Here is a 72,089-nt window from a genome sequence, read left to right as displayed (position 1 = left end):
TGTAAACTGCTTTGTTTTTTTATGAACAGCAGTGTACACATATTGTTATGGATAGATAAATAAATAAGTTGTTGTTTCAGTATGGACAAGATTGACTATGGTTCTAAAAAAATCAAATGATGTACCAATTAATTGTATAAGTTGTCTATTATATATACAGCAATTCAACTGGATACATTAGTTGGGGAAGTTCAGATGGTGATGGTAGTCAGGAGTGCTTTTTACCAGCTTAGGCTGGTACACCAGCTGTGGTCGTATGTGAAAAGAATGGACCTTGTCTCAGTTATCCATGCACTAATTCTGTCCAGTCTGTGAGACTGCTTTGAAAGATGGTTGGGAGACTTCAGTTGATGCTGAATGCAGCTACTGAGTACTGATGGGGACCAGGAAGTTGCATCATATGGCACCCATATTTCACCAATTGCACTGGTTGCCTGTGCGTTTCTGGGCACAATTTAAAGTGCTGGTTTTAACCTTTAAAGCCCTAAATGGTTTGAGAACAAGTTACTTGAAAGAGTGCCTTCACCTTTACCAGCCTGGAATTATTAGAAGCCACTTTGAGAGGGATTCAGCCTTTAAAGGTGAACTCCATAACTATTATAAATAAATTTAAAATTATTTTAGAAAAAAGCCAATGGTATTTTCATCTGTCCAAAATGGTGGTCTTCAGCCTGTTCTAGATAGGGTTGCATCCTTCCCCTGAAGGTTCAGGTTTGCTGTTGTGGAGTGATCCAGCCATGGCACTGGAGACCCAAGTGGCCATCCACCCTTGGTGGATGTTCACTGCACTATCGGTAATTTCTTCTGGACATAGGTAACCACAATTAATTGCGCTCTAATAAATTTCAGGTTGGACTACTGCAATTCAATGTACGTGGGGCTGCCTTTGTAGACAGCTCAGAAACTGCAGCTCAAAATATAGTCACTACTACTGCTAATAGGAATTGCATTTTATCTGTGTTTGAACAGCTCCTCTGGCTTCTGGGCTTTTTCAGAATGGTGCAAAGTGCTCACGCACCCACAGGAACGTAGGAAGCTGCCTTATAGTGAGTTAGACGATTGGTTTCTCTAGCTCAGCGCTGTCTACAATGACTGGCAGAGGCTCCCTGGGGTTTCAGACAAGGGGCATTCTCAGTCCTCCCTGGAGATGCTGGGGATTAAACCTAGGACCTTTAGCATGCACAACAGATGCCCTACCATTGAACCACTTCCCCATTAAATTTAAATAATACTAAACTTGAACTTCCTGATCTACTAGGGTTTTTAAAAATGTTTGACTGTTATATTTCTTGTCTGGCTTGTTTCATTGTATAGTTTAATTGTGATGTTTTAATGCTTTGATGGAATTGTTTTAATGTGTATTTTAATTATGGATGGCTTTTATAAATGATCTTATAGTTGTAAACCACTTAGAAGCAATCTTGGCATGTAAGCGGTATATCATTAATTTATTTAGAAAACTTCAATTGGGCTATACCCAAACAGAGTGCAGCCTTCAAAACTCTACAGTATGGTCCTTGATCTGTTTCACAGCTCCAATAGTAAAATCTTCAAGAATAAATATCTACCTATTGCAATTGTTAGCATACTAAGAAAACCTGATACATCCTATTTCACTTCAGTACACTATGCAATATATAATAAGGTATGTTTACAATAAGACATGAAGTGTTCAAGAGGCTCACTATATTGTGATTATGCTACTTTCCTCACTTGAGTACACTTGCTTGCTAGCACAGCTGAATAGGTATACTGTATAGCCTCAGGAAGCTGTGGAAGTATGATGTAATTTCACTGAATATAAATATATATATATTAGGGGTTGAAGTATTGTGAGATTCTGGCTTTCTTCTACAGCACTCTGAATGTCATCATTATAAACACTCCAGACTATTAAAAGAACGACAAACTCAATAATTTTTGACATTATATTTTGACATAACAGTAAATTACAATTAACATCACAATCACTTTAAATACTTGCAGTCTTTAAATGTATTCTGCATGAAAAGTAAAGATTTTCTTGTATTTTAAATGGACTGATAAATAATAATACCTTTGAAAACTTTAGATTTGTAAATTTTTTTTGTATCTACCTCAAATTCTCGAAACATAAATACAGCATACCATATATGCAAATATTAAAATAATGAATAATAGTCATTGTTAGTCCATTGATTTCAGACGGTCTTCTTTGAGTATGACTTACTTGGATATCACTCAAAATGATGAAAGCTGAGACATAAAATAATGAAGAATCAAACCCTACAATAAACCAGTGTTGTTAAACATAGCAAAGCATGTGTCCATTATGAATTCACTAATAGGAAAAAAAAAACCTTGCAGTTTAAGAACGTACCTATAGCCAACAGATATTTCTATCAAACTTTAAAAAGCAGAAAAATTGGGCAGCTATAGTGAATGTACCAGGGGAGCAGGAGACCTGACCTCCTCTCTGAAATATTGTACTGTCCTACAAATTTGTCATAATGCAAACACAATTTGGGTTCGTCTTTCACAGTCCAATCCATGTTTTGCTTGGAAGAATTTGGTAACATGTGCCTCTCAGTATATGGTGAGTGGTGGCAACACCTGCAATCAGGACTGAGTCTCCAAAGATGGAGTATTAATTTTTTTGTATGTTTGTTGGTGTTCTTCTTTGCTTTTTTCCTGTTACAACTGTTTCTGCAGAGTATCTAACCTAGATAATTATATTTCTCTCTTTATTCACCCTAGAAATCTGTGTCAAATTTATTTTTTATTAATTTCAAAGTTTTTTAATTGGTCATATGATGGTGAAGACAGTCTTTTGTGTACAAACTGGAAGTTATGTTCTATTTCTAGTTTGGGCACATTGACAGTTGAATCTGAAACTGCTGTTTACTGTGAAATCAGACTGATTACAATATGTTGCTACTTAAGCAATGAATCTAACTGTTGGAAAAAACAAACTTGGCCTGCCCAGGATGCATGTGTTCAACCTGCTATGCTTAAACCACCCCACTTAAGAAAGGGTGGGCATGGTCAATTAAAAACATACATCACACCTAGAAATTTCCTAGAATATATTTCACCTCCCACTTGTGCAAACTGAGACACTCCTCATGTCCAGTGAAGACTATTCTGAAGAATAAGTGCCATTATTCCACAATTATTTTGGAGTTTTTTACTGTAAATTATGCACAGTGTTGTTGTACAGGTCGGTAGCACTCCAGCCAGCAAGGAGGACTATCATTCTATCTCTCTCCCCATGCAAAGAGGACCAAATGGGAGTTGCTTTTCTCACACTTCTAACACCTGTTTGGCCCTCTGAACCCTCCGCCAGCCGCACTCCTCACTAGCCCTGCTTCATACTGCAAGTGCTTTTGCCTAGCTGGAATGTGTCATTAAACTCTGAGAATGCATGTTGCTTGTCTGGATGGAATACAGAGATGGTGTGTGACTATGTGTAGAAATTGGCCTACTGTACAGAGGCAAAATTTACATCCATTGGTGTACCCACTTTTGCCTCTAGTCCCAGCCAGCAATGGCATATTGCCCAGAAGTGAATATACGCTCAGGCTGAAAAAGTTTCCCCACCTGTGTCATGCAGCGTTTATAGAAGAGTGCATTACAATTGCTTACAAGAGGCAGAAAAACTGTTAAGTGGTCTGCCAAGATCCTCAGCAGTTTTCAAGTGGACATGGAGAAAAATGTTTGGGGACCACTATCCTAGACAGAAATTTATAGCAAAGTGATTAGGGGACAAAAGGGATTGGGTATGAAAGGATGTACTGGTCTTTTTGATGACATGATCTCATGAGTTTTCTAGCTTAGTTTTGTCAAGAAATTGGGGACAGATTTCAGCACAGTACTAGAGATAAACATCTGAAAGCAGACCCCCTGGACCTTTCCACATTTTCAGAGATCTATGCCCCAAATGCTGTGAGTGGCCATTTGAAACACTGGGCAAGTATTATCAGATATCAAAAACTGCCTCAGTAGAACGTACTGGGACCATTTCAATTGTTAGCTTGGATGTTTGTCTCAAATATTGGAATATATGAAAACCCTTAAGGCCAAGCAGCTCACGTACAGGCAACTGTAACAGAGAAATACTGCCTAAGGAAGAATAATATCTATTCAATGCTCAAGTCCTCAAAATGCAGTAGAGCCAATCGTTGTTTTCAATTTTGAATGGGAGGCCAACCATGAAATCAACAGCAGACTTCTTCTTTTTCTTAAAAAAACCCCCTCAAAATATCTTTTCCTCTCCAGGAGTATCAAATCCAGAACACTGATTAGAAGGATTTATTGACAGATGTGTAAAATCTTTGCTCACCACTAAAAGAGTTCTTTAAATCTGGGCTATCATTCACCATTCTTGTCATGCGTATCTTGTGTGCAATTCCAAATCCAAAAGGTATGACCATGCCTTTCTTTTCTCAGTTTCTCAGTGTAGTGGGGTTCTGTTGCAAGATATTGAGCTATTTGTGACAACAAAATACATGATCATGATATATTCTTTCCACCTTTTTTTAATTTCATCATAGTGACACTGTGGGGAATCAGCATCTGGCAGATCTAGGGTCAAATTGAATTCTCTGAAGGATAATGTCGGTCTGCTTCAGTTTCTAATCCAGAGATATGAGGATGTGTAGAAAGCAAAGCATACGGCCACAGAATTGGCTAGCAGTTCCCTTTGTGATGTGAGTGGAGAGGCTGAGGTAGTACCCTAGCCCAGCATCCCTTGCACAAATCAACCATTCAGTAATGCTACTTGCTCAGGACTGTACAAGATGGTCTCCGGGAAGTGGAAATCAGCTGTTCTGAATTACTGTGGTGTTTCCTGACAGTCTGGAATTCTCCCAGGTGGAAGATCTTTCCAGGTGGAAGATCTAGTCCAGGTATGGAGAACCTGTGGTGCTCCAGACTACAACTCCCATCACCCCTGAGCATTAGTCATGCTGGCTGGAGCTGATGGGAGTAACAACATATGGAAGGTAATAGGCCCCCCCCATCCTGATCTAACCAAATAAGTTTATCCAGGTATGGGGAAACATTTACTCTGGCATTAAGACTGCAATCCTCTGCATTGTTACCTGATAGTAAGACCCATATTTTTCTGTGAAGCAATCATATGATGTTCTGATCAGTTGTAGAATAATTAGAATCTTAAACTGCTAATCTTTACTATAATGAAACCAGACTAATATGCAAAGTAGATTTCAAAGAAAAGTAAATACCGTTGTTCCTATATTAAATGAACAGCTGCCAACGTATTAGAAAACATATCAGAATTGTGACTAACAAAACAGATGCAAAGGCAGTCTCATTTACCTCTGACCTGGATAGAGTGAATTACAAAGAGATCTGTATTCCCTAATCTGGTAATGTAAATGTATAGGGTCACCTTCAAGTCGATTCTGACTTTTCATGAGACTGAGAGGCAGTGACTGGCCCAAGGTCACCCAGTGAGCTTCATGGCTATGTGGGGATTCGAACCCTGGTCTCCCAGGTCGTAGTCCAACACCTTAACCACTACATCACACTGGCTGGTAACTGTTGTAAAATACTGTTTTGTGTTTGCCTTTAGCAAAAGGATTTGTTGGGAGGCTGAGATGTTGCCTCATTTCCCCTCAGCCTGGAGAACAATAGTATTTGCGATTTGCACACAAAAGCTTTCCTGAGTAGGCTATCCGTGATGGCTGTGACTTATCAAATCAGACCTGCTGCTGGACTACACAGTTTACACAACACATCATATATGCAAAAGTTGGAGCAAAAAGCACCTTGGCAAAATGTTCTTCATGCACTTCAAAAGCCAATCCAAACATCTCCCGATCCTGGTTCCTATTTTCACAAATAAACATGAAACATGTTCAGAGTAAAAGTGCAATGACCACATTTACACAGGAAAGACAATAAAGAGGCTAACACCAATTGCTGGAATTAAATGGGCCACGTCTTTTAAAAAGGTACCTGGCATAACACTGCTAGCTATTAAGTGGGTGGTAATAACCTTTTCTGCTGCAATGCTCAGACAGCCTAGCATTCACAGTGAATGATTCCCTTGACTCGCAACTCAGTTTACCCAGAAGCTGTGCTTTCTTTCTTTAACAAAATGTACATACCACTTACTTGACAGAAAACCTCTACATAGTTTACAAAGAACACTTGATAGATCACCCATTCCCCTTAACAGGTTAGGTTCCCCACTGGAGGTACCTGCAACCTCTGCCGGTTCTAGGGTTGCCAGGTTCCTGGCCTGAGACCGATCCTGTATCTTTAGGAGAAGAGAAAGTCAGCCAAGTGCAGGTGTTCTTGCAACACTGTAATGAGAAAAAACACAAGGTGGAATTCTCCCTTCCCCCTGCACAACTTTTAAAGATACAGAAGACCTCTTGGTTGCCAGGCCTGGTTTTCTCTCTCTCTCTTTTTACACTCTGAACTCTCGATTCTCTCTGACTGTTTTGCATATCTCCATGAAAATTTAGAGGGTTATTAAGCAAGTGTTTGATTTCCGTACTATACGTTTTGTAAGGTTTTGTTTTGAAATGATCTTATGGGAAGCATCAGAATGGCCTGGTGGTGTGTTTTCAATTTAACATTGCGGAATGTGAAAAATCCATGCTGACTATCGTATACAGCCACTCTCGTGGCTGTATAATATAGGAGATTATGCATGAATATGCAGGGGATATGAGCAAAGGATGGTATTCAAAGCTAAACCTACTCAGAGTAGACACACTGAAGTTATAGACATGCCTAACTTAGGTTCATTATTTTCAGTGGGTCTGCTCTGAATAGGATTTAGCTGAATAAAACCAAATCTGTTCAAAAAGTTAAGGATGAACAATGATGACTTCTGCACTTTGAAGACAATCTCATTTTTTGTGTGATACTCCATAAAAGACCAGGATCTTAGATTGTTATGTGTAAGACCTGTGGCAAAGAGCTGTGGCAAAATTTAGTTCTTGTAGCTTTACCATGATTGACATAAAAAGAACCCTACTGGATCAGACTAAAGGCACATCCATGGGAAGCCACAAGTAGGACATTACTCTTCTGCTAATGTCCCTAAACAACTGATATTCAGAGGCATAGCACCTCCAATACTAAAGGTGCTGTGACATCATGACCAGTAGTCATTAAAAGCTTTATCTTCCAAAAATGTATCAAATCCCCTTTAAAACCATCCAGGTTGATAGTTTAACCACGTGCTGTGTGAAATAGTACTTCCTTTTGTCTGCCTTGAATCTCCCAGGTTTTAGTATTATGAGAGACAGAGTATCCTGCCTATTCACTTTCTCCACCTCTCAATGCTGGTATACATTATTATTTAACATACCTATTGAGAGCAGAAATAATGTTGCCAAAAATATGAACCCACTACAGAAATAGTAGTCCCATGACTTGTTTTATCCTGCTCTGTCCTGTGATACAAATCAATGACACACATAACGTATGTTTTGTCATCCCATAGCAGTCAATGATGTAGAACCAGAGCAAGGAAAATCATGTCATGATGACAGCACATCATGCATTACGTTACTACTAGATATGAGGACACTGTCACTGGCAACAACCCCATATTTTGGGGTTGAGCAAACAACTATATGATTGTGGTAGGGTGAAATGGACAACTAAGATCATGTTTTTAAATCAGCAGGTTATATATCTTATTCTAGATATAATATTTCATTATATGCCTAGTAGATTTTTTCCCCCTGAAGGTATGGGATATAAATTATGGGTTGGATACTGAGAAGCTCTTCTCAGGGAAAGAGTACTTCCATGAATGGAAGTGCACCTTCTGATCCAATCCTGCTTAAACAAAATAATGATCTCTAGAGAGACAGCTCTACTCGCTGTCACCAAACATAAATTGAAAACAATAGTTGTAAAGGTGGAACAAATTAACGAAAGAACAAACTATACTTTATTCAGCTTTATATTTTATGTTTAGCTCTACATTTTATATTTTGCACATTATCTAACACAATAGAAAAGGAATACATTTAGAAAATCCAGGAGTTTCTTAGTTCACATATAAGAGTTTATCAGAGGACAAAATAATCAATTGCACAATTACAGATTATGCATGTTCAAAGGGGGTCAGCTCATACCCTCTGAATGGCTGAGTTAATTGAATTACTACCTGACATTAAAATTTGAAGACATAGCTAATTTGTATCTAACCTGGACCGTGTAAAAAGAAAATCAGAAGGACAATTACAGAAAGGAAAAATGTTAATTTAGGAATTGATTTTGCTATAAAATATGTAGTTTTCCCTAAAAGCAAGGCTCAATAAGTTAATAGAGGACATGTGTGCTTAAATATAACAAATATTTTAAATACAGGGAAACTTGTAATGAACTAAGAGCACTGGAATATTCAAATGATGGTTTGAAGAAAGATCTAAATATTTTAGGCTAAAATATATGGTGAAGTAAATAGTACATAGTCTATAAGTGGATTAATTACACCTAGCTGAATGACGAATTGGTCATAAATGTACCTCAAGTATAGAATCCTGAAACAGGACAATCATTCAGAGCTTACATTAATCAAAATGAGTGAGGAGCAAGAGACCATGCTCAGATGACTTTTATCCAAAACATTAAAATGCTTATTGCACATTTCAAGTACTCAAAATCCTTCACATTCACATATATGATCTTAGTAATCCCTACAACAGCCCTTGAAACCAGGGCCGGTTCCAAGGGGCGGCCAGGTGGGGCACTGGCCCGAGGGCCCCTGAGGATACAGGAGCCCCTGAGGGGCCCCTCTGCTCCCCTTCCATGATTTGTGGCAGGATTGCTGCTGCGGATCGCACGGCGAGAGCTTCAGGGCTCCTCCATTCCCTTCCTTAACTTACCTTGTTCTGCGGTTGCGCATGCAGCGGTTCCCTTAAGAAAGATGGCAGCTGAGGTTTTCCTAAGGGGCTGAAGCCTCTGCCGCCATCTTGGCGGATGGCACGCATGTATGCTGAGAGCTTGCATCCCTGCCATGAACCAAGATGGTGGCAGAGGCTTCAGCTCCTTAGAGAAACCTCAGCCACCAACTTTCTTAAGGGTACCGCTGTGTGCGCAACCACAGAACAAGGTACGTTAAGCAAGGGAATGGCAGAGTCCTGAAGCTCTCGCTGTGCGCAAATTTCGGAAGGGGAGCGCTGGGGCCTGGGGCAGGCTTTTCCCCAAGGGCTCCAGCGTGTCTGGGGCTGGCCCTGGGGGTGCGCACATGTGTATGTGTGTGTGCACACATGCATGCCAGGGCCCAGGGCAAGCTGGTTTCCAAGGGCCCCAGCATGTCTGGCGCCGGCCCTGCTTGAAACTAAGCAACCATTTTCTCCCCCATGTTGCATATGAGAATGAGGATGAAAATGAGAGAAAGGTGGCTTGTGTGGTACCCCATTGTGAAAATGTGGGCGAGGAGAGATTTGCTTAGTCTCTGCATTACCAAAGACTTCAAAATCAACTTGTGAATAGTACACAAGTGAGTGCCTGCAAAATGATGAGCTTGTGGGCCAAACCTTATACAATCCCAGAATCAACCAAAGAAAGCAAAAATAAACTTTTGACTAATTTCATTCTCTCAAAAATGTCACTTTACAGGTTTTTTACGTTTACTCAATAGATTTACATTCTTGGACTCAACACCTAATTTTTTGTCATTATATTTTATGGCTTAGAATCATGACTAGTCATGATTAGTTCTGACATATCAGAAAGAACTTAGAACCTATGTTTCTAAAATAGCCCTCCTCATACCCTATGACAGACCTCTTTCAAACCTGAGGGAAATTTTGAAAGCTTCTTGTGGCTTGGCATAGGGATCTGTTGGTTAAAGCAAGAAACCAAAAGTCTCAATGAGCATGCCTGAGCCCTATGTTTCTAAAATAGCCCTCCTCATACCCTATGACAGACCTCTTTCAAACCTGAGGGAAATTTTGAAAGCTTCTTGTGGCTTGGCATAGGGATCTGTTGGTTAAAGCAAGAAACCAAAAGTCTCAATGAGCATGCCTGAGCATCTTTAAAAACACCTTAAAAACAATTCCAACACAGATGCAGATGAGGATGAGGTTTCTACTTAAAAGGCTTGTTGAAAGAGGAAGCTCTTGCCTGGATGGAAAATAGAGAGGGATGTGTGAGTGTGAAGAAACTAGTCTAATGTACAAAGGTAACAATTGCATTTATTGCTCTGCCCCCTTTTCCTTTGGCCCTGTCCACTACTGGCCTGTGGGCCCTGGAAGGTCGTCAAAATAGAAATATAGCCACAGCCTGACAAAAGTTCCCAAACCCTGGAGTAATACAAGATATGGGCTTATGTATGAGAATATGAGTCAATTATGTTGATCCCGAGTGAGCAAGAAGAAATAATTGTCTTTTTCCTTTTGAGTGTGCATCTTTTCCTTGATATTCCTTGATAAGCAAGTCTTTTCTGGTATTATATTTTCTGTTGCTTTTCATTATGAGCATTCTGAAGGAATGTGTATCAGTTTTAGTCTTCTGAACAAGTTCTTATAATGATTATCGTTCCCCTCAGAATCAGCCATGCCGAAGCAGTAGATTTTACCAGCCTCTATTATTGCAGTGATATTTTGTGCCACTATCCTTGACAGTCTCTCAACCATTGTGATTCTCTCTCTCCCCTCCCATTTCAAATCTTTATTTTTCTCAATTTAAAACCCAACTAGAATGGTTGCATAATGGAAGGCTGACATTTGGCAGGCCACAAATTTCCACCCAGGGAATATATATTTTTCCTTATTGGCTTCATTTGCTACTCTGTGAGCATGAATTATAATGTAGACATTTAATTCCACACATTTTTCTAATATGTTTGTAAGTGTCCCATAAGCCCCAAATGGCAGCATGGCTCGATTTGATGAGTCCATCAAGGCTACTGCACATATCTCATTTTTTCCTACACAGGTATACATAGACATAAGGGAGAGAAAAAAAGTCATATGTGAAAACTGCACCCTCAGTTTTACTGTATGCTGAAGTCTATAGTGACAGGATAATCAGCTTTACACTCAACTAAATGCATATGCATTTCCCTCTAAGATTTGCTATATTTCCACAGAAGTATGAGGAGTCATAGTCTTCCTTACCAATGCCTAAAAAAAAAATCCAACATACCCATTTTCTTCTAAGCTGCTTTCACTTGAGATTGTGCAATGCTCAGTGATTTTTCAAAGGATCCTTCAAGGATAGGCTCCCATCACAGAGAAAATTCCTCTTTCAAAATACTGAAATAATAAGTCCTACATTTTGAAACTGACCAGTGGTGGTAGTGGTAGATTTTGTTGGTATGTTTCTGTAACGGATGTAGATTTTACTTGTCACAAAACAGTGTCTTGTGAAAATGCTTCAAGGTACAGAGAAAGTCAGTTCAGACTTTCATGTGCAAATCTGAAAACACACACACATTGAAAATATGTACGATATGCAGTTGGAGAACAAACCAGCATATTATACAGCCACGAGAGGAGCTGTATACTATAGTCAGCATGGATTTTTCTCATTCCACAATGTTAAATTGAAAATACCACCCATGCCATTCTGATGCTTCCCATAAGCTCATTTCAAAACAAAAACTTACAAAACTTATAGTCCTGAACTCAGAAACGCTTGCTTAACAACCCTCTAAATTTTCATGGCGATACACAAAACAGTCAAAAAGAGAGAGAGAGAAAACAGACCCCTTTTGGACTTTTTTTCTGTCAGAGTTCTCTAAATCTGATGAAATAATTAAAAATCAGCCATGTTCACAGAGTACCTGTAATCCCAATACTGACCTTGCACCATACTCTGACCTTCATCTTCTGCAGTTTAAAAGTGAAAAAACTACCCAGCTGATTTTTAATTAATTTAAGAAATTTAACATTAAAGTCAATTTTAAGCCCACGCAAGCTCAGTAAGAACCAACTGTCAGTGTTCTAACAGCCAGACTCCCAGCTGCTTGGCTTGCCTAATCAAGGGGCCACACCCACACCAGACTTGGATTTCCCTTGAGACAGTCATGGCTTCCCTCAGAGAATCATGGGAAGTGTAGTTTGTGAAGGGTGCTGAGAGGAGACTCCTATTCCACTGACAGAACTCCAGTGGCCAGAGTGGTTTAACAATCAGCCACTCTGATTGAAGCTCTGTGAGGGGAACAGGGTGTTTCCTAGCAACTGTCAGCACCCTTCACTAACTACACTTCCCAGGATACTTTGGAAGAAGCAATGACTGCCTAAAGTGAAATAACAGTCTGGTGTGGATGTGGCCAGGGAAAGCTTTGGTTTAAATTTGAGTGGGAGGCTACATGTGCCTGCTGTAGAATAAAAAGGTGGGGGAAACAATGAAAAAGAATGATACTGTTTACAATGTTTTCCTTTTGGAAAGAAAAGGAGCTTTCCTTCTGCCCAGTGCCCACCTACCCAATCTCCTCCTCTCCTCTCCCCTCCCCTTCCTGCCCTCTTTCTCCCCCCAGTCAATTTCACCTATCCTAAGCATGATTGCACAGGAGTAAATCCTACTGAACTCAAAAAGCATGCAAATGATCAAACCTGCCCTCTCCTCCTCCTCCCTCTAATCCCCTCCCTCTTGCCCCTACCCATCCCCCTCCTCCTCCTCCTCCTCAGTATTCATTGCCATCATTGTTGTTTTTAAGTCAGTAACTGATACATAATTATTTTTGATGTTTCCTTACACTGAAATGAATGTAAGTTATGTGAATAGTTACTTGAGTAACTTGCATTAAATAGCAGACATGACTAACAAAGTAGTGTAATGGAAACAGCACTAATTATGACGAATAGAGGTTGGAATGGAAATTGCTGCCTTCCTACATCTTTTGAAGCAGGTGGATAGAGGTCCAGTGCAACTGGTCTTTTCCATTCACATCAGTGCAGGGACAGCTCCAGAGCTGTGTTTCTGGAATGGTTGCATAATGGAGCTCTTGTTACTAGAAGGATATGATAAATCATGACATGTTACTGTTGACATATAGCATAGGACCCATAGAATTGTACAATCTGTGAATAAATATGGTAAACTAGGTAGCTTGATCCCCTGTGCTGAGATGAAATAGCTGACTGAAAGTTCAGCTGCCTTAGCTCACTTTGGCTTGTCTCCTTTTACAGTTAATTACTGCAGAAGCACGACAACACCGAGAATGTATTGATCACCAGTATAATTGCAGGCAGCATCGGCCTATTTCAAGTGGGATTTCTTTTTCAGGATTCAGCTAATGGATTGTTCTGACTATATCTAAATTTTGGTACATAATTCAAGCAATGTATGTAAGTACATGGAACTAATTACGCTCCAGTAGCAGGAAAGCACATTTTCTTGGCCCAGCGTAATTACACTTTCATTATCTCCCCAGATTTATTATTGTTTCTTTTCTCTTATCTTCTGCCAATCCAGGTTGAGCTGATTAGCGCAGATGCCTTCCTGTCTTCCTTCATTTGCCAACCTTTCTGCAACATGTGGTTGTCTGCTCTTTGCCATGACTGGATTTTAAACTTTCAACACACAGCATGATATTTTAAAGTTTATTCTGGCTGTTGAATCCAATCTTGTGCACAAATACTCCATCACACCAAATTAGCTCATGTATTCTAGATTAGATTGTGCCTTGGAATAAAATCAGAAGTGAGCAAAATGTGCCATGCAAAAAATACATCAATCTATTTATTGCATTTTTAATGTTTGTTTTTGAATCTTAGGCCCTGAACCTGGCAACTGTAGTCCTGATGTTCATTCCACCCCAAGCCACAACAGTAATTTCTAAATCAGGCCCATAATTAGTGCAGTGTGTTTGAGCATCATGTTTTATTTTTAAGCAAGAAATGGCAATCGTGTCTCTGAAGTTACAGTTCTGTTTGTGTTGTATGATGAGGGTAGGGTTGTCGCAACCAAGAGGTCTTCTGTATCTTTAAAAGTTGTGCAGGGAGAAGGGAGAATTCCACCTTGTGGTTTTTCCCATTACAGTGTTGCAAAAACACCTGCAGTTGGCTTTCTCTTCTAAATATACAGGATCAGGCCCTGAGCCTGGCAACCCTAGATGAGGTTGATTAGTCCTGATTTTCAGGTGTGAAATTGCACATGGTAGATGGCTTCACAGGCAAGCAACAAAGAACCTCACAGGCCTAAAAGCAGCACAAATGCCTCTTTTTAAAAGTCAGTTTTTTTTCCTAAGAAAGAGAAGGGCGGGGAGAGACAGTAATACTGCTGACTTCTTTGAAATAATGCCACTAAACTTTTAAGACTGTGAGACCATGTTAACCAGGTTACTTCCCCAGAGAGCCAGGAAATAGTGACAAAAACAAAGCAGTAATGCATGGAAGGTTAAGTCTTCCCTCTATAGCCACAGAACAAGTCAATAACAAGGGGTGGAGCTTCAACAACTACAGATACTATGCAGCTAGCCACTGCCACTTATATGGCTGCACTTTACCATACATTTAAGAAACAGGACAGCTTCTTCACATTAACTGCATTGTAAGTTGATTATCTCTGTACTTCAGTGATTTGGGCCTTAGGCACTATTTGTGCTATATATTTAAAGCAGTATTATAGCACTTGAAACACTTACGGCTTCCCCAAAGAATCCTGAGAACTGTAGTTTAAGGATGCTGAGAGTTGTTAGGAGATCCCTATTCCCCTCACAGACAGGGATGAAGTTGTTCAGGGTTGCAGGGGTTGTGGACCCCTTACTGTTTTGGGAGCAGGGTCCCAGCCAGGTCCCTATGTATGAGCCAATCAGTGTGACAAGGGAGTGTGTTGGCCACTGAAAAGAGTCTTTGTCCTTTAATGCTGATTGGAGGCAATCAGAGTGAAAGGAGGTGAGTCAGCCACTGAGGAGACTGTTATTGGTAGCTAACACACAGCCTCCCTTTTCTTGCTGATTGGTTCCTAGGCACATCTGTTGCAGTGGAATGTGGACTCAAGAGATGAGAGAGAGAGCAAGGAAAGTGGAAAAGGGTCTGTGGCTGTAATGGAAGCATGGTGTGACTATTGTGAAGGGACCCTACATTCCTGAATTTGCCACTACACTACTGATCACAGAGCTACAGTTCTCAGAATTCCCTGGAAAGAGAGATTGACTGTTAAATGATTCTGGGAATTGTAGCTCTCAAGACAAAAATATTAGCCTCAACAAAAATTGCAGGTAGTTGAGTATCACTAGCAGAAGAAAAGGAGAACATAGAAAGATTCCTAATACTGAATCAGACAATAGCTGAGCATTGTCTACAATGATTAGCAGTGGCCATCCAAGGTAAGGATGGGAGAGAAATGTCATTCAGTTTGATTGTAAAGCCAAATCTATCAAATTTGCAGTATCTGAAACAATATGAGAACCAAAACACAGCCATCCTTAACATTCACACTTATCCAAATTTTGTGGTTCCCCAACCAAATAATGTTTACAGATTTGTATGTATTAGGGGACGGTGTGCATAAAATGAAACTATTGCTGAAAATAACATGCAAGATGCATTATATTATGAGAAATTTCTTGCAAAAATGTGTACATAGTTAAAACTGCATACAAAAATGTATGTGTTTGGAGAAATTTGCACCAAGTGTTGGATAATTTTTTGAGGATTTTTTTCTATGTATAGTTTATTTTTTAAAAATGCAAATTGTTGCACAAATGTGGAGAACTGAATTTAAGACTGAAAAAATGAGAAACTGAGAGAACTGAAATCCCTGCTCCAGGCTTTCAGCAGACATTTCTGCAAGCCCTACCTGGAGATACCAGAGGCTGATCCTGGGACCTGTACAATAAACAGGTGGTCTGGTACTGAGCTATGGCCCTCCCCCATGTCAAGGAGGATACACTAGAGAAAATATGCCTGTAATTCTTTGACAGGGACTGAAAAAAGTGAGGGAAAATAATATATTGCTCATATAGAAGCCCTACTACAATCTAATGATGGGTGATCTCCCCTCAGTTTGATTTGCAGGTTGGTTGCTAATTATAAGTGTTTTTAGGGAACAGCAGGGTAATTGACAGGTGAGTGGAGAAGAGTATAATTTTTATTTCACTAAAAATCCCCAGTGATATCAATTCTGGTTTACCCTGCCAGTACTTCCAAAACATTTGACCTTCTGAAAGTTGAGACTCAACTCTCTTTGTCAGTGATCCACTGCCTGGGAATAAATGTTTTATCTTTCTTCATGTTTATTTCAGTGCATCTGAGCTGCAGCTTTTATAGAAATGTACCAAGCAAATAAGAGCTGAACTTTGTCATCAGTCAGATAACGGTGAGCAAAATCATGTTCCTGTTAACAGTTGCTTAAATTGGTGACCCAGCATAACTAGCCTGGGTTTCACAACAGCCTTCCTTCTGAGGATTGTTTGGAAATGGTATTAGAGGCAGGAGCCCACACCTGCTAAGACTGGTAATGTAAGAATGTTCAAGTGGCTGCACATTTCTTATGGACACAATTAAAGGTACTGGAATTTGCCCATAATGCTTTTAAAGGCATGGACCATGCATCCTGATGCTTGGAGGTGTTCATATTAGTCTCACTTCCTTTTACAAAGTTCCTGAACTATCGCCTCCTTGGAGTTAACAGAAAGAGAAGACTACAGCAACCAAATCCTGCTCTCTCTACTAAAGAATCCTATATATTCATCACTACAATGGGTGAAGGAATGAAGTATGCTGGAAAAAGGAACTCTTGGCTGGCTGGAATGCTGAACAGGAAAACTCCATTTTGTCGCAGGACTCTCTTATACAACATACTGAGCCATTTGAACTGCATCTACTTTCTACTGTAGTAAGATTTTTTTTTTTTATGAATGGAATTAGATGAGAAACGGTTTGGTTTCAAGATCTACCCAATTCAATGCAGGAAAAGCAAGGCCAGAGTCAACAAAGCGCCTTTGCTGGCATGTGAGCCTTATCAGGTGCCCAAAGGTGTTGTCGGCCTTGTGCATATCCAATATGCATTTACTTGACATTAAGCATCACAGTAACATACTTAATATCAATTATGCTACCTAAACTAGCCTTCACCAACTTGGTACCCTCCAGATGTTTTGAACTACAACTTTCATCAGCCCCAGCCATCTGGAGGACACATGGTTGAGGGTGAATGGTTTAGATATTAGCTAGATAATATTATCTATATAGCTAGATAAAATTAATATTATGTTACCTCTATAGCTAGATAAAAATTTAATATAACATTGTTATCTAGATTTTTTTAAATCATCTACAGTATAACCCTAATGGAATCATTTGCACAAGCTTTCAGTGGATGTTCTGATGATCTTCCAGCTACCCAAGGCTTTCCTGTTCACTACAATGTCAGAAACAGCACATGGTGGGAAGGTATTCCTTGCATTGCTAGTGAACGTGTTGTGTTTGTGAGAGCTTAAGGGACAAATCAGAACATACATGTAGAAAAAGCTTTTGGAACTAGGCAATGGTGAATTGCACAATGTTACTCTTCAAGAAGTTATAGCTAATCGTCTGTTTTCCTTCAGCCATATTAAGGAGCGCTTAGCTGATGTGTCAAACATAAGATGGAAACAAATATTTTCATAGTATATAAGAAGTTTCAGTTTATTGTTTACTGCCTGGCCATAGGTCTTAGCAGGAGATGCCGGTACAGAAGGCAATTTAAATAAGCATATAATTTATACAAATTTATAAATACAAAACGCGCTATCGTTACCCACCAAAAGCAGGGATTAAAACATGTACATAACAGCAGCTGTCAGGCCTACTGCTTGTTGGCTAGATACTTTACCCGAAGCTTTGAGGCCGCTAGGGCAAAGAGAGCCACGCGGTAAGAAATCTCCGGGTCAGTATCTGACAGAAGAAACACAATAGAAGGAACTAACTGCTCTGGGCCCCCACAAGGCAAAAGCCCATCCAGAAATTTGGCCCGAGGGTGTTTGTAAAGTGGACATTTTAACAAATAATGAGAAAGGTCTTCCACCTCGGGGGCTCCACAGATACATAACCGCTGGGTCCATGGAATGCTATTATATCAGCCAGACAAAGATGCAGTTGGCATTGTCTGGAACCTGAGAGCTGTAAATGCCTGTCGTAATTTCAAAACTGAGATCTGGTCCAGATAGTTTGCTCTGCAATGATCATATTTGAAAAGGCCATACCACTTGGAGAACTTAGAATTAATTATTGTCAGTCTATCAAGCCAAGCACTATGATGAAAAATCGCCTCCTTGAGGCTTAACTTGCTGGTTTGGTCTAATAGAATTTGTTGAGGAATATGGTATAACTGACAGATCTTAGCAAGTTGAGAAGACCGAAACTTGTCCAGCAAAGCGGTTTCAACGCCTATTTTTAGGGTTGACTTGGTAGAGGGAGGATGTGAGCTGGCCCTCCAGTAGTTTAGTAGGGCCAGATGAATTCTGGCTCTAACGGAAGGAAAGCCTACCTCTGATCTTAAAAGGGCTGCCGGGGTGCTTGATGGTAAGAATAGGAGTTTTTTTAAAAAATTATTTTGAATTGACTCTAATATATCTAAATATGAGTCCTCCCATCCCCAAACCGGGGCCCCATACAGTATCTGTGCAAGTACCTTACTCTGGTAGATTTTCAATGCCAGGGTGATCAAATTACCCCCCACTGAACGAGAAAAGGTGAGTATTGAACCACACATTCTCAAGGCGGCCGTTTTTGTAAATTCAATGTGCTTCTTCCAAGAGAGGGAGTTGGTAAAATGGACACCTAGATATTTGAAGATCCTACATTGTTCAGTTGACTGACCATTGAGTGACCATTTATGGATAGGAGACCTTTCGCCGAAAACCATAATCTTGGTTTTGGCACAATTTACTTGAAGATTTTCGGAATCACAATAGCTGGCCAGTCTTGTCAGGCCCCGTCTCAGTCCAACGTGGGTGAGAGATAATAAAATCATATCATCCGCGTAGAGGAGTAGCGCTACTTTCCTAGAACCCAATGAGGGGGGAAAGAGATCTGGACCCAAAATCGCTTTGACAATATCATTTAGATAAAAATTAAATAAAAAAGGGCCCAAAAGACAGCCCTGTTTTACTCCTGATGTGACTGAGAAAGGGTCTGTTAGGGAGCCTTTGATACCCACCCTAACTCTAGCAGAGTTATCGGTATATAGTGCCTGTAGCAAAAGCAATAGGCGTCTATCAATATTAGATTTGGCCAGTTTCTCCCAGAGCCTAGCTCTATTTACAGAATCAAAGGCGGCTGCCAAATCAACAAATGCTGTGTATAGATGTTTAGTTGGGCCGATAAGAAGTTAATTTTAATAGGCATTTGTCATGGAGCATATTTTTATCACTGCACAAAATATACATTCTTGATCATGTTCAGATCTTTATCCATGTGAAACCAGTGAACTTCAGAAGGCACACTTATTTTCTAGTGGAGACTGAGATGAGTGAGGCAATATTTTTCTGAGACCATCAGATTTGAATGCAATATATACTGAGGATGATAAAGGAATAACTACATCAAAGCAAACTAAACACAGTTCATTTTAATTTAGCTGGCACCTAGCAATGGTGTGTGATAATGTAAAAATATAATTCACACCTAGATAGCTACAAACCTTTGTTCACACTGATTGAGTGTTGTTGTTTTGTTGTTCTATCTGTGCGACTCCTGGGGCTGTATAGTAAGTCCCTAGGTGAAATTGTGCTGTTTCTAAGAACTTCCAAGTCTGTCTATTTGACTGTAACTTTGCACCCTGGATAATTTCCTCTCTCTTAGAATTCACCTGTCATCTTTCTTTTCTTGCCACTCAATTCTCCTTGGAGACAGTGTCTTTTTTGGTTTGAAAACTGATGCTCTTAGGAAGTTTCTTTACTGCATATTTTCTTCTTGGGTATTAACAGATCTGCAGTTCAGCCTTTTCTGCTTCTAAATGCTTAAATATTTTAAGCAAATAAATATTTTAATTCAATCCATTTTATATGTCTTAAGTAAAGTTTGAATTTCCTAGAGAGGAAAAAAATGAATAGAAATAGTTGTTTACCTGCTGCTGGCAAATCTCCAAATTTATTCTTAATTCTGAAGGTCTTTAAATGGAAAAGTAAACATTTCTTATGAGAATTGGGCATCCTATTCACAGTCCTCAAATGATGCTTTCAAATGTTAAAGAAAATTCTGTTTTGGAGAATGTAGACAATACAGTACAATTATCATATTGATTAGAAATGCATTTCAGCAGGCAGAAGTTTTTTACTATGAACTTACACATTTCACAGAACTATCCTATTGTACGATCTACAGCGTCAGCAACTGTCTACAATATCTTGACAGAATATGAAACAGAATTCTAAGAATCTTACTGCAGTAGATCTTAAGTGCTTCTTGAGAGATCATGTAGCATAGGGTCAGCCAACAAGATGCCTCCAGATGTTGTGAACTCCATCATCCATCATCTCTGACCATTGGCCATGATGGATGGGGCTGATGGGAGTTGTTGATCAAAACATCTGCAGGGCACCATGTTGGTGTAGCACATTTGCTGACCAGTGAAAGATGAATTCCCTGGCTCAAATCTCATCTCTGACATGAATTCACGAGGTAGTCTTAGCCAAGCCACTGTCTGTCAAGCCTCAGCTACCTTATGTGTAGTTTTGGGATAATAATACAGACTAGAGATGTCATGTGCATTTGAAGAGCAGTATTTGGGCAAACATCTCTTCTTGTGATTGTGATGAGCACAAGCAGAGCAAACACATCTCTGCTCACAGTCTTGTAGGGCTGTGTTCACCCCAGTTCTGCCTGTGTTTCTTCCTTCCCATGAACAAAGGCAAGGAAACTTACCTTTGGACAGGGGAAGGGAAAAATTCCTTTCAGATTCTTCCGGCCTCCAGTGGATCATATTTTTCCACTGAAGACTGGCACTAGAACTACAAATCATAGTATCTCCAACAAGAAAGTGATACTGTGAACCAGGAACTTTCTCTTTGATGGGAACAGCACATACGCACACACACACCTTCACTTTCCTGCCAGGGATGCTGGGACTTACAGTCCCCAACCCAGTTCTCAGCAGGGAAAGATACTATGCTGGTGGTGGAGGAGGTTGAAATCTTCATAGCCATCACATCTGTCTTCTACTTCATCCATCCAAAGATAAATTTCTTCACCTTTAGGCCAGGAAAAGGGTATGTGGAGGAACAAGAACACCTGCAGGTGGTTCTTGAATGTCTTTGAGGGTTTTGTGAAGTTGCTTGAAGCCTGCCCAAGCCAGGGCAAACATCCCTAATAGTGACATAACTTATAGCAGTATTCTTCAACCCCGATTACTACTACTCCCATCATCCCTGACTGTTGGCTAGGCTTCCTAGGGAGTCCACCAATATCTGGGGACCCAAGCTTGGGGAAGACTGCCATACAGGCTTGTTATTAGGGTTACTGAGATGATATATGTGACGTACTTTGAGTACTCTAAGGCGCTTTTTAAAGGTGAGCGTTATTATTACTATTGTCCTGCCCAAAATTAAATAAATATTTAAAATGGTATGGGAATTGCCCTGAAGAAGGTCTGAATAAAATCACAGGAAGGAAACTGATCCTCTGAAAGATAAGGATTCATGTTTTCAGTATTGATCTAACAATGTAATTAGTGTACATACCCTTTTAAAAAAGTAAAAAAACCCTTAAGTGTTACATTATCAAAGTTTGCTGTTTAAAAAGTGCTTGAGACTTGCTTTAGTGTCTTGGCTCTAATTAACTGCTAAATAACTCATGCAACCCTATTTATCAATTAGAATCTGATTGTTCTTTGCTACAGGGTACACTATTATTAGTTCAGTATTGTGTGGGTGAATGAATAGCTTTCTTTTAGTCCACTGAGTCTTTGGCCTCATTTTGACTAAAGCTGACAAGACCAAGGAACAAAACAAAACAAAAAGCTGGAATAAATCCAAAACCAGAAGTGCATTTAGCAATCTTGGAGGAACATCCTATACTTAGTAAGAAGCTTGTAAACTTGCAGACATCTGCAAAACCTCCAGAACCTTTTGTGCACCTTCCAAAGACCAACAGGCTTGTCTGGCGCTCTCTCTGGGGAATGAGATGGCTGCTGTTCTCCTAAGTGCTTATTATTTGGAAACAAATATTCTCTGCTCTCTACCAGAACAATTTATTTGAACAATTGTCCCCATTAGCCTCTTCTCAGGTGATCCATTTGTGTACCCTTCAAGCCTGTGATCTTTGACTGGAAGTTGGGATCTGCAAAGGAAGAAACCTGCTCCACTGGTCCAGCCAGGTTTCTTTGCATAAGCTAATAGTTTAGCCAGGTTAGCCTGTGAGTTAATGGCTTATTGAGTGGTCAATCTGCATATACAAACAGATGTGGCCAGGAGAGATCCTGTGGCTATTGGAACTCTTTTCAGGAGAGGGGCCCTCCTCCCACATCCTGGAGTCAAGGAGAGGCTTGTGTTTTTGGTCTAGGCTGGGGAGAAGCTGGGAACTATGGAGACAGATAAAGAGGTTTGCTTGCTCTCTGAAACCCCCCCCCCAAAGCTATGGGCAGTGGGGAGCAAGATCTGATGGACTGTTAATGCTTTGAACCCTTCCATCTTAAGCTCAGGTTGGAATGTGTAAATAAAAACTATATATCCTATAAGACACCATAGTCTCCACTGGCCTTCTTTCCAAGGAAACCAAACCCTTGGTAACCGCTGGAACACCTGGAAGTCTTGCACCACTCAGAGACTGGGGTGGCGCACAACATTACATTAAACACCTTCATACCATTCTTTGAGCCATAGAGGCTTTCTATTTGATAATAATATTGTTATGGGTTTTGTAAGAAGGAATGTATGCCAACATCTACATTGTATTCCAGATTCAGTCCCCTGACATCTCCAGGGAGAATAGGAATAGACCTCTGAAACCCTGAAATGCTGCTGCCTTTCAGTGTAAGGATGGGCAAATTTGTCAATTTTGGTTTCTCCATTTTTTTCAATCTTAAGTCCAGTTCTCCACATTTCCACATAAGTTTGTGAATTTGTCAACATTTTACTGCAATTTTCTCCTAATATACACATTTTTTACAAAACAATTTCCCCATATACAGCACAATGCTTTTTGTATGCTTTGTAACATTAGTTAGCTGCAGAACTGCCTTGCAAAACTTGGAGATGTGCAAATTTCAAAGGATGGCTGTTTTTCTGTTCTTGTATTGTTTCAGAAAGTGCGTACTTGGTGTGTTGTAGTTGTTATGTACCTCCAAGTTGACAACGACTTATGGCGACCCTATGAATCAGTGACCTCCAAGAGCATCTGTCATGAACCACCCTGTTCAGATCTTGTAAGTTCAGGTCTGTGGCTTCCTTTATGGAATCAATCCATCTCATCTTTGGTCTTCCTCTTTTTCTACTCCCTGCTGTTTTTCCCAGCATTATTGTCTTTTCTAGTGAATCATGTCTTCTCATGATGTGTCCAAAGTATGATAACCTCAGTTTCATCATTTTAGCTTCTAGTGACAGTTCTGGTTTAATTTGTTCTAACACCCAATCATTGGTCTTTTTTGCAGTCCATGGTATCCGCAAAGCTCTCCTCCAACACCACATTTCAAATGAGTTGATTTTTCTCTTATCCATCTTTTTCACTGTCCAACTTTCACATCCATACATAGAGATCGGGAATGCTTTAACTATGAACTGAATTGAATTTCTCCCTCATCCTTAAGTCAGTATTGACAATACTGAGCTAGATGGACCAATGATCTGGCTTAGTATAAGGCAGCTTCCTATATTCCTAAGACATGCTTCCAATTTTGGGGCAAGAGCCATAATTCAGTGGTAGAACATCTGCTTTGCATGCAGAAGGTTCCAAGTTCAATCCCTAGCACCTCCAGGTAGAGCTGGGAACCTCTAAAAGCCTGGAGAGTGACTGCTAGTCAGTATGGAGTTAGAGAGTGAAACAAATAGAGAGCAAGAGAGAGCCCTGAGCTGTAAGCTCTGGAAGCATTTTGCAGTGTTAGCTGCCTCTCTGGAGATCTAATGTGGGGTAATGGCTCTGTTGGCATATTAAGGTGTTCCAAAGCTATAAGCAAATATTACAAAATGCAAAACAATTGCGGTTTTCAATTCTGGTTTGTAGCCACACCCTATGACTTGTACAAATTGTCTGTTGCCCAGTTCTGATGTAATGGTGGCAAACTATGATTTGCTATGTAATCAGGAGGGCACATGGGAGGAAGGAGAAGAGTGGAGGATTATGAGCTTGTGGCTTGTTCACATATTGCTTAATTATGATTTGTTGTGACATCTGAATCAATCAAAGAAACTTTGGAGATGTGATCTGAAGTCTGTTTCCCACATTGCATATAGCATATTTTGCCAATTTCTAAATATCTTGGTATGAGAATGGCAGGGAGTGCAGCAGAGTTCATGTTACTTATCTTTTTTTCTCTTATAATTGCTTAAGATCATCCTTGTCATACATTTATAACACATATGCTTTTGCAACTGTTCTCCCTCTCTCACACATGGTAATTTTCTTATTTATGCCCAATTAAATGGTGTAATTAAATTTTGCAGTACTGAAAAAGGAGTTGGGGAAAAATCATTCATATTCATTTGAAGAGCAATTAAGATTACTTAATTATTATTAAGCAGGCTTTTGTTTTTGGAAAATGTCTTTGCTTTGCTGCATGAGGATTTCTTATTTTCTAAGTAAAGAAGACTTTGGTATTTTTATCTGTCTTGGTCTTACTTGAGAGACAAGTGACACGTGGAATCAGAGGTGTAGTCGTCCAGGGTCTCAGGAGGTCTTAGACTCTTTACTTTTTGGGGAGCAGGGTCCCTATGTCTTTAGTATCCTACAAGCCACCTAGCACAAAAAGGGAGTGCATGAGCCACTGAGAAGACTCTTTTCAGCAGTTAACACTTTCACTTTTTATGCTTTCTGGCTCCTAGGGACATCTGTTGTGGTGGGTGAAGGCATTAACAAGGATCTCATTCTCAACCCTGCAGCAGGAAACGGGGGTGTCTGTGACTATCAGGAAGGGTCCCTGAACTTCTGAATCTGCCACTACACTACTGTGTGGGATTTACCTGCAAGTGTGGTTTTGTTTTTCCTTTCATTTTAAATTGTTTTCTTTAAATGTTTTATAGTTGCATACTTTTTGCATACTGCATTGTGAAGTTATTTTACAGTATGCAAACTACTTTGGGAACATTGGAATTCAAAGCAGACAGACAGACCGATAGGGTAGTCAGTTATAGGAGCACAAATCATGGTAATAGTGATGATAACTTTTTGCATTTTATTATGCTGTACACTGCTTTGGGGACCCTTTGGGCTGAAAAGCAGCCTATACATTTAATAAAATGCACGTTAAGCCAATGCACAACGATTCAGTGGTTTTATTTAAATGCCCCCTTCTCTCAAGAAAAGTTTCTCTTTTTTAAAAAAATCACGTACACGCATACCTTACTTATAACTGTTTCCCTCTTCAAATTCTGAACAGTATAAACAATAGTTTAGCTGAGAATTATTCATGTATAATCAGGGTGAGACCAGAATGTTGAAGTGCTATAGGGGAAAAAATGCTGATCATGTTTTCAGAAGCACTCCAAATTCTTGTTATGCTTCATGCATTTTGAGTGTAGCATATACTTTGACGCAAGTGACACTTCTTACCTTTTGAATGATGATCTTTCTTTTATCAAGAATGTTTTTACTAAGGAAGGGCAAATGCAAGTCACCTCCCTCTGTAAACCAGCCAATAGAGGTTGGTGGGGCAGTGAAGATGGAGCAGCATTGCATACCTGGCTTCCAGACTTGAGCATTGCTGCTGCTTACTGAGAGAGAGAGGTGCAAGGTGTGGGCAGAGTGGTAGCAGAAGCATTGGATTGCTGCACCTGCACTGCACTTCCTCCCCGTATTGCAGGCTACAGAGGTGCTCACCCCAAGCCACATATGGGTCAGCTGGGACCAGCAATGGAGGGAGGGGAAAGGGAGGAAGAAGCAGGCTGGGTGGGAGATGGGAGGATGGAGGGATGAATTTGCAGACAGCATAGTGGGGGATGGGGGACACTGAAAGCTCCTTTCCTCCTTTCCTTTCCAAAAAGGAAACAGCCAGTCTCTGCTTGCTGATGTGAAAATTGACCAGCCTCAGACACGGAGGAGGAGGAGGAGGTGGCAAAGCCACTTTCCTTTCAAAATATTGATATTTAATGTCATTTATAGATCATTCCTTCCAAAATATCAATATTAATACTGATATTTCTGGGGAGGAAAAGGGTATCAGATCGGTAAAAGCAACAGAGAGCTGACAAAGAACAAACTCGAACTGATATCAGCCATTTGGTCGATGGAATGCTTTTGAAGTTGCACTGCCATCCCTACTATCTGCCCCTCCCCCTCAGTAAGCAGCAGCAATGCTTGGTATCCAGAAGCCAGGTACACAACACTGTCCTGCCAATTGGTATTGAAGCCAGCTTTCCCTTCACCAAGGCTGAAATCTACCTTAGGTTGGATGGAGATCCCCATACCTACTTTTCCTACCAGGGATTTGATTACCAGTCCCAGAATCCTTGGTAAGAAGCTTATGCTCCACAAATCAGTTTCTCACCAGGGATTCTGCCATTTCCATGCAGGAACAGACACTCCAGCAGTGCCTTTCTAGGGATTCTGGGAATTCTAGCACTCAGTTTAGGGCCTGATTTCAATGGAGCTTATAGTGGAGAGTATTTCCAAATGTCCACAACCAGACCAGAGTGGGATTTTACCAAGTAACGAGTCCAGTGCTTCTGTCTTGACTCTAATCTGGTTTACATTGATTTTGTTGTTGTTGTTTTATTAACTGGGCAATGCAAAAAAGCTACTGTTAATTATTATTTGGATTTTTCATTAAATAAAGAACGGTAACCCCCTCTTTTTTCATTTTGCAGAAAAGACAACTGAACAACAGAAGCAGATGCTGTGGATTTAGTGCACACCACACTAAATCAACAATTCTCTTTGTTTGGGCACCTTTTTCTTCCCTTAGCCCATTTGATATGGCTTGTCAAAAGATCTGTGACACACAGATTTCCACATGAATATATTTCCAAGGCTTCCTCTCCAGGGAAGTTATTTAAGATTATTTTTTTTTCACAAGGATCGACTATGTCTCAAATTTCATTGGCCCTCCTCCTCTTCTTTGCTAGACCATGGATGTCTTCATTATTTATTTCTTTTCTGCATGACTGTCAAGACATCTAAACTGCTTTGGAATGAGGGATGACTGCACCCGGTGGCAATTAAGATTCTCAGCATGTTTTCTTCCTTTGGCCTGTTTGATATGTTGTGCATTTTACTCCCTTGCATTTATTGTGGAATTCCTCCTGTATTTTAGTTCACTAATTGTCAGGGTATGCTAGTGTTGCAGAGTTTCCCTTTGACTGAAGGATAAATATTTGGCACAAAGAAACAAACCAGGCAAGGAAAATGCTGGTTCCTGAATGCAGCAGGCATTGTTTAATTTGGCTCTCTCTAAGGCCTACTGCAAATCCTCTTCATTCTAGGCCATTGTAAAAATTACCGGTCTAGAAACAAGCTAGCAGAGAAACAAAGAATTCATTTCTACTTACTTAGCTCTTTACACAAAGGATGACATGCACTTTTCTGAGCATCTGCCTTTGCTTGGTTAGGTAGCTATTAAGTCTGTGGCTTTATCTAAGCCTCTTTGATCTGATGGCTTCATAATATTGATTATATTAAAAACACACCTGTGTGCTTTCATGTGAGCAGAATCAAAGAACAAAACTAAACAGTGGCACTATTCATTAAACTAAAAGGTGAAATGAAATTAGCAGATGGAATTTCACTATTGATAAATTCTCCATCTAGCTTTCATATGAAGGGGACAATTTCACTTTCATATCTGGGCTCGGATGTTTTGAATTTCAGATTCATCTGCTTTGATTTAAAAAGTACATTGCCACACTATGATACAACACTAGCTTTTGACAGTTTCAGTTCATTCTTATGGGTTATAGTTTCCTGCTTGACAAAGTCATTTAAACAGGTTATTGACAGGCTGAGTAAACCCAAGTGGCCATCTTCCCTGATTCTGGGAAAGTGTGATAATCTTTATCATGAAGGTGCTTGCATACTGTGAGCTGAGGTATGGATAGAGAAAAATTGCTTTTTCTCTGCCTACATGTTTGTTTGTATGCATATAGTTATATAACATCACAATATATCTCTATCCAGTGCTCTCTTTTTTTGGTAAAAAAAAACTGAGGTGCTGGTACTCATATTGATAAAAGTGATATGGATGCCAGCACGAAATGGCTGCCATGGGCAACAAAAAAAGGGGTTATGACAGGGAATTTTGAGGTTTGCTGGACCAGGGTCCTTGAGGAAATTGAAGACACAAGCTTGCAGCAAAGTTAGGCCTTTATTGTTTACATGCGCACAATCAGTCTCCCTTGAATGGACGGAGAGCTGCAACATGGCACTGTTTGCCTGGGGGTTTTATACATTCCAGGACAAGGACTTTAGCATATATCAATCAGGACATTATACATCAACATTACATAGGCATTGCATGAGCATTAGCCAATTTGGTAATGTTCAGCACTTCACATATCAGTACATTTTCGCTATGAGCTAAGCATTTATTTATTTATTTATTTATTTTATTTATTTGTTAGATTTTTTATACCGCCCGACTAGCATAGCTCTCTGGGCGTTGTACAGCAAAAATACAAATACATACAGTAAAACCCATCACAATAAAACAAGAACACATATGAAAAAATGAAAATCTAAAATCAGTTATAACAAGTTTAAAACTAAATTAAGATTAAAATTAGATTAAAATGCCTTAGAAAAGAGGAAGGTTTTAACTTGGCGCCAAAAAGATAGCAAAGTCGGCGCCAAGCGCACCTCATCGGGGAGACTATTCCACAGTTCAGGGGCCACCACTGAGAAGGCCCTAGTTCTTGTTACCACCCTCGGAGCCTCTCTCTGAGTCAGAACTCGGAGGAGGGCCTTCGATGTGGAGCGTAGTGTACGAGCGGGTTCGTATCGGGAGAGGCGTTCCAGCAGGTATTGTGGTCCCACACCGTATAAGGCTTTATAAGTCAAAACCAACACTTTGAATCTGGCCCGGAAGCATATTGGCAGCCAGTGCAAGCGAGCCAGAACAAGTGTTATGTGTTCGGACCGCTTGGTCTTCATTATCAGTCTTGCCGCTGCATTTTGCACGAGCTGCAGCTTCCGAACTGTCTTCAAAGGTAGCCCTACGTAGAGTGCATTGCAGTAATCCAATCGCGAGTTAACTGATGTTAGGTCTTCCCTGCTCAGATAGGGACGTAGCTGGGCTACCTATCGAAGTTGGTAGAACGCATTCCGTGCCACCGAGGCTACTTGAGCCTCAAGTGACAAGGAAGGATCTAAAACAACTCCCAAACTACGAACCTGTTCCTTTATGGGGAGTGTAACCCCATCCAGGACAGGAAGTATATCCACTATCTGGTCAGAGAAACCACCCACAAGCAGCATCTCAGTCTTGTCTGGATTGAGCCTCAGCTTGTTAGCTCCCATCCAGTCCATTATCGCAGCCAGGCAACGGTTCAGCACATCGACAGCCTCACCTGAAGAAGATGAAAAGGAGAAGTAGAGCTGCATGTCATCAGCGTACTGATGGCAATGCACTCCAAACCTCCTGATGACCGCACCCAACAGCTTCATATAGATGTTGAAAAGCATGGGGGACAGAACTGACCCCTGCGGGACTCCACATTGGAGAGCCCACGGTGTCGAGCAGTGTTCCCCAAGCACTACCTTCTGAAGACGACCCGCCAAGTAGGAGCAGAACCACTGCCAAGCAGTACCTCCAACTCTCGCTGAGAGATCAAGGAGAATCAACAGTTACACTCCCTCCGTCCCTCTCCCGACATAGGTCATCATACAGGGCGACCAAGGCTGTCTCGGTGCTGAAACCGGGCCTAAAACCCAATTGAAATGGATCTAGATAATCGGTGTCATCCAATAGCGCCTGGAGCTGGCCAGCAACCACTCGTTCCAAGATCTTGCCCAGGAGTGGAACATTCACCACTGGTCTATAGCTGTTAAAATTTTCTGGGTCCAAGGAAGGTTTTTTCAGAAGCGGTCTCACTGCTGCCTCTTTCAGGCAGCCAGGAACCACTCCCTCTCATAAAGAGGCATTTATCACTTCCCTGGCCCAGCTAGCTGTCCCATCCCTGCTAGTTTTTATTAGCCAAGAGGGGCAAGGATCTACTACCGAAGTGGTAGCACGCACCTGTCCAAGCACCTTGTCCACGTCCTCGAGCTGAACCAACTGAAACTCATCCAATAAAACATGACAAGACTGAGCTCTAGACACCTCATTAGGATCAACTGCTGTAAACTGAGAGTCTAGGTCCCGGCGGATGCATAAGATCTTATTCTGGAAGTGTCCAGCAAACTCATTACAACGGGCCACCGATGACCCTACCATGTCCTGAGGGCCAGAATGGAGCAACCCTCGGACAACTCTAAAAAGCTCCGTTGGGCGGCAGAGAGATGACTTAATGGTGGCAGCAAAATGTTGTTTCTTTGCCACCCTCACCGCTCCTAAGTACAGCTTGGTAGAAGCACTTACCAGCGCATAATTGCATCCATCGGGAGTTCGTCTCCACCTCCGCTCTAGCCTCCTCCTATCTTGTTTCATCGCTGTCAGCTCTGGAGTGTACCATGGAGCTGTATGAGCTCTACACAGGAGAGGGCGCGCAGGAGCAATCGTGTCGACAGCCCGGGTCATCTCCACATTCCACAGTTCAACCAGGGCTTTGACAGGAGCGCCAGTCTTATCAGCCGGAAAATCCCCCAGAGCCCTCTGAAAGCCCTCAGGATTCATTAGTCTCTGGGGGTAGACCACTTTAATGGGTCCCCCACTCTTGCAAAGGGGAAAAGCCGCTATGAGTCTAAACTTCAGCAAGCGGTGATCTGTCCATGACAACGGGAGAGATGTAAAACTTCCCACATCCAGATCACCATCCCCATGTCCAGTGGCAAAAACAAGGTCTAGAGTGTGCCCCGACACATGTGTTGGGCCAGTAACATATTGGGACAGCCCCATGGTTGTCATGGATGCCATGAAGTCCTGAGCCGCCCCAGATAAAGTGGCCTCAGCATGGATGTTGACATCTCCCAGTACCAGTAGTCTGGGGGATCTCAGCAATACCTCAGAGACCACTTCCGTCAGCTCAGTTAGGGAAGCCGTTGGGCAGCAAGGTGGGCAGTACACCAACAAGATTCCCAATCTGTCCCTCTGACCCAACACGAGGTGCAAACACTCCAGGCCAGTAGCTACATGGACATGGTGCTTGATGAGTGAGATGGAACTCTTATAGACCACAGCAACCCCACCTCCCCGACCCTCAGATCTACCATGATGCTGAACCAAGTACCCCGGTGGGCAGAGCTGGGAAAGACTGACTCCTCCCTGTTCACCCACCCAGGTCTCGGTTATACATGCCAGATCGGCCGCCTCATCCACAATCAAATCATGGACGAGGGAGGTTTTATTGTGTACCGATCTGGCATTTAACAGCAGCAGCTGGAGATCCGAGAGTTGGCTGACAGGACAACCAGCAACCCTGCGAGTGTGCGAAGAACCGGAACAAGGGACAGCCACAACATGTCTGGTCCACATTCCCCTTACCTGGCACGTCCTTCGCCCAACACCATACCTCCCTCTGCCCATCACTACACTAATTGGGGCCCCTTCAAGTCCCCCTGATGGATGGAAAAACCTCTTTCCCAGACACATAATAAAAACTATATACAACACACATGCGCACTCACACCAAGCACAGTCACATATACACTCCAACCTTCATTCAGAACCCACCAGTCATACCCATCAACACAGTCCCACACTTGATATCGCTGGCCGGAGAAGTCGCGTTGTGTCGTGTGGTCAATATCACTGACCAAAAAGGGCACGTCGTGCCACGCATCCGATGTCATAAGTCACAAAAAGACATGCCATGTCAGGCTCACCACGCCGTATCACGCCGCTGCTGCCTCGAGCCGAAGAGGGGTGCCCCACCGAGCTGCTGGCACCGCGAGTCAGAGAGAGCGCCACGTCACACTGCCGGCACAACGCCAAAAAAAGGAGGTGCCACCCACGCCGCGGCTGAAACGGGCGCGTCTCATCGCATCACCGATGTCACAGCCAGCAGTGGGTGCGACATACGCCGCCGCCGATGTCGCAGGCCGGGGGCATGCTGCAGCTCAACGCCCACTGCAGAGGCCGAGAAGGGCGCACACCACAGATCGAAAGGGCGCGCCGCACCACACCGCCGCCGCCACGGACCAAAGGAAGACACTCAGGGGCAAGGCCGACGCCACGGGCCGAAGAAAAAACATCCCGTCGCCAACACCGCAGACACGAACACTCGCCTGCACCTCCTCCACACCAACGCCGACCCCAGCAGCGCCTCCACCACGGCAGAGAGGTAAGTAGGCCGCACTCGCTTCCCTGCTGAAGTCACCACAACGTTCTTATTGCCGGTACCTCGGTAGCTTGCAATGATGTAGAGGAGGGTGAGCAACCAATTAGGTCCAAATTAGGTCCAAACAAAGGTGGAGAGGTGTTGAAAGATGTTAAAATAAGATATGCGGCAGAGCTCTCATCATAGCTCTGATCACAGTATCCTCCTGTTGGTTGACCTCCTGTTGATCCCCAAATTAGATCTCAATGACAGGAATGGTCTTCTGCTTCTTCCCCAACTTCATGGTTTTGATTTTGATTTCTTATTTTTCTGTTGCAAATCTGCATCTACCATATAGTCATAAGAAGATAACATCAGTGGTTATAACCTCAACCACTGTAATAGAAAATAACAAAGTGTCAGGTAATAAACCATATAAAAATGTATGCGAATGAGTTACTTCAAACCATGATTCAAGGCATGAAGATTTCAGATACTACCTTCAGTTAATGCAATCCTTTCTACATCTTGGAGAGTACAGGGATGTTCAGTGTTTGTTCAGTGTTATCTTATCTTATAGAGTTCAAGCTGTACCATACATACCAGCACAGGGAAGACAGCTCCAAAGAGAAAAGGGTTCTGGCTGGCTACTAAACTATTAAAATTCTTTAAAATATTTCTTTAAAAGTGAGTATTCTCACTTTGCATGTTCCACCTATTCCAGGACAGTGAGGGTACCATGCATGAGGGGCCCCAAATCCTGAACCCCGCACTGGCTAAATGTTTTGTTCTCTGTCTCAAACTTCTGTCTTAGGGTATAAGTTGCAGATATATAGAGATTTGTTCATCAACCTTGTTGCATCTGGTTTAGATCCAGACAAACACTAGCAGAAGTAGGTTGGCAGAAGGTGACTCCCCCACACACTCCTTGGCAGTCTCCAAACACCACAGAACATCTCTCCTGAGGGCCAGGAGATTGTTATGTGGGCTATGGTGCAAGGAGCTGAGGAGAGGATTGAAAAATCAGGGTCCTGCTCATTGAAGGTGTCTCTGCCTAATTTTCAGGGATCTCCATTCCTCCTCATGCCATCTCATTCAGGAGGATCCCATGGCTCTCAGGTGAGACTTTTCAGAGAGCCCGGGGAGGAGAGGAGCTGTCCAGGGAGGAGGGGACACGAAAGTCACCTTCTGGTAGCACTTTCCTGCATCCAAGTCTTTTAGTTTAGCATTTCTTCAATATTATTCTGTTTTAGTTGATTTGAGGTCTTTTCCGTTATTCTCAAATCATGTGCAAGTTAGTTGGATGCATGATATCCGAAGTATTTGGTACTCTCTGATGGAAGTGAGTTACTGAAACCTGAGCACAGCTTTCATGTTCTGTAAGTCCTTTAGTTTCCTAATATGAAATTAATGCCCAGCAAATTCATGATTGGTAATTATGATTTATGCTGCCGTACATTACGTTGGTTTGCTATAGAACAGAGATAGGAAACCTCTGGTCCTTCAGGTGTTGCTGGAGTACTGCTCCCATCTGCTCTGACCATTGACCATGCTGACTGGGGCTGAGAGGAGTTGGAATCCAACAATGTCTGGAAGGCCACAGGTCCTCCACTATACTATAGAAGGATGATGCCACTGAAGTGAATATCAGTTTCCTTTGTGAAAACGTTTTTATATCCGAAATATGAAGCCTTGAAAGCAAGCTTGTGTTATAGTATGTTTATCCCTAGAGTGTTGCAACCCATACTCTTCATGTTTGGTAATGAAAGGAATCGGATGTGGAGCTAAATTTAATGAGTTGCTAGAAACATGGGCTTGCAGAGCATAAAGCACCAAGATACTGTAAGTGTTCATGCATATCTCTCATCTCTAACAAGGGAAATTGGTAACACACCATGTGGATTTTACTTTTAAATTGCCAAAGAGAAGAAAGTAAGTAATTAACTTGGCCAGAAGCATACACATACATTGGGAACTAGACTGGCAGGGGAAAAAAAAACATTACCAGTGTAATCCTATGCATGTCTACTCAGAAGTAAGCCCTGCTGAGTTTAATTGGACTTATTCCCAAGTAAGTGTGTATCCGATATTGCAACCTAAAGCATAAGTCTATGTACTCTTATTTGATAAGATGTTAGGTTTGTAGACTTAGATGTGTGGCACCGAGGCCCCATTCAGAGACTTGGGAGCCTCCACGCTATTGCCTGTAAGAGTGCACAGAGCTGTAATCAGGATTGTGGCCTGTTGTGGATTGTGTAGATCTGGTGATAGTATGAGCTGGTATCTCCACTTGAGGCTTCAGGGTAATAATAACGCTCAGCTGTAAGATTCATTCCACTCAGCAGTTACCATTCCAGAAGAAAGATGCAGATGAGTAACAGGCCTTTCCTAGCACTCATTTCTACCACTGACCTGTCCTAAAGATAATACAGAGCACTTGGCCACCTTATCATTGACTGGCCACCTGTAATAGAGATATCAGTAATTCCTAACAGGCCTCAAATCAAAAAAGAGGGTTATACTTCTTGCCCACAGGCCATATCTTATGCAGCCGGCCTTATCTATATTGCAAATCCCGTTAGATCACCCTTTCCAAGCCTGGTGCCTTTCAGATGTTTTGAAAACTCCCATCAGCTCCAGCCAGCATTGCCAATGGACATGGATGATGAGAGCAGAGCTTGGAAAAGTTACTTTTTTGAACTACCACTCCCATCAGCCCCAGCCAGCATGGCCACTGGATTGGGCTGATGGGAGTTGTAGTTCAAAAAAGTAACTTTTCCAAGCTCTGGATGAGAGTTGTAGTCCAACAACATCTGGAAGGCCCTAGGTTGGGGGTAGCTGTCTTAGACCACTATCTTTTACTATCACAGTAAATGCCCCCAAATAGGAGCCCAGCTGTGAGGTGACTCGCTACATGTTAACCGAAGGCTTGATATTTTGCATGCAACACTTTGTAAGATTTTATTGTGGGGACATCTTTGGGTTAGTTTACACATCCATATGACTTCTCTGTATCAGGGTTAGCCAATGTTGATGTCCTCCAGATGTTGGACTACAATTCCCTTTGTCCCTGACCACTGACTGAGGCTGGTGGGAGTTGTGATCCACACAGCAGAGACTGGTGGCTCCGATGTTAGCAGGGCAGTAAATCCGCTCCAGGCTTTTATCTGAACTTCCAAGGAGCTGTTCAAGGTCCTGAACCTTCTGACTAAAACCCAGAGCAGATTCACAGCCCCACTGACATTGGAGCCACCAGTCTCTACTGTTTGAAGGGCACCACACTGGCTACTCCTGCTCTGCATGAGCACTGCATACTTGATTACAGCATCTGAATGTGTGAACCAGTGATGGAATCCACAGCCACCATGGATTCTCTGCAGATCCCCTTCGTGCCCACCCCTGTCACCATGGAGAAGGAGAAGGCAGAAGAGAAGTGCCTCCTGAGAGGGGCAAATGATAGAGTGGAGGCCTCAGCAACAGCCTCCTCAGCAGGGCCAAACTGTGGAAGAGGAAAAGGAGGCACCACACAGGCAAGCAACAGGCTGCAGTCAGTCAGCATTAAGCAGATTTTCCCACCTGCAGCCTGCTGCTTGCCCCACAATGTGGTGCCTACTCTTTCTGTTCCTCCTCCATGATCTGGCCCTGTTCCGTGAGGCTGTTGCTGAGGTCTCCACTCTATCATTCAGCCAGGGGTGGGGTGGGGCTTCTCTTGCCTTCTCCTTCTCTGTGATGCAGGGGTGGGTGGGCAGGGGGTGAACTGGTGGCAGATCCACAGCAGGCAGATTCCATCCCTAGTGTGAATCGACTTCACTGAAAAGTATTGTGTTTGGATTTATTATTTTAATTATTTATTAAATTTCTATTCCATCTTTCCTCCCAAAGTAAGCCAGGGCAGTCTCTACCCAAAGAAGAAAAGTATACAATGAATATAAAATAAAAACCTATTTATTTAAATAGGTTTAAGTATTTAGAAACTGTGCTTTCATATAAAATATTACAACCTAAAAAAAAGTTTTAAAAAATTACAAATGTCAGACATATCAGTCAAACATATAAGTCAAAGCTGGTTAGCAAAGAATCTCAGGTTTAAAATGCCTGTCTGAATAATATGTCTTTAAGATGTGTAAAAATTAGCAGGGATAACTCCTCCCAAACCTATTAGCAAGGAATTTCAGAGGGCAGAGCCTGCTACACTAAAACTCAGCCCCTTGTATAGATCACGTAACCTTCAGGTGCACATCTTTAATTAAGAAGTATTAAAAACATCTAAAAATGTTTAAAAACAACCACATACCCTCACTACTAATATTTTCAAGGTTGCCAGGAACAGTATCTTTTAACCATCCGGTGCCTGGGTGAACAAGAATGTTTTCATATTCCTCCCGAATGTTCATAATGAGGAAGACAGAAGCAGCTCACCAGGGACAGCTTTCCACAGACATGGAATGGCTACCAAGAAGGCCCTGACACAGGTTAGTGCCAACCACCCAACACCCAGTGGCAGCTCCATCAACAGGGCCTCCCCTGCAAATCATAGGGGGTGAGATTATTGATATTGGGGGAAATGAACATTCTATCCATGTGATGGTTCATTCAAACAGTCATCCTCTCAGCTCCTCTCGGACCTGAGGCATGTGTAGAAAGTTCTGCCCACGTGATGGTTTAATTTCTCATGCATCTCATCACCAGGCATTGCAGTCATCAGAGCCCTTTTCAGTTGTGAATTGTGTAGAATCGTCACATGTAGAATCATGCACGGGAGGCTTCCCCTCATCTACATACATTTATCAGAACAACTGAAAAGAACTTATGAGGAGAACATAGGAAGCTGCCTTATGTTAAGTTAGACCATTGCTCCAACTAATTCGGTATTGTCTGCTATGACTCTCCAGGGTTTTCAATAGGGGATATTCCCAGTCCTACCTGGAAATGCCAGTGATGGAACTTGGAACTTTCTGCATGCAAAGCAGTGGCTCTACCACTGAGCTACAGCTTTCCCCCAGCTTCTGCAGGTACAGTTGTACACAAATAGCTTTATCCGGGCAAAGGCAGGGTCCCCAATTGCATGGATAAAGCCCTCCATATATGTGTGTGGGCCTGTTTGTGTGTTTCAATGAACACATGAAGATCAGGGGCAGGGCCTGCCATTGCACCTTTACCCCTCCACACACGTTTATTTGGAGCATGATTCACATCTGAAAAAGGCTCAGGTGTTAAACATATATTTACGACTATGCTAAATGATATGCAAACTAAAATGGCTTTCATCTGGGTCTGAATTGAATGGATGAATTGAATACAGAACCAATTTTAATAAACTATTGCACAGCTTGTGAGTGTTCAAGTACCTACTATTTCTTTCTAACCATGAGCATCATATCAAAGGGGAAATTGTGCTGGTTACTTAAAACACTGCCTATTACTGAACCAGTGCAAAACAATTTCTAGTCAGATGGAGGCTTTCTGGGTCTTGCACTCAAAAGAAAATAAAAGAAATCTATGTGTCTCTGAACTGAAATACAGCAACAATCAACTATTTGTAAATATTTATAGACTTTCCTATATTCAGAACATTCTGAAATTGTATAAGACACAAAACTCACCATGTTTGTGAAACGGTATTCTGGCACCATACAGTTTTGACTTTTTTGTAGTGCCTCTTTGCTAGTTAATCAGTTAATCCTAGTAGGGAAGCATCCCTCCAGACCCCTGGGCATGTGATACAACATCAGAGTGTGGCTCCCCAACAAAGAACAGGGAGGAAATCTCCTTCCTTGCTAGGTGAGTCTTGGATATGAACCCACCATGCTCACACAGGCCCTGCTGTCCAGCATTCACCCACAGTGTATGTGTCAGGCCTAAAAGGCACCCCCCAAATCCCACCAGGCATTCATTAATGCACTGCTAGATCCCTAAAGGGTGCCCTTAACCCTATAATGTCTCAGTCTACCTACAATTTTCTCCCCAACTTCCTCACCTGTCCAGACTCAATGCTCTAAAGAGCAACCAACGCAATCCACACCGCTCTCCAATCGCAAATCTAATTCATCACCAGCAGCATGAAATGAGTAAAAACCGGAGGAACCCTAAGGCAGTCAAGGAATTTCTCCAAAAAAATCCTGCTTAGCCTCTTCAATAGGCAACTAGCAGAGCCCACACTGCATATATAGGGCAGAAGGGCAGAGGCACAAAAAATGTAAGAAGGAGAATCTAAGGAGAGGAACAGGCTTTTAAAACCCTTCTGATTGGTCAATTGGCCCACCACATGGCCCTCCCTACAACCCTCCCTTTGGGAGTGAACCTCCTGAATCCTCTTTGAGGAAGGGATTGGGAGGGACACACACACAAGATGAACGAGATTATCACAGCAGAACAGTTTTTATTGTATTTTTTTAGATATTTTTGGGCCTTCTCTCACATTCTTCAGTTTGATTAGTTTATGTGTTGCAATAAAACTGCTAGCAATCAATCCCTCAGGGGAATCTCTCTCCCACACAAACACAGAAAAATATTATTATTGAAAATATTAATATGAATCTATAGTGCATAACCATTAATGGACCGAAGATTTATTCACACAGCTGATCAGTAGATGCTTTTCAGCATCAGTATCAAGTAATACATAATACCCGTCACTGAATAATTACTGAATGTCAGGGATTTCCTGTGCAGTGCAATCCTATGTGTGCTTACTGAGAAGTAAGTTCCACTGTGTCAAATCAGACTGTGCATAGGATTCCTGCCTTAAACCCATCTCTGGGATTTTAAGCAGCTCAGGGGGATATTTGTTAACTTCAATAAAGAAAATGCATTTTCACTAGCTCAGATTTGGCCTCTTCTACTTTGGGTTTATTTATTTGAAACATTTATACCCTGACTTTCCATTGAAATGCTAGGATGCTCCAGTTAAAAGAGCAATACACAAAATTAAAATTAAAAAGCAGGAGGAAAAATAGCAGGAAAAACAAAGACAACCCCACAAAGCAATTAATCACTTTAAAAGCATCAACAGAACACCTGCTGACAGATAAAAGTCTTTGTGAGTTAGTAGAATTGGGGTGGGTGAATCTATTTTGATTCTTATCTTCCCAGTCTTCAGTTCAGTTCTTAATTCCACATCTGTTAGCAATTTTTTAAAAAATCCCTGTGAAAATTCATTAGCTTTTTAGTATGAATTTATCCTAACTGTTTGCAATTTTTCCTAGTATACCATTTTCCCACCAGGGAAGGCCCATAATACACCTTGGTTTACTCAAACCTTGGGCCTGATGAAACGGCAGGGATGACAGCTAGAGCAATGATGAAGAAAAACTCAGTTCGCTTCCGATCGAACATAGGCTAGAGCCCATTTTTGAGCCTATCATGTGGCAGTGATGGCAGCAAAGAAAGGGCACTTCTCTGCCACCATTGCATCTGCTCAGTGTCGTCCGGTGATGCTTTTCCGGGTGGTCCAAGGTCTTTTGGGCTCTGGCCCTACATTAGACTCTGAGCCCTGAGTTGCTCACTGTGACATGTTTCCGAGGCACTTTGCAGATAAAATTGCTTGCATTTGGTCTGACTTGGACTCCTCATTAACTACAGTTCTGCCACATGTCCCCGAAGCTTCCTCTTGTCATTGTTCTATGGATACTTTTCAGCTTGTAAAGCCTGAGGATATGGACAGGATTCTGGGAGAATTGAGGGCCGCTACTTGTTCCCTTGACCCTTGTCCATCCTGGTTAATCAAATCTGCCAGAGGGGGAGTGGCTGACTGGTTGGCATATTTAATTAACACCTCCCTAAGGGAAGGTTCTATGCCAACATTGTTGAAGGAGGCTATGATAAGACCTTTGTTTAAAAAGCCTTCGTTAGACCCTGCAGATCTTATCAACTTCCGTCCAGTCTCTAATCTTCACTTTCTGGGCAAGGTGATTGAGAGGATAGTGGCTGCTCAGCTCCAAGTTTTCCTGGATGAATCGGACTATCTAGACCCTTTTCAATCAGGCTTCAGGCCTGGCCATGGGACAGAGACTGCCTTGGTCACCCTGCTTGATGACCTATAGAGTGCATCCCTGTTGGTGCTGCTGGACCTCTCGGTGGCCTTCGATATGATCGACCATGGTATCCTTCTGGACCGTCTAGCTGGGATGGGATTGGGAGGCACTGTTTTATGGTGGCACTGTTTTATGGTGGCTCCTGACAGACAGGACCCAGAAAGTGGTGCTGGGAGAATACTGCTCAACCCCCTGGCCATCGGCCTGTGGGGTACTGCAAGGTTCCATTCTGTCTCCCCAAACCGCTGGGAGAGGTCATCAGGAGATTTGGAGTACAATGTCATCAATATGCTGATGACACTCAGCTCTATCTCTCCCTACCACCTGATTGCAGGGAGGGAGTGCTCATCCTAAACCGGTGCCTGGAGGCTGTGAAGGGCTGGATGTGGGCTAACAAACTGAAACTTAATCCAGACAAGACGAAGGTACTGCTGGTCAAGGGAAAAACTGCCTCAGGGATGGGGTTGCAACCTGTTCTGGATGGGGTTGCACTCCCCTTGAAGGAGCAGGTCTGCAGTTTGGGAGTCCTCCTGGATCCTGCCCTGCTGCTTGAATATCAGGTGGCTGCGGTAGCCAGGAGTGCTTTTGGCCAACTCAAACTTGTCTACCAGCTGCGTCCATTCCTGGAGGCAGTTGACTTGGCCACAGTGACACATGCATTGGTGACATCGAGGCTTGATTACCGTAACACACTCTATGTGGGGCTGCCTTTGAAAATGGTTCAGAAATTGCAGTTGGTTCAAAATGCAGCAGCCAGAATGTTAACTGGAGCAGGGAGCATATTACCCCTGTGCTTTATCGACTCCACTGGCTCCCAATTTGTTCCTGGCCCAATACAAAGTGCTGATTTTGACCTTTAAAGCCCTAAATGGCCTTGGAACAATGTACCTGAAGGACTGCTTACGCCCATATGTACCTGCCTGGGATTTAAGATCATCTGCCTCTGATCTCCTCTGCGTGCCTGGAATGAAAGATGTTAGATTGACAGGCACACGGGAGAGAGCTTTTTCAGCTGTGGCCCCAAAGCTCTGGAATACTCTACCCCAAGATGTTTGCTCTGCTCCCTCCCTGTTGGTTTTCCAGAGACTTCTGAAAATGATCTTGCTCCGGAGAGCCTTTGGGAGGGATTGAAGGTACAGACTGACACTGATTTTATGTCTTCTATATTAAATGTTACCTTTGTAGTCCCTTTAGTACCAATCCCTATATATGTGTGTGTGTGTGTATAGTATTTTATATATTTTATGTATTTTAAATTTATTTTAATGTTTTTGTGATTTTACTGTTTACATTTTTATTATGTACATGTTTGATTTTATTCCTGTAAGCTGCCCTGAGTGCCCTATTATAGGGTAAAAGGGCAGGATAGAAATATTTTAAATAAAAAAATAAATATTTTTAAAATAGTATTTCCCTTAATACATATATATTTCCCGACATTCAGAGAGTCATCAATTCCAACATTGAACCGACCCACACAACACAAAACCCGTTAGATGGGGAGAATGGCAACAGGATCTTTGTGAAGAATGTGTAGGTTTAACGTTTCATGCCCTTGAAATACAAAGATGACTTTGGCACTCGAGTGCCTGCTTTAACTACATATACATGCAGGTGGGTATCTAGACCAGCTTATAAGCGATATAGGCAGTTACAGCTCATGATACAACTAAACAGTTGCTGTGCTGCTGTGAGAAATAAATCTAGACATGTAAAGGACTGAATACTACTTAGCAACACAAGCCTATCAGGTAATAGATTGTGGAGGGTAACAGCTTCCGCACTAAACTCCCCTCCAGCTGTGCTTCATTCTCAAGTTACAATGGTATAACACCATTCTAAAACACCATCACACTTCCTTTCTCCCCAAGGCTTCCAGTCTAGGCTAGGAGAGAATTGGGGCAAACTTTCTGATTACTCAGCCAAGGCATTTTAGAAATGTAGAGCTTGCAAAGGTGGAGTTTCACTCCTTGGATTGAATGCAATTTTTTGGAATTTTGCTTGTTTGTGCTAGCACTGGGTTATCTTTAAGAAGTGGGTTTCAGTGATTGCTAGAAGCAGTGTTTTAATATAACTCATGCATATTTAACTATAACAATAGGAAATCACAGAATGAGAACAAGAAAGACAGTGGAGGGAGGGTGGGCAAAAAACATTATCCAAATGTCTGTTTCATTTCAAAGGTTACCAGTGTACCTTGACAATCAAAAGAAATTAATCACTTAAAATGCCACTTTGGCAACCATTCAAAGTTAGAAAGTCAAAGGAGGAATCATAACTGTATCTTTTAATTGCCGGCATTGTTGACTTTTAAACTATCCCACTGTGGCAATAATATAAAGTTAAAATGTTGTATTTTCTTCCTCTTTTCCTCTTTTGTTCTTCCTACCCAGACTCCCTTTGGTGATGTATTATTGGAAAAGTAACCTTAGAAAATCTAGAATGTTAAACATTTTATAAAATACTACTGAGCAAGTAACTAACTTCTATTGCTTTTGGAGATCTCCTTAGGGGGCTAGGGGGCTGTAAAAGGTTTCCCTAAGGAATTTTCTTTTTTGTTTGTGGAAGAATTTTGTAAAATTATCTTGTGATGCAGAGGAAGCAGATTTTAATGCATCTACATGATCCAGGCTAATTTTTGGAGAAATACAGCTATATAAAATTCAGTGCTACTATTTTTGGTAGGGGACAGAAAAAGGAGACCCCCAGAGCCAAATCTGGCTCACCCAGTTGCCAACCCAGAGGCAACAGAAGTGTGTGGATGAAACAGTGGTTGTGATAAAAGGACTGGCAGATAGTTCGCTTGTGGTGATTATCACAGTGATGAGATTTTGAAGAAGTGTGAATAACCGCCACAGTAGCCAACCAGTTGTCCATGGGAAACTCACAAGCTGGACCTGAGGGAACAAGCATTCACCCTTAATGTAGTTTCCATTAACTGAGATTCAGAAGCATATGGCCTCTGATTATGGAAGAAGAGCATAGCCAGCATGCCACTAGCCATTGATAGCTTTATCCTCCATGAATTCGTCTAATCTTAAATATTAGGCAGGCACCATCTCTGTTATCTTTTCGGTGCCTATTGAAGACCTTCCTCTTTCAACAAGCCTTTTAAGTAGAGACCTTATCCCAGTCTGTGTCTGTGCTGGAATTGCTTTTTAATATGTTTTAAAACCTTAAAAAAACCCCAATATGTTTTTAACCTTTTTTTAAGATGTCTTGAAAGCTTTTTAAAAAAATGTTTTTAAAGATGTTTTGTTTTAATGTATTTTAAAGTCTGTTTTTATGATGTTTTAAAGTGTTTTTAGTGCTTTTGTTTGCCGCTCTGGGCTCCTGCTTGGAGGAAGGGCGGGATATAAATCACAAAATAAATAAATAATTCTCTTTTAAAGCCGTCCAAGATGGTGGCCATCACTGCCTCCTGTAGGAGTGAATTCCTCCCACTATGCATTGTGTGAAGAAGTGCTTCCTTTTGTCTGTCCTGAATCATTCAACATTCAGCTGCATTGTATGTGCACAAGTTCTAGTGTCATGACAGAGGGAGACAAACTTTTCTCTATCCACTTTCACCACACCATGCAAAATAGTGTAAGTCTCTATCATGTTTCCTCTTGCGTACCTTTTCTCTGAACTAAGAAGGCACAAATGTTGTAACCTGGTTGCTGTGTAATGTGTCGTTAGAGTTATTTCAAGCCCTCAACCAGGAAACACCATGATTTTCTCCCACCCCAATATGCAGTAGGGATGCCAGATCTCCAGTTTTCAGCTGGAGACTCCAGCATCTGTGGGCCCTCTCTGGTCTCCAGTCCAATCACTCCCAAATACCTGGATCTCTGGCTTTCAAGGCTCCCGCCCAGCCAAGCATGCATGCATGCTTCACACATATGCTGAAGGGTAGCCATCCTTGCTCTCTGCTTGCTGGGAAGGGTCTGGGCAGGCCACTGCCTCCCCTCCCTCCCCCCGCCTGCTCATTTGTGTGTTCACTCACTCAGTAACCAGCCACCATTGCCACGTCCCTCCGTCCAGAGCTTGGAAAAGTTACTTTTTTGAACTGCAACTCCCATCAGCCCCAGCCAGCACAGCCACTGGATTGGGCTGATGGGAGTTGGAGTTCAAAAAAGTAACTTTTCCAAGCTCTGCCTCCGTCCTTCCCTCTCTGGTCCTGCCTCGCCACTGGGGACTCCCTCGCTCAAGAAACAGTGTGCAGCTGCAGCAGCAGGCAGAGGATCACCTGAGCAACACGTGGGCAGGCGGGCAGCTGTGCCATGCAAGGCTTCCCCTGGGCAGCAGCAGTGGCGGCAGAGCTGGAGGGTGGCAGCAGGCCATGCAGCCAGGGGGGCAATGGCAGCCGGGTGATGCGGCCAGGGCTGGGCGCAGGCAGGTGGCATCCCCCCTCACAAGCTGCTCCGCATGTGCAGCATCTTACTTTGCCTCACCTACGTCTTCTAGAAAAAAGAAGCAAAGCCAGCAAAAGAGGTGAGAATCAGTTTAAGTCTGGCTTGGTTTGCTTTATAACCGATTAATTTAAAACAATTATATGGACTAAGCCTGCAGTCCTTGCTTTGGCGAATCTTACTACTCATTTAAACTTATTCGTACAGTTGATGTCGCATCTGTTTTGGCACTCAGATCACTATTAAGTTGCCTGAAATATACTGTGTTTATTTTCATTTGTCTATGCAATTTGCATTTTGGGAAAAATGTGTTTCAGGTCTTTGTAGACACTCAAAACGCTGACTTTACCCTTACTGCTAAAGCACTGTTGGCATGAACCTGGATTAGGCTGCAATCCAATGCATGTCCACTCAGAAGTAAGTTCCATTGGGTTCAATGGGACTCCCAGGTAAGTGTGTATTGGATTGTAGTTTAGTCACAAGCTTTGACTATTGAATCGTTTACACGTTCAAGGGGTGGCTCAAAGCTTAAATAGTCCCTAATCTCTGCTAGGGACTCCTATCTTTTATCCCAGGATAAGTAGTAAGAGAGTTTTAAGTATTTCTTGATTGTTGTTTTTTAAAGTAGTTTTGTGTGTGCTCATTGTAGAAAGATCAGGTGTGTAGGTGTATGAATTCCTTTCAAATTTTTGTGGGTTTGTTTCTGGTAAGTTTACCACCGGCAACCTTATATTCTTTTATTTCTTTTCTTTTTTTAAAGGGGGGTATGTTGTTGTTTTTTAGGCCTACTGGATGGTTCTGAATTGCAACTCCCCAGGATCAGAACAATACCTGGAAGTCCCAAGGCTTCCCATACCTGGTGTATTCCTTCCATGTTAATTTTAATTCTTTTGTTTTGTACTGAGGTCCCATTTGTTAGCTTCCAGAGGAAACCAAGGCAGCTCACAACAAGAAGTAATGCAGGTCCATACAATACATTTAAAGCACATCCACCTCACTAGGGCCCACCCCCATGATGCCACTAGGGGCTGCCCCCTTGATGTCACTGGGGCCCACCCCATGACTTCGGTAGGGGCTGCCCCATGACATCAGTAGGGCCCACCCCTGTGACATCTCAGGTTTGGGGATGGTTCCGACCTGGCAACCCTAATATGCAGTGTTTAATTACTCCTATCTGATGTATCTCCTTTGAGGATGTTAACAGTTGTGTCTGTCTGAGATGGGTGAGAATTTTGATTCAGTTCACATTTCAAGCTAAATCTATCTAATTAGTACTTTTAGAAACAATACGAGAACTGAAACATGGTCACCCTTTGAAATGCACACTTATTTGAATGTTGTGATGCAGTTCGTCAACAAAAATATGGAATATACATACCAAATATTTATACAACATATGCAAAAATGCATATATTAGGAGAAAGTGTGCATAAACATGAATATATGAGTGAAAATAACATGCAAAAATGCATTATATGAGGGCTTGCAAAAATATGTGCATTAGTCAAAACTGGCTACCAAAAATGTGCATTAGAAGAAATTCACAGTAAAATGCTGGAGAATTTTCATGAGGATTTAAAAAAAAATCAAATTGCTGCAGAAATGTTATGATTTGAAAAATGGGAAACTGAGAGAACCGTAACTGTCAGATCTTGCCATCCCTAGTCTGTAGATAATCCCCTGCTCTGAAACATGCTTCTAGTTCCTTGTACTGCTGTTATGTTGCCCTTTTATATGTCATAATTATTTGGGGGGGTGGCTTGCATCCTAAGAACCAAGAGTTCTGTTTGTGGAATAGGGCTTAACTCTCTCTTTCTTTCTGGTTCTCCTCCCTCGCAAGGTATTCCTCCCTGAGTCAGCAGATCCTCCGAATTATGCTTAACGTGGTGGAAGCAGCTGCAGCTAGAGGAGGATTGGCAAAAATCAGGGGACTCCCCTTGGTAGAAGTAGAAAGTCTTCTAACCAATCTATAAGAAAGACCATCCTGCTTCAATTTTCACCAGGACTATCTCAGATTACAATTCCCAATCCTATTCAGGTCTGCTCAGAAATAAACTCCACTGGGTTTGACGGGGTTACTCATAAATAACTATGTGGGTCATCTTATTTTATTTTAATTTTTAGTGCAACTGATTGATATGGCTACTGTTCTGGAAAGCAAGTGAAAATAATTGCCACCTCAGCTACTTAACTGGTTATTTCCCCCGCCTGCACATTGAGCAGTTCCATTGCTCTCCAGACAGCATCACAGAACTCACTATATGCAGCCAAGAACATTTTGCCAATCAAACGCAAAAACACCAGGCAACATATTTCAAATCAGGTTTTTTTACACATTGTAGTGTTCCAGCTGGCCATCAGCTTGCAGTCCTGATAGAAGATAATGGCCTTTCAATAATTTGTGAGAGTGAAAAGATTAGGGGATTTAAAGCACAAGCTTTGGATTCTGAGCAATTGGGTTAACAGGCCTGCCCCAGGTCAAAAGAGAAAACAAGTTTGATAGTCTTCAGTTATTCCATCAGAAATGTGTTATCAGAATCAGAACATTCCCTGCTACTCAAATTCTTTTCTTCTATACATACAAATCAGGTTTGGTTGTTGCATGCAGGCAAAACCCCTATAAAAACTTCTCTTTTGGCCTTCCTAAAACAAAGTGATGCCAAACACTGGGATTATACCCAGATGCACCATGCTGCCTTGTGTCTGAATCATATGCTGCAGTTGTTGTTGTTGTTACTACTGCTGCTGCTATTGCTATTACTATTGTTATTTATTGAATTTATATCCTGCCTTCCTCCTGAAGGAAGGAAGGTTCGTTGACAGATCTGCCTCAATCTAGCTGTATTGGCCCTCCAGGTTTGCCATAACAGGTACTGCTGAGTCAGCCCCAGGCTGTGGTAGTTTTAGTTCCAGGTCTGACTTACAAGCAGCACCATGCTGTGGGCCTTGTTCCCTGTATATTATTAGTTATAGTAAAATTCTTGTTGTTGTTTAGATCATCTGTGTGGCCTCTTCCTTCATGATACATTTCACTGGCGACGAGGATGGGATCTACTCAGGCACACAGAATGTTTTCTTCATGCATTAGAGACTGAAAGAGATAAAACATTTCTCCTTAGATTGGATTAGGACATCAGCTTGGGCCTTGTGGAAACCACTGCAAAGCACTCCAGGTCAGTGTGTATCTTGTGGAATATGGCCACCCAAGGGCATATTCAAGAATTTAACACTGCATGTCCCAGCAAGTGGGAAAGTTATGCAGCCAGGCTGGAGTTTTACTTGGCAGCAAATGGCATCACAGAGTCAGAGAGGAAGTGTGCTGTGTTACTCCATGTCTGTTGGGCAGACACTTTTGGCTTAGCCCAGGCCCTCCTAGCACCAGCAACACTTGCTAATACATCTTATGAGGATATTCTGAATGCTTTACAAGGACATTTATCTCCAAAACTATCTGAAAAAGCACAAAGCAATTTTTTCTACAAATGAAGTCAGGGCCCAACGGAGAGTGTGTCACTGTATGTTGCTGCACTTATACGTATGGCAAAACACTAATTTCCCAAACCTTGAGGAGATGCTGCGTCATCGCCTGGTCTATAGGTTGCATAATGAGGGCCTGCAAAAGCATCTGTTTGCAAAAGGACAGCTCTCATTCAAGACTGCATTAGATAAAGCTCTGGTTACCAAAGCAGCAGCAGCAAGCACCTGAGAAGTGTGCTTAGCAAGAAACTCACCCTGTTCAGAAACCCAGCTGGCTAAAGATTCAAATCAATAACTTCTAGAGATCCACAGGCTGCAGTGCAAATGCTCATCAACCAGAGTAGGTGCTGCAGAACCTTCGAGATCCAGACAAGATTCTCCAGTGAAATGTAAAAGCCGTGGCAGATCCCATGAATGACGTGCCTGCTGTTTCAGAGGTGCACAGTGTCAGTATTGTCAAAAAGTTAGGCATATTGAGCGAGTATGCCAAGCTAAAGCAGAAGCAGCCACCCCCAGAAGTGCGGTGGAAGGGAAAACACCATCAAGGACACAAAGCAGTACCACACACACTGTACAGAAGTTTTGCACATATGACAACGCAGAGGAGGTGATTAACCACATCAAGCCAGAGTTGCAGTACTCCGCCAATGTGAGGAAGGTGAAGGTGACAGTCACCTGATTGTAGTTGATTCATACTCCAAATGGTTAGAAGTGGTTCCAGTATTGTCAATGACAGAGCTTGGAAAAGTTACTTTTTTGAACTATAACTCCCATCAGCCCTAGGCAACATGGGCACTGGATTAGGCTGATGGGAGCTGTAGTTCAAAAAAGTAACTTTTCCAAGCTCTGGTCAATGACATCTCGTATTGTTATCAAGACCTTACGCAGGCTTTTCACAACACATGGGTTGCCATACACCATTGTCTCAGACAATGGGGCCCAGTTCACGTCTGTGGAATTCTGCACATTCCTGGATAATGGGCTGATTCGACATGCCACTTCAGTCCCTTTTCATCCAGCAACCAATGGCCAGGCCGAGAGGATGGTCAGGACAACAAAGGATGCATTGAAATGGATTGTAGAAGGTGACTGGGACCGATGCCTTGCAAGTTTTCTCCTGACACTAAACATCAGACCCTGTGCCACAACGGGAAGGAGCCCAGCTGAGCTATTAATGAACAGACGACTCACGACTCTGCTTGATCAGTTGCATCCTGACTTGACCGAGGAGAACCAAGGGAATCCTTTGCAGTTCAAGAACCTGCACAGGTGTTCACCCCAGGTGACCCTGTGTATGTCAGGAACTACCGTGCTGGTGAAACATGGATTCCTGCCACTGTGACCCAAGCCACAGGCCCATTGTTCTACAGGGCTCAAACACCAGACAGCCATGTGTTATGTCAACATGTGGACCAGATGAGAGGACGAAGCCCAGCTCCATCAGTTCTCTCTAAGGGTGCTGGAAATACTCAAGTAGAAAGAGAAAATGAGCCAGTGGCTGCTCCTGATGCTGGACAAGAGCAGTTGCTCCTGGACCCTGAAGTGGATCAGCATGAACCAGAGCCAAATGGAGAACTAGGGGATGCACTATCAACTTCAATGCAAAATTGTTGTCGATCAACCCACACCAGGGCTCGTCCCAAGTATCTTCAGGACTATGAGAGCTAGGGGGGAGAGGTGTAGTGTATTGGCCCTCCAGGCTTGCCATACCAGGAACTGCTGAGTCAGCCCCAGGCTGTGGCAGTTTTAGTTCCAGGCCTGCCTTACAAGCAGCACCATGCTGTGGGCCTTGTTCCCTGTATATGATTAGTTATAGTAAAGTTCTTGTTGTTGCTTAGATCATCTGTGTGACCTCTTCCTTCATGATACATTTCATAGACATTCCTAAATGTATGTTTCCTTTAACTGCATCCTACCCTGGATTCTAAGGCTAATATATCTCACCCATGTGTCTTGTGTTGAATGTACTTGAGCAAGAATATAAAGGAACCTATTAAGTTGGTCTGCCCCCAGAGACTAATGGATCCAGATGGTTCCCAAAGGGCTCTGGGGAGTTTTCTGGCTGATAGGGCGTCACTCCTGTCGAAACCCTGGTTGAACTGTGGAATACAGAAATGACCCAGGTGGCTGACATGATTGCTCCTGAGCACCCTCTCCTGTGTAGAGCTCGTATGGCTCCATGGTATACCCCAGAGCTGAGAGCACTGAAACAATATAGGAGATAGCTTGAGTGCAGATGGAGACGAACTCCTGGTGGATGCAATTACACACTGGTAAGCGCCTCTGGTAAGCTGTATTTAGGGGCAGTGAGGGCAGCAAAAAACCCCAATATTTTACTGCCACTATCAAATCATTAATGTGCAGCCCAGCGAAGCTCTTCAGAATTGTCCAGGGGCTATTACACTCTGGCCCCAGGGACATGGTAGAACCATCTGAGGCCTGCTGTAATGAATTTGCTAGGTACTTCCAGGATAAAATCTTTAGCATCTGCAAGGACTTAGACTCCAGTGTTATAGCAGGTGAATCAAGCGCGGTATCCAGAGCACAGCCTTGTCCCAATTTCTTGGATGAGTTTCAGTTATTTATTTATTTATTTTATTACATTTGTATACCACCCCATAGCCAGAGCTCTCTGGGTGGTTTACAATAATTAAAACATTAAAAACAAATAATAGCAATAGTAATAGCAATCCAATGTCCACTCAACCACAATATAACAATCCAAACAAAGAATTCATTTTGATAACATGCATATAATTTAAAATACATTATAAAATAAGTTATCCAGGGATATGAACCAGAATCAGACATGAAAAACACTTTTCAGTACAGTAAAATAGCAACAAAAATATAAGCAGCAGCCAGTTCTTTAAAAATGCCCAATATTGGACACAACAAGCAGATTTCTTCAAGCCTGAAGTAAAATGGTTTATCTCCTCCCTTGGCGTAAAAACCCATGTTATCAGGCAGTGAGGAAGGGTTCCAGGAAAGCAACAGCGTGCAGGCAGGGCAGTGCTGGGCGAATGGCTCCCCTGCCGTTTCACACATCGCTTCGTGCATCGCAGGACTCTGTACCCGGTGCAGTCATCAAGTGACGGGCATGCAAGCGTGCACTGCGGTGCCTTTGAGCATAAGTTGGTACAGCTTGAGGACATTGACAAGGTGCTTGGACAGGTTCGTGCAACCACCTCTGTGCTGGATCCTTGCCTTTCTTGGGTAATAGAAGCTAGCAGGGATGGAACAGCCGGCTGGGCCAGGGAAGTGATTAATGTCTCTGTGCAAGAGAGGGTGGTCCCTGGCTGCCTGAAAGAGGCGGTAGTGAGACCACTCCTGAAGAGACCCTCCCTGGACCCAGAAAATCTTAATAACTATAGGCCAGTGGCAAATGTTCCATTCCTGGGCAAGGTCCTTGAACGAGTGGTAGCAGGCCAGCTCCAGACACTCTTGGATGAGACCGATTCTCTGGATCCATTTCAGTCGGGTTTCAGGCTGGGTTTTGGCATGAAAACAGCCTTGGTATGATGACCTCTGTTGGGAAAGAGACAGGGGGAGTGTGACTCTGTTGATTCTCCTTGATCCCTCAGCGGCTTTCGATACCATCGACCATGGTATCCTTCTGGGAAGACTGGCTGAGTTGGGAGTGGGACGGACTGCATGGCGGTGGTTCCACTCCTACTTGGCGGGTCATCTCCAGAAGGTGGTGCTTGGGGAACATTGCTTGGCACCCTGGGCTCTCCAGTATGGGGTTCCGCAGGGGTCAGTTCTGTCCCCCATGCTGTTCAACATCTACATGAAACCGTTGGGTATGGTCATCCGGAGCTTTGGAGTGTGCTGCCATCAGTATGCTGATGACATGCAGCTCTATTTCTCCTTTTCATCTTCTTCAGGTGAGGCTGTCAATGTGCTGAACCAGTGCCTGGCGGCAACAATGGACTGGATGAAGGCTAATAAACTGAGGCTCAATCCACACAAGACTGAGATGCTGTTAGTGTATAGTTCTTCTGACCGGATGGTGGATGTTCAACCTGACCTGGATGGGGTTGCACTCCCCCTGAAGGAGCAGGTTCATAGCTTGGGGGTTCTCCTAGAACCATCTCTGTCACTTGAGACTCAGGTAGCCTCAGTGGCACGGAGTGCCTTCTACCAACTTAGGTTGGTGCCCCAGCTATGCCCCTATCTGGAAAGGGATAACCTGGCTTCAGTTGTCCATGCTCTGGTAATCTCCAAGTTAGATTATTGCAATGCACTCTACCTGGGGCTGCCTTTGAAAATGGTTCGTAAGCTGCAGCTTGTGCAAAATGCAGCAGCCAGATTGGTAACAGGGACTAGACAGTTCGAACATATAAAACCGATTCTGGCCCGCTTGCATTGGCTGCCTGTATGTTTCTGAGGTTGATTCAAGGTGCTGGTTTTAATCTATAAAGCCTTACAGAGCCTAGGACCACAATACCTGATGGACCGTCTCTCCTGACATGAACCCACCCGTACACTACGCTCAACATCCAAGGCCCTCCTGCGGGTGCCTACTCCGCGGGAAGCTGGGAGTCTGGCGACAAGGGACAGGGCCTTCTCAGTGGTGGCCCCCAAATTATGGAATGACCTCCCTGATGAGGTACACCTGGTGCCACTGTTATTTTTTCAGTGCCAGGTCAAGACTTTCCTCTTCTCCCAGGCATTTTAGCATGTGTTTTTAAATTTCTTTTAAAAATTTTTAAATTGTCTTTTTAATTTTTTGTGTGTGTTTTAAAATTTGTATATTTGTTTTTAATGTTTTTAATTGCTGTAAACCACCCAGAGAGCTTTGGCTATGGGGCGGTATATAAATGTAATAAATAAATAAAGGAAGAGATCTACTGTTCTCAGGAAGACAAGAGGTGATGGCACCAAAATAGGTAATTTTAAGCAAAGTCTGGACTTGGTGGAGTAGCTGAGAGACTGACCTATTAACTACCTGGGAAATGGGCCCTTATAGGGGACTCCAGGAGCATTACAATCATATTCTGTCCTGAATTTTTGCCCATGCTACCTTTTAAAAAGGCAGCACATTAAAGAAAATTATCCTTAGGCCACCACCTTGCTCAAGTTAAGTAGGTCTGGAGGACAGTGACTGGATGGGTGTTCTCCTGGAAACCTTATGAGTTCTATAAAAGAAAAAAGTTGGGAGATATACATGTAAGCAAATCCAGAGCTTGGAAGTAAGTCGTTATTTTTAATGAGTTACTTGTAATTCGTTACAATTTTAAATAACGAGTGGGTAATTCCATTACATTTGGCAAGTAACGGAACGACTAGTAATTTCCCTACTTTTCAGCTGCAACTTTAACGTTTCCATGTTAGGTTGGATGTTACTTGGGGGCGGGAACAAGGGGAAGTCAGCTCCTGGCTGTGATTGGTTAACACAAGACATGTGCCTCACACTGATTGGACCTCTGCGCAGACTCTCTCTTCCCTCGTGATCTGTGTTAGGAGGCACGAGGGAAGAGGTGAATAGGCAGGGCCTGCTAGCGTCTGAGAGGAAAAAATGGATGCCGGAGGAAAAAGCCAGGGCAAGGACAACGGAGGAGAAGGCAGCAGCAGAATAGCAAAGAGCTGTGGAGGTGAGTGATGATGATTTGTGTGTGTGTGTGTGTGTGTGTGTGTGTGCCCCCCGTGGCCCCTTCCGCCCCCCGTGGCCCCTTCCACCCCCCCGTGGCCCCTTCCACCCCCCCGTGGCCCCTTCCACCCCCCCGTGGCCCCTTCCACCCCCCTGTGGCATTTTTGCCCCCCCACCCCCCCTGTGGCCCCTTCTGCTCATCCCACTGCCTCTCCTTGCCTTGCTGCCGCCCCCCCCATCAATCACAAGGCACTTCTGAAACTTCGGCCTACTCAGAGCTTGGAAAAGTTACTTTTTTGAACTACAACTCCCATCAGCCCTAGGCAACATGGCCACTGGATTAGGCTGATGGGAGCTGTAGTTCAAAAAAGTAACTTTTCCAAGCTCTGGCCTACTTCTCTTCCTCCCCCCCCTTTTTGAACTCTCCCCCTTGTTGCTATGCATACCTGTGTGCTGTATTTATCCAGACAGACCACTCCTGCCTTTTAAAATGCCGGCTAGCTTTTTATTGTATATTTATTTGAACTCCATCTTTCTTTTTATTTGTATTTTTGTCCTGTTTAATCATAAGACTGAATTGTATGTGGGACAAAAACTGTCTCAGTAATAATAATAATAATAATAAAAATAAAAAATCATTAGGCGTATAATAAATGGCTTAAGGCTGGTTTTTTTGTTCTTGGGCCTTATCAGGAGGAGCTGCAGGCTGAGTCATGCTGCTGCAGGGATGAGACTGTGCTGGGACCATCAAGGGGCAAGCATTTCCACCTGCCTTGCCCCACCCCTCTGCCTGGGCCTTATCAGGAGGAGCTGCAGGCTGAGTCGTGCTGCTGCAGGGATGAGACTGTGCTGGGACCATCAAGGGGCAAGCATTTCCACCTGTCTTGCCCCCCACCCCTGCTCTTAGTGACATTTGTTTGGGGACTGTCCTTTACCAGGAAGATGAATGTTTTTGGTTTGCTGTTCCTGTTTTTTTAGCTTTTCCGTTATTGTTAGTTTTTATTGTTAGTCTCTTAATGTTTTCATGTTTGCATGTTCTGCTTTGTACGTCGCTTAGAGTGGCTGACAATTCAGCCAGATAAGCGCCTAATAAGTCGAATAAATAAATAAATAAATAAATGAGGTGAGAAGTAGGGTCCTTGCAGCTCCTCCTCTCAGTCCCCCAGCTCTCAAACTCATGTTCTGTGAGAGAGAGATTCCCAGTCCCAGAGAGAGATAGACTGTTGACAATCTCTGCTAATATCTATACAAATGTACATAACATGCATCACCTGAACTCACATGATCTAGAGTTACCTTAGATCTTGCAAGATTTGCAAATGAGAAGCAATAGGGTTTTATATTAGTTCTGATTGTCTATTGGGCTATCATAGGTTATATGTTTTTTTCATTTTCTATGGCAAAAACTCCAACTTCAGTGGAATGTATGTGATGTGTTCTAATCATTTGAATTTGGCTAATGAATGCTTTATTCTTTCATCAGAACTTTAGCAGTAGTACTAAAATATTAATAAAAAAGAAAAGGGAAAGAAAAAATACTTTACATACATCATTCAGCTGTATTGCTAATTATAGATATAGATATAGATATAAAAGATAAACGGCATTTTGTCAAAAGTATTTTTGTCTACATTTTATACCTCATCCTTGGTTTTCCAAGCTTGGCATGGAATGCTTCTCATACAGAATTAATTTGAAATGCTGCATATTTATTATCATAATCATCATATTCAAAATAAAAAATATATGTACCGCCTTCAAGTTGATTCCAACTTATGGTGACCCTATGAATAGGGTTTTCATGAGGCTGAGAGGCAGTGACTGGCCCAAGGTCACCCAGTGAGCTTCATGGCTATGTGGGGATTTGAACCCTAGTCTCATTTTGTTCTCACAACAACCCTGTGAGATAGTAGGTTAGACTGGCCCAGGCAGGGTTATTCAGTGAGCAAAAATGATGCAAATAGGATCTCTTTTAATTGTGCTATCGACCTGCTTACTTCCACTCTGACTGGGGGATCTTGCAGCATGGGGAAGAGATGGGGGCACATCACAGCTGAAGTTCACCCATATAGGAGCATTATCTCTTGGTTATTACAGAGACGCCTGTTGCAGGTTTTGCTGCTGAGAGCAGCAGTCAGTTAGTGCAGCCACTTGAGTCACAGCTTGTTGATCCTGAGGAGGCAAAACTAGAAAGTGAGGTTCAGAAAGGAGGCCCTGTGCATGAGGAGGAGGAGGGCATGAAGCAGTGCCAGTTGCCCACAGCCACATCTGCAGAACAGCAAGTACCATGGTTTGGCTTTGAGAAAGCTTGTACATTTGTGAGCCAGAGTGGGAAAAATGTTGTTGTACGATGCAATTACTGCCTTCCAAGGATCAAAAATCTGAGATCAGCTGTTTCCTCCTCATCCAATGTGAAGAAACATTTTGAGGTAAGCCTTTGTCATGCTGGTCCTCAAAGAGTGTCCATTGTCTATTTATGTTTAAATTGTGAAGTTCCTCTTCCATTTTTTCTTGGATTCATGCTTTGTTCTTCTTCCTCAGAGGGCACACCCTGAGAAGCTGAGAGCAATTGAAGAAGCAATAAAGGCAAGGAGACGTGGCCTTCCTGAACCAATGCATGACACGCCTCCTCCCAAAATGCTGAAGCAGCAGCAGACAACCCTTGAGAGGTGGGGATCTTGCAGGGAGCCTGTCACCCAGAGCAATCTCGACAGGAGAATCATTGATTTCATTGTAGAGGAGACATTACCACTTCAGACTGTGGACAAACCATCATTCATTAATCTGGTTCGCATTGGACTCCCCAAAGATCTCACCATCATATGTGCCAAGACTCTGAGAGACAGAATTGAGAAGAGAGCATGCCACATGAGAGAAACTCTTGCAAACTGAATGGGTGCTGTGGCATATATAGCAACCACTGCAGATGGTTGGACCAATGGCAAGAAGAGTTACTTTGGGGTAACAGCCCACTGGATCAACCCAACTACCCTGAAACGTGAGGTCGGAGCCTTGGCTTGTAAGCGTCTGAAGGGGCGCCATACATACGATGTCCTTTCAAAAGCACTGCATGATGTACATGTGCAGTACAGGATCCACAATGAAGTTATGTGCACTACTACAGACAATGGCTCCAACTTTGTGCAAGCGTTCAGAGTTTTCATGGCCAAAGAACCAGTGGAAGCTGCAGGCACCAGTGACGATGATGGTGATAACCAGGAGGAGGAGGAGGCTGAGGTGGAGTTTGTGCCTATCTGTGAGATCCTGGACACAGGACCTGAGGCAGAGGAAGAAGCTGCAGACTCAGGAGAGGATTTTGTTTTACCACCACACCAGAGATGTGCTAGCCACACCCTCAACCTTGTGGCAACACAAGACATAGAGGCCATGCTTTCTGACTCCTCCAAAAGTAGTCTTCTTGGTCCTTTCAAGAAACAGTTTCGTTCCTTGATGGGAAAGTGCAGCAAGTTGTGGTCCAAGCAGAACCAGTCAGCCCAGATTGCTGAGTATATCCGTGCACAATGTGGTGTGTATCTGAAGGTACCGAATAAGACCAGGTGGAATTCCACCTTTGATGCGTTGAAGCAACTACATGAGCTCCTGTCAACTGTGCCACTAAAAATGCATGCCATAATGGACCGCTGCTCCTTGTCCAGGATCACAGCTGCTGAGATTGAAGTGGTACAGGAATACACAGAGATTATGGAGCCACTAGCCCAGTCCCTAGATATCCTGCAACAGGAGAACGGCATGTTCATGGGGTATTTGCTACCAACGCTCTGCAATCTGGACCGCAAGTTAGAAGGACTGGAAAACAAACCTGAGAGGTACACATACTGTTTTCAGCTGCTGAGAGGTGTGTGCGAAGCCCTAAGAAAGCGGTTTGTAGCTATCTGGGAGGACAAGAGGCTTCTTCTGGCAGCCTGCCTACACCCTCGCTTCAAACTAGATTGGCTGGAATCGTGTCAGGCCACCACCCATACCAACAAGTAAGAACATTAGGGAAGCCCTTTGGGTGGATTACTCCAAGGGAAATGTTGTCTCAAGGGAGGCATCAGAGGGCTTAAGGTGGTAGGCAGGGGCTGGGCCTTTTCTTCCTGGGGCTCCTCATCACAACCTTGGGTTGCTGCAGGTAATCCTTAAGGGTCTGCTGTGCTGCCCCATGAGTGTGGTGACTTGGTCACCTTCCTACCTTCCATGTCATCATCCACAGGCTCAGGCTGGACCCTGAACCAGGGGACATGACAAGCATCAGGAAATGAAGAGCAGATGATGGTTTCCTAACATATATGTGTTAACATATCCTCTCTCTTTCTTAGATACACAATGGAAGCCTTGTTGAAAGCTGAAATAAAGATGGGTGTACTTAATGAGGACAGTGATCAGTCTTCAGATAAAGACCAGGAAGGAGATGACTTAGAAGATGACTTCTTTAACTTTCTGCCCCAGGGCAAGAAGTCAGCAGTGGACACTGCTGAGGAGGAACTGGTGAGGTACCTGAGGTCTCCCAGCAGGGAAGTGTCATCACTCCATGGCTTTCCACGTGTGCTGCGGTGTTTTTTGCAGCACAACACAGGCATGCCTTCAAGCACCGCAGTAGAACGCCTGTTCAGTACTGGTGGCAACGTAATGACTGTAAAAAGACATTCCTTGTCTGACATGCTCTTTGAGCATCTTGTTCTTTTGAGACATAACAGAAATATTATAAAAGCATTTCAAGTGTAAAATTTGATTTCAAGAGTTGGGGTATCTTCATTGCTTGGGGGGATGTGAGATTCTGTTATGCCATTATGTTAATCTTATGGATAATTTTTTTTATTCTACTACCCCCTGTGTGTGTGTGTTTATTTTTAATATTGTTTTAGGCTTCTTAGATGTGCAGCAGCCAAGGCCAGCACCTTGTAGGAGTTTTTCAAAAAAAGTAACTGAAATGTAATTGTAGTGATTACTTTTGAGAAAAAGTAAAGTAATCAGTTACTTTCAGAGCAATTGTAATTGTAACGGTAATTACTACTTTTTTGGGCCAAGTAATTGTAACTGTAATTTATTACTTTTTAAAAGTAATCTCCAAGCTCTGAGCAAATCATGAATAAATAGACTTGACTCTAAAACATCTGTACTGGGAAATCTCCTTATGGTGATAGTCTCATGACCCTGCAGTACTACCACCTTCAGGCATTTGTTCCTCCACATGTTGTTAGTCTCATAGAGGAGCAAGCAGGACCAAGTACACAGCTGGAGGGCTGCACCAGGGAGCCATTTCTACTAGTGTAGGATTTGCTATGCATTTTAGAATTCTGGGGGAAAAACACAGAATTCTAAAATGGTGGGGAGCCCATAAGAGTAGAACAAGATCTCCACTTCAGCCAATCAATTCACAACCAGGAATGTGAGGGCAAACACGCTATCCCCACATCCTCCTCCATATGATTGGCATTGCAGGGAGGAACATATGCCTGAACTCATCTACCAACATTGCAACATGGTTTGTATGCATAGTCCACACAAAAGAGTCATATCTTGTACCAGTTAAAGAACGGGGCTGATGCTTAGATGAGAAGTTAAGTATTAATATAAATCTCATCCTTACATTCATGTTTGTTAAATTGAACTTACTTGTCTGGAATCCCATGAATGTGTCATTGAGCTGAATAAACATGTTTACAGATTGCATTATTAGACAGTCGTAATAATCTTAGGCACAATTAATTAAGAGCAGGTTTTATTGAATGCAGCGGGACTTTCGTGCTGCTTATTATATATCATCCTGTTTGGGGGATGACGTTAGTTTACTGCCGTGCAGATCAGACAGGTAATAGGTAGGTATGTCTGATAATTTCATTTGTTCTGCATTTTTAAGCAAAGCGATGTAATTTACATCTCCCAGACTAAAATATGTAATGAAATATAATTATTCTTTGGCTTTCTCTGAATTTTGCAATGCAATTTTTGGCTCAAAAATGTACCAAAATGCATAAAAAATTGTACAGTTTAGAAGAAATTACTTTTATTACTTCTAAATACTTTAGAATAAATTATGTTTAGAAATTCATACAGTGATATATATAGTCACACACACAAAGTGAAAATATGTATTGAAGTACATTTTAAAATATGGATTTAAATATGGATTTTCTACTGTAAAAATCTGCAGATTTATGAAGAAATGGGATGGAATAGACTCGTGAATAAACACGTGAGAACATGACACAGACCAGAAGCAGAATGATCTGTCCATCCTTAGTAATATTTCAGTATAGTTTATGACTCTTAGATCAGTCTGAAGAAGCTATACAGCAGACTTCCCCTTCAGATGTTTTGGACTTCAAGTCCCATCATCTCTGACCATTGGCCTTGCTAGCTGGAGCTGATGGGAGTTTTAGTCTAAAACATGGAGAGGACCAGGTTGGGAAAAGTTGACAGACAGCAGCTGATATTGTGTGTGTGTGTGTGTGCGTGTGTGTGTGTGTGCACATAGATGCATGTACAGTAACAGATATGCTTCCCAGTAAATGAGCTTAGAACCAAAATGTTTAAGTTGCTTCACACACTAATTATATGTGTGAATAGAGGAAGCCCAAAAGAGTGGCATTTGACTTTAATGTGAATACAGGAAGCCCAAATGTGTGGCATTTGGCTATATTTCCATCTGCCTATGGGGAAAATGAGCCAGTCCTTGAAGCACAATTGACCTCTCCATCTTACTTATAACTGAAGTCATTGGGTATCATCTTGTAGATCACAAAGGCATGACATTGCCATAGACAGTTGGGGGCACACAGAGATCAGTGCACACAAAACCCCCACATTGGCCTCCTCACAATATTTGGAAGGATCACAGGAAGAAAAAAGGTGGCAGTTGGTTGACCTATCCACTATGAACAGAAGAAGGATCAAGGGTTTTAAGTTATAGGGAAGTAAATGTAGGTTAAATGTTTGGAACAACTTCCTCTTAGAGCAGTTCAACAATAGTTCACAAGATCATGGGAGACTGTGAAATCTCATTCCACAGAGATTTGCAAAAGAAAGCTGGACAAGATTTCATCAGGATGGCTTTAGATAAAGAATATCATCACTTTAGGTAATAGTCTGACCTACGTGATAATTTGGACCTTTCCAACATGTTGATTTTGATATTCTTATACATCAGTAACATCTGGATTATTGTCCTCAGATGCAGTCATGCTTCTACTGACATCTTGGCAAAATATCCATTAGGGTTTTAGTGTCTTTTTTGCCATTTTAAGGCTTAGCATTTTCATTGTCATATCTTTGTTTTATTTGGATTTTGTAATCCACATTTGATACACTATCTTTGGAGAAATGTGAGACACAAATTGAACAGAGGGAATAATAAATAAAACAGGTGGGGTTTCTGTTCATTTCCACCAAGAAAGACAGAGATATCTACCTCTTTTATAATTCAGGCAATATAATTTCAGCAAGTAATTCTTGATTGGATCCAGTAGCTTCTTGCTGAGTCAGTGTATAACCTTTAGAAAGTATGAGATAGCTTTCTTACAAAGTTAACTTGCATTCAATGCAGCAAAATATTATGGTGCTGGTAAAGCAGTCTTTAAAAGGCAACAAACTTGACTTGTAGGGAGGTGGAATCATCTCTCAATAATGAGCAGTTTCCTGAGCTGAAGTACTTTTTAAATAGCTGCTTCTGCAAACTTCAGCTAGTCACCTTCACAAATACCTACTGTGCAGTGCGGGAGGCACTATATTTAAATCTGATGATAAAGCCCTAACTTTTACAAATCAGTTTGTGCTATTTAGGAATGCAATAAAGTTCATTTAGGCTTTTGAAGAGCATCCATCAATCAAGATTTAAGTAGTGTGATATCATACTGTGAAGCTTATTGTATTGATACGGCACTTTAGTATACTCTGGTGTTGCCTGAGATTCACAAAGCAATTAGCCAATAATGTTTAAAAGTTATGGCTAATTTAACTAATGGTTAATAGAGCTTAGTAAAACTGTCAGAGTTGATGAGCCCTGTGAGATTTTGTGCAAGAACACACATTAAACTTAGGATCCTCATCTCATTTTGGCAGTTTAATCGACATCCTGAATGATAGCCTGTCTTGTGGAAAAAAATACGCTTTTTGGAAAATTCTCTTTAATATTTAATTGCAAGCAGTTACACAAGGTTTGTCTTTAGGTGCAATAAAAGGTCATCTCTAGTTCACATGTTACCTGGGCTTACTTTTTGTTGCCCAAAAATGATCTGTTCTTACAAGTTAGGAATAGAGAACCTGTGGTCTCCCTGATCTTTCTTGAACTACAGTTCCCATCATGTTTGAGCATTGGCAGTGCTGGATGGGATGAATGGGAGCTGGAGTCCAATGACATCTAGGGGCCAAACAATGTAGTGAATGAGTTGGTAGTGCGCCTGAGAAGATGGATGTATCAGGATCCAGTTTAAAGGGACTTGTAGTAAAGATAATTTTCAGAGTTACATCTAAATGTAGTTATATACATACCATTTAAAATGTTTCTATGTCATCCTGCACCAGGAATATTGAAATAATCACGTACTGCCTCCTATACATTATGGAAATCCTTCCAGAAAAGAAAAGCTTGCCTGGCTTTTCTAAATTCCTAACTGCAGGGTCTCTGACAACTCTCTCTTAGGAATGGGTTATATAACTCGGTGACTCCTACAGTCTAGATTAGGCTAGATTTCCAGTAGAAAGATTTAGGAATGGATGTCAGTTTTGATTTCTCATTTTTTTCCAGTCCTAAATTCACTTTGCCACATCAGTATGATAACCTATTCTTAACTATTTTTGTGTGCATTTCTCCTAATATACCCATTTGCTGCCCTGGGCTCCCACTGGGAAGAAGGGTGGGATATAAGTCTAATAAATAAATAAATATTTTTTGCAAGCAATTTCCCTGATATGCATATAATACATTTTCATATGTGCACACCATTTGTGTATGCATTTCTCTAATACATGCTGTCTTTTTTTACCTACATCATTTTTTGGGGGGGGGGGGGAATGGAGAACTGCATTACCGTTATTTGGAGAAATAGCATAATAGAAGCAAAATTGCAGGGCTGAGCAATAAAGGTCAGAGAATATGGATCCCTTCAGGTAACTAAGGAAAGAAGTGAAATTTGCCAAATGAAAAGTGCAATCAGTTTTGGGTACAACACAACAGAGAAGCCCCACCATAAGCAACAGTGTTTTAGTTGCTGTTTGAAGACTTTTTATCGAATACCAGGAAGGTCTTGCTGTATTGCTAAGGAAATGGCCCTGTACTTGAGTGAAGATGCATGTGAGAGAAGGAAGGGGAGAATCAAAGAGATCCTATGAAAGATTCCTTCCTAAGGAAAATCTAGATGCTGATGGCAATGTCATCAGAGAAACATATTCCATTGCCCGCACAACCCAGAGTGAAGGCACATGAGACAGAATTGAGGCTAAAAAGGCCACAAGCTTATTAGCTATTAAATAATTCAGGGTCTGAAGCAATACTTAAACATCAGCTGCGGGCCTCCAATTTGATGACACAATGAGAATATAATAAACTCCCCTTTGTCTCTTCTCCTGGGCAACTCCACTGTAGCTTAAAACTGAGCACCAATTCCTCAACTGGGCTGAACTTATTTATTTATTTATAGCATTTATATCCCTGCTTTTTCTCCAAGGAGTTCAAAGTGGTGTACCTGGTTCTCCTGCTCTTCATTTAATCCCCAAAACAGCCCTATGAGTTTGGTTAGGTTGAGAGGCAGTGACTAGCCCAAGGTCATCCAGTGAGCTTCATGGCTGAGTGGGGATTTGAGCTCTGGTCTCCCAGGTCATAGTCCAACATTCTAATCACTACACCATACTGGCTCTCAATGCCAAGTCACCTGTTTTCTTCACCCTGCTTCCTCTATCCAGCTTTCAGCCCTTCAGAACCAAGAGCTTCAGAGCAACACTAGGATAGCCTCTTGTCCATGCTGGATTACTGTAATATGCTCTATGTGGGACTGCCCTTGAGGTTGGTCTGGAAGCTGCAGCTTGTGCAATGTGGTGGTGCGAGTGCTCACTGGGGCAGGATATTCCCAACATGTTACCCCATTGCTGAAAAAAAATGCACCGGCTGCCTATTAGCTGCTGTGCCAAGTTCAAGGTGCTGGTTTTGATGTACAAAGCCCTATAAAGCTTGGGACCAGGATATCTGAAACACCACCTTACTCCTTATATAACCAGTTGATCACTGTGCTCTGCAGGTGAGGGGCTCCTGCAGATACCATCTTATCAGGAAGTCTATTCCACACAACATAGGAAGTAGACCTTTAGTGTTATGGCACCTAACCTTTGGAATTCCCTCCTCTTAAATGTTAGACAGGCATCATCTCTGTTACATTTTTGGCCCTACTGAAGACCTTCTTCTTTCAACAAGCCTTTCAAAGCAGAGACCTTATCCCAGTCTGCATCTGTGTTGTAATTGCTTTTTAAGATGTTTTTTATTTTTTTTTAATTTAAGATATTTTATTTTTAAAATGTTTTTAAGATTTCTTTTAGATGTTTTAAGATTTTTTAGTGTCCTTTGTTTGCTGTCCTGCACTTTTTATCATCATCATCAACAACAACACAATCCCCTTGAGCTGATCAGTAATGTGAGGTGGTTGATGGTCGGATGCTCTTCACCCCGAGTGCCTCAAGGTATTTACCAGTGAAGGCTATGGGAAGCTATGTCCCAGTTCATGCTAAATGCCTGCAACAGAACAATGAATAAGCAATCAATCAAAACACAAATTGGACAAACCAAGAACACTAAGGCCAGAAAACTTGAGTAAGACAGAAAGGGGTGCCCAACAAGCATATCAGGGATTGTCTGCTCAACCCCTAGAAAAGCAACTGGCAAAACCCATATAAATCTACAGAATGGATGAGTGGGATGCTGCAAAATCTCAAGAGGAAGTCACATGACAGTGCTGCCCTATTTAAAGGTAGGCACCTTCCCTACTCTGATTGGCCATGCCTGGCTTTGATATTTTTTTGTCCCTTCCACCTCTCTCCAGGAAAAAGGCTTATGAAGCTTCTTTCATTAGGGAGGGTAAGACACTGCACACTTTATTTGCTTCCATCTGAGGGACGGAGGAGCAGTATGATTTCATATACAAGCTTTTGTGCCTGCACATGTCACAGTCCTCAAGGTACTGAGCAGCCTGTAATAATTGGTAACTGTAAAGCAGTACTAGGGTTCAGATCTATAGCTTAAAGCACAGATGTGTGAAAGATAACACTGAATACTAGCCTTGCCCTTAGACGAAGTGCTATCAAAACAATTTATTATTATTTTCTGGAGCTTCCAAAACCATTATTCTGCAACTGATCTCGATGCATTGCATCAACAACGGCTGGAGGATTTATTGTGTAAATTGTTGGGAGACAGAAAACCTCTCTAATGATTAAACAAAAGGGAATTGTGGGGAGGTAATCTGAGCCATATTTCCCACACAAAAAGCGCTAACATGACAACTAGTATAGTGGATGAATAGTATTTTGGAAGCCCCTTGTTTGGAGGAACCCTGCCTTCTTGAATGGGCTTCATGTTTTATTCATGCTGCGTTGTGAGCTTTTACAAGCTGTTATGCCTTCCACGAAACTCATGTGACAGAATAGATTCTCTTACCTTCAGAAATCTCAGCATCCCACTGTGTGAAGTGCACTAGCTTCCAAGACTACAAATACACAGAATGCACCAGATAACTCCAGTTGTACAAAGCAAAACTTTTAAAATAAAACACTACCAACAATAAATATTCCAAACTGCATGCAGAAAGTAATCTCTTAAGAAAAATATTGCAATTAGATAGAATATGTGATAAAATTATGAGACTTTGGGGGAAGTTGGTGGGTTTGAGGGAGAGAAACAAACCCATCTTCACTCGCCTGCTGGGATTCAGGACTCAGCTGCTCTGCATTCATTATTGCATTAAATAATAGTGGCAAGAAATAATGATTAAAATATATATTAGCATACATTTTAGAATCCCTCCTTTAAAAAAATCATTAAAAAATCAAAAACCATTTTCCTGTCTGAGATGGAGAAGATGGCAGCTTTCCCCTCCATCTAAATACAGAACCCAATCAAACTGGAAACTGAATCATACATCAATCCTGGCATCTCCACTGCACATTAAGACAGCATGTTAACTTAGGGAGTATAAGGAAGACTAGCTTAGGGGCCTTAAGGAGATAGTGGTGGGACCACCAGTATCTACCTGAGGTAGCTGCTTCAGTATTCCTAATAGTAGGGATGGCTCACAATTTTATGGAAAATGAAGGGGGGGCAAAGCCAAGATACTGGAAAAATAGAAATTTATTGTATTGTAAGCCCAACATGTTTCAGCCTGTTAATTTTCAGGCCTTCATTAGGGGCTATAAATAAAACAACAAGGATAAATTTACTCACATAAACATATAAAATCATACATATAAAATCTATAAATCAGTCTATAACTTACAATGCAGGCTAACTAGAAGTTTGAATGAGCAGACCGCTTACAACAGTATAAATGCCTCAAAAAGCAGAACATTAGGCATGAATATATATACAAGCAACCAGAAATAGGATACCAGTGAAATCACTTAAGTATATTCCTTTTTACTGAATGACAACCACTTGGAGGTGGAAAACAAGTAAGGGACCATGGATATTTTCTGTATTTCATAGTAGAGGAAGAAATTCAAGCTCCTCATTTAGACCATTAGGGGTCATGGTCTTCAAATTCAATTTCCATGATATCTCTCTCCTCAGTAAAATGTCATTGTTCCCTCCACATACTCTTTCTAAGACCCAAAATTTTAGCTTGGCAATAAAGTGTTGGCAGTTATTGAAATGCTCCACTAAGGGGGCTCCAGACCTCTTGTTCCTAATATTGCTCAGGTGTTCCCCTATGCGTTTTTTAACAATTCTAGAGGTCTGTCCAATATAATCACATTTATGGTTCCAGAAGAGATGGGCTGAGCAGCCTAATTCTGTCCCCTTTGAGTCTCACCAACACTCAATCATTGGCCCGTTCCATCTTATTTTGTGTGGATTTTTGAAAGAATGCATTAAAAGCCTGCATTTCATTTGTACACATTTTGTATACAAGCTGTACATAAAACAACACTGTTCAATGCTTTTCACTGAACTATAATGAAAAGGCATTCAACTATAAAATAGGCATTTTGTATGAATCTTTTAAATAAATTAATATTTTGTACACTAAACTCTGGAGAAGTGTGCAGTCTGCTGGGAGTCGTGCTCTCATCCACAAGCAAATTCTGGAGCATTAGACGGTTGATCTACTGCAAAAGGTGGGCAGAACAAATCCTCTCCCTAACTCTAAATTCAAGTAGGATTTCTGGCAGTTGAATATCATAGAATCATAGAGTTGGAAGGGGCCTATAAAGCCATCAAGTCCAACCCCCTGCTCAATGCAAGAATCCAAATTAAAGCATATCCGACAGGTAGCTGTCCAGCTGCCTCTTGAATGCCTCCAGTGTTGGAGAGCCCACCACCTCCTTAGGTAATTGGTTCTATTGCCATATCACTCTAACAGTTAGGAAGTTTTTCCTGATGTTCAGTCAAAATCTGGCTTCCTGCAACTTGAGCTCATTACTCCATATTCTGCACTCTGGGACGATCGTTCAGTGATCCTGGCCCTTCTCTGTGTGACAACCTTTCGAGTACTTGAAGAGTGCTATCATATCTCCCCTCAGTTTTCTCTTCTTAAGGCTAAACATGCCCAGTTCTTTCAGTCTCTCCTCATAGGGCTTGGTTTGGAGCCCCCAGATCATCCTTGTTCCCCATCTCTGAATTTGTTCCAGTTTGTATGCATCCTTCTTAAAGTGTGGTATACAGAACTGGACGCAGTACTCAAGATGAGGCCTAACCAGTGCTGAATAGAGGGGAACTAATGCTTCACATGATTTGGAAACTATACTTCTGTTAATGTAGCCTAACATAACACTTGCTTTTTTTTGCAGTCACATTGCTGATTTTTAGTTTGTGATCAACAATGATCCCAGGATCCTTTTCGCATGGAGTATTGCTGAGCCAACTATCCCCCGTCTTATAAATGTGCATTTGATTTCCTTTTCCTAGGTGTAGAACTTCGCACTTATCCCTGTTAAATTTCATTCTGTTGTTTTCAGCCCAATGTTCCAGCCTATCATCATCATCAAATTTATTATACGGTCAGAGACCCGTTAAACATATACAAATTAAAAGAGAATTAAAACAAACAAGCATATAAAATAAGAGTAGCAGAAAATGCCAAAGTTACATCTGTCAACACACGGAGTTAGTGGTATTTTCACAACGTAAGGATTGAGCCATATGGAGAAACTCGGCAACCCTGAGCGATATGAATTTGTCAGTGCCACTTAAAAGGAGCTTCAATTTGTCCGGGATTGTACCTGATTGTGACAGGTTTGCGATCAGACGATTTAGAAATTTGGCGCGTGCAGTAGAATAAAAAGGGCAACTAAAAAGCACATGAGAGAGGGATTCGATTTCGTTAAGTCGGCAGGGGCAGAGACGGTTGGCTCGCGGAATACCCCGAAAGCGGCCTTCAAGGAGGGCTAACGTTAAACAGTTAAACCTGGCCCTAGTGAAGACTAATCTATAACATGGGAGGTCACGGAATTCAAGATACAGGGTGGGAGAGGGGGAGGAAAACCTCAGACCAGAATATAGAGGGCAACAGGTTGTGGCAGCCTTGGCTGTATCCCGCTGGAGATCTTTGTCCTTTAATCGCCTATTGATGGATACTTTGATTGAGCTTGGATCAGATGAGGTTAAGGATTCCAATGGAAGGCCGAGGGAGGAAAATTTATGCTGCACCGCTTTTGCCCAGGGACTGCTGAAGCAGTCGAACTGAGTGGCATTAAGGTATCCCAACGCGGGGTTGAGAGAGGCCATCTTGGGCCAGAAACAAAGTGTTTGGGACCAAGACAGACATTCTAAAGAGGACAGCCCAGCCTCGAGTCTTAAAACTGCATTAGGGACACAGCGGGGGACACCAAAGATGGAATGAAGGAAATTGGAAAGAATGGCCTCAATTTTGGAGCAGAAGTTCACAATCCATATTGGACTTCCATAGAGGAGTTGAGGGACCATCTTAGCGGCAAAAACTCTGGTAGCAGCAGGGATAAATTGTCCACCTTTAGAGAGGAAATAATGAAGTAACGCTTTAGCCACTATCCTGGCTGAGGCAACGGAGGAGCGGATGTGGGAAATCCAAGATAGCGAGGAATCAAACATGATCCCCAAGTATTTATATTCCCTAACCTGGGAGATCCTCTGACCATTAATTCTCCAGACTGGGGTGGCAAGGCACGAGGAAAAAATCAAAATCTTAGTTTTTGAGAAATTAATGGTCAGAAGATTTAGATCACAGTAGGCCATATAAGTACGAAGGAGCCTTCTAAGGCCTATTCTGGATAAGGACAACAGAGCCATGTCATCGGCATAGAGTAGTAAGGGACAAGCATGGTCTGCTATTTTAGGGGGATGAAAATTAACGGAATGGCAGTACGAGCTAAGGTCGTTTAAATAGAGATTAAAAAGGGTAGGGGCCAGTATGCATCCCTGTCTCACCCCCCTGGTGACTGGGATAGGATTGGTAATGGAACCATCAGTTCTGCACCGGACCCAGAAGGTGGAAGGCTGGTGTAGTTGGAAAATAAGAAATAGGAGTCTTTTATCGATGGTTGTTTGGAGAAGCTTTGCCCAGAGCCTATCTCTAGGGATTGAGTCGAAGGCCGATTTAAGGTCGATAAAGGCCACATAAAGACCATTCCCTAAGGTGCTGGTGTATTTTTCAGCAAGACGGTTTAGCAGGGCGCAGTGGTCGAGAGTAGATCTAGATTTTCTGAAACCAGCCTGTTCGGGGCCTAAAATGGACTCCTCCTCAATCCAAGAAGTCAATCTACCATTGAGGTATCTAGCATATAGTTTCCCAACGGTAGAGAGTAGGCTGATAGGTCTGTAGTTCACAGGGTTATCCTGGGGCCCCTTTTTATAGATGGGGATCACAATGGCATCGAGCCACGTGGCGGGGATAAGGCCGGAGTTATTTATCCACATGAAAAGGTTGGAAAGAAGGGGGGCACACCATAGTGATTGTGCCTTCAAAAGATCAGAAGGGATAGCATCAGGGCCAGGAGCTTTACCAGTCTTCAAACCTTTGATAAGAGAGATAATTTCATCCTGTGAAACGGGGGGCCAGGGGGAAATGTCCAGGGGGTTGTTCCAGCCTATCAAGATCCCTTTGAATTTTGTTTCTGTCTTCCATGGTTTTAGCTATCCCTCCCAATTTTATATCATCTGCAAATCTGATAAGCATTCCCTGCACCTCCTGATCCAAGTCATTAATCAAAATGTTGAAGAGCACTGAACCTATGAGTGAGCCCTGCAGTACCCCACTCTATACCTCCCCCCAGTTTGAGAAGGAATCATTGATAAGCAGTCTTTGAGTATGATTCTGTAGCCAATTGTGGTTCCACCTGATAGTTCCATCCAGACCACATTCAGCTAGATTACTAATCAGAATATCATGGGACACTTTGTCAAAAGCTTTGCTGAAGTCGAGATATATTATGTCCACAGCATTCCCACAGTCTACTAGGGAGGTTACCTGATAGAAAAATGAGATTACATGAGTCTCACAGGATTTGTTCTTCATAAATCCATGTTGGCTTCTAGTAATCACTGCATTGTTTTCAATGTGTTTACAGATTAACCGTTTTATAATCTGCTCCTTTTACCATTATTCTGAGTTTATTAAAATCAACTTTCCTGAAGTCCAGGGTATGTGCATGGCTACTCTCAGCTTTTGCTTCCTTTAAAATCAAGAACTCACATATCTTATGGTCACTTTCCCCCAGAGTTTCTTTAACTACCACTTCATTCACCAAGTCATCTTTATCAAGTCAAGGATAGCTGATCCTCTAGTTGCTTCCTCCACTTTCTGTAGGAGAAAAGTATCTCCAACAGAAGTCAGGAATTTCTAGGAGGAACTGTGTTTGGCAGAATTTGTCTCCCAACAGATATTGGGGTAATTGAAGTCCCCCATTACTACTATACCATGCCTCATCAAAACATTAGCAATTTGCTTTTCAAAAGGTTTCATCTTCATCTTCTTCTTGATTGGGTGGCCAGTAGTAGACTCCAGCTGCCACATTCCTTTCATTCTTTGCCCCATTAATTTTAACACAGATACTCTCGGTGCAGCTAATGAGCTCATCCTCCTGTATTTCTATGCATGGATATATATTTTTTAATATATAGCACAAGTCTACCTCCCTTTCTATTCCTTCTGTTCTTTGTGAACAAGTTATATCCTTCAGTTGCTCTGTTCCAGTCATGGGAGTCATCCCACCAAGTTTCAGTTATACCTATCAAGTCATATTTACTCTCTGGTGTTAAGAGTTCAGGTTTGTGCTGTTTGTTTCCCATACTCTGGGCATTAGTATACAGACATCAAAGACCATGTGATTTATGACCTGGCTTCCTTCCTACATTTTTATGAAGACTATTACTGGGCCCCATTAGAACCATTATCTTAGTTTCTCTTACTGTGCACAAGTATTTGTTAGTTGTTATCTCCAAGTTTATGTCTCCCTCCTGTTTAGGATTCAGTTTAAAGTTATCCTGATGAAGATCTCCATGCTGTGGCCAAATATATTCTTCCCAGTCCTTGTGAGGTACAATCCATCAATCCAGTAGTCCATCCTCCAGGAAGAGTAGCCCGTGGTCCCAGAATCCAAATCTGTCATGTGAGTACCACTTTCATAGCCAGACATTCAACCCGGAGTATTTTTATTTCCCTTTCTACTCCTCTTCTATGTATTCATAGAATCATAGAATAGTAGAGATGGAAGGGGCCTATAAGGCCATCAAGTCCAACCCCCTGCTCAATGCAGGAATCCAAATCAAAACATTCCCAACAGATGGCTGTCCAGCTGCCTCTTGAATGTTTCCAGTGTTGGAGAGCTGATTACCTCTCTAGGTAATTGGTTCCATTGTCGTATGGCTCTAACAGTTAGGAAGTTTTTCCTGATGTCCAGTTCAAATCTGGTTTACTGCAACTTGAGCCCATTATTCCGTGTCCTGCACTCTGCTAAGATCGAGAAAAGATCTCGGCCCTCCTCTGTATGACAACCTTTCATGTACTTGAAGA

This window comes from Rhineura floridana, chromosome 4 (assembly GCF_030035675.1).
Source record: "Rhineura floridana isolate rRhiFlo1 chromosome 4, rRhiFlo1.hap2, whole genome shotgun sequence".
Classification (NCBI taxonomy): domain Eukaryota; kingdom Metazoa; phylum Chordata; class Lepidosauria; order Squamata; family Rhineuridae; genus Rhineura; species Rhineura floridana.
This window is presented reverse-complemented; position numbering follows the sequence as displayed.